The sequence below is a fragment of the Sorghum bicolor genome, chromosome 4 (genome assembly GCF_000003195.3).
Source record: "Sorghum bicolor cultivar BTx623 chromosome 4, Sorghum_bicolor_NCBIv3, whole genome shotgun sequence".
In the NCBI taxonomy this organism is placed as follows: Eukaryota; Viridiplantae; Streptophyta; class Magnoliopsida; order Poales; family Poaceae; genus Sorghum; species Sorghum bicolor.
In genome coordinates, this window is record NC_012873.2 from 51,518,148 (window position 1) to 51,568,974 (window position 50,827).

At 42.5% G+C, this 50,827-nt stretch overlaps 4 protein-coding genes, 1 non-coding gene and 1 pseudogene across 7 annotated transcripts; 4 read left to right on the forward strand and 2 right to left on the reverse strand.

The window, feature by feature from the left end:
* LOC8058643 (glucan endo-1,3-beta-glucosidase 14) lies at positions 13,578-17,086 on the forward strand. The gene is made up of 4 exons (XM_002452158.2): positions 13,578-14,099; positions 15,160-16,217; positions 16,519-16,673; positions 16,754-17,086. Exons 1-3 carry the CDS (start codon positions 13,985-13,987, stop codon positions 16,573-16,575), a joined length of 1,230 nt encoding a protein of 409 aa, XP_002452203.1. The 5' UTR covers positions 13,578-13,984; the 3' UTR covers positions 16,576-16,673; positions 16,754-17,086.
* Positions 17,075-23,491, reverse strand: LOC8058644 (uncharacterized protein At5g03900, chloroplastic). 3 transcript variants are annotated; one of them, XM_021459212.1, is made up of 13 exons: positions 22,921-23,491; positions 22,722-22,829; positions 22,534-22,634; positions 22,175-22,249; positions 21,444-21,513; positions 21,274-21,339; positions 21,080-21,172; positions 20,847-20,912; positions 20,044-20,186; positions 19,291-19,377; positions 19,149-19,212; positions 18,780-18,923; positions 17,075-17,727 (listed from the first exon to the last, which is right to left on the reverse strand). In XM_021459212.1, the coding sequence occupies exons 1-13, from the start codon at positions 23,332-23,334 to the stop codon at positions 17,587-17,589; spliced, it is 1,572 nt and encodes a 523-aa protein (XP_021314887.1). In that variant the 5' UTR covers positions 23,335-23,491; the 3' UTR covers positions 17,075-17,586. The 3 variants fall into 3 exon arrangements, with proteins under 3 accessions (XP_021314887.1, XP_021314886.1, XP_002453933.1); XM_021459211.1 differs by having other exon boundaries at positions 22,175-22,267; XM_002453888.2 differs by having other exon boundaries at positions 22,175-22,246; positions 22,921-23,490.
* On the forward strand, positions 34,366-35,476 carry LOC8059629 (annotated as a pseudogene).
* Positions 37,324-39,940, forward strand: LOC8058645 (heme-binding-like protein At3g10130, chloroplastic). Its single transcript, XM_021458573.1, has 7 exons — positions 37,324-37,779; positions 37,884-37,954; positions 38,148-38,249; positions 38,376-38,477; positions 38,601-38,736; positions 39,453-39,562; positions 39,668-39,940. Exons 1-7 carry the CDS (start codon positions 37,494-37,496, stop codon positions 39,746-39,748), a joined length of 888 nt encoding a protein of 295 aa, XP_021314248.1. The 5' UTR covers positions 37,324-37,493; the 3' UTR covers positions 39,749-39,940.
* On the forward strand, positions 41,830-45,003 carry LOC8058646 (alpha carbonic anhydrase 1, chloroplastic). The gene is made up of 6 exons (XM_021458214.1): positions 41,830-41,908; positions 42,527-42,735; positions 43,933-44,039; positions 44,115-44,217; positions 44,503-44,685; positions 44,757-45,003. Exons 1-6 carry the CDS (start codon positions 41,830-41,832, stop codon positions 44,901-44,903), a joined length of 828 nt encoding a protein of 275 aa, XP_021313889.1. The 3' UTR covers positions 44,904-45,003.
* On the reverse strand, positions 45,857-45,928 carry TRNAC-GCA. The gene has a single exon. It is a non-coding gene; the product is annotated as a tRNA-Cys (tRNA).

The following is a 50,827-nucleotide window of genomic DNA, read 5'->3' on the forward strand; positions in this document are numbered from 1 at the left end:
TGCTGCATGATGCTTTGTCATTCCTTTCATGACTCTCAGATGATGACGACCTTTCCTTTGCAATAAGAACTTCATCTAAAGGAATACCTTTCTATATATCTCTCACCCATGCCTTACCATTTGCATCTTCTCATGCACTCTGTTAAATTATAGACTCAGTCGCATGTTGCTCCTCTCTCTCTCTCTCATGTAATACAAATATATATAAGGACCACATTATTCAATCACTAGTTTGGAAAATATACATATATATAAACCCTTACTGCCCATGCACATCACACCTCTCTTTCTCATTGCACATATATTAGTAAATTTTTAATGATGCAGTATCGGTGTTAATGACATTGTTAATTAATTGCATGTTTTGCAGAGACTCTACAACATCATTCCATCACAACCAATGCACATGGCAAAGCAAATTCCTGCTAAGGTATACTAGCTAGTATGTCCTCCTTAATTAATGAATTGATGTGATGTTAAGAACACAAACAACTATCAGTAAACAGCTAAGTAGTCCATGCATGCAAACTATCTCCATGGTGCATATACTAAGGATTTAGTAAAACTGGACATCCATTATATATAGGTTCCATGCAAGTAAGATCACAGTTAGTTGTAGAATGTGAATGAAAAAATATGTCAAATCTGCAGTGACACTATCAAGTTCTTAGCAACATCTAACAACTAATGTCTCCTATGAGAAGGGGCAGACACAGGGGGGCTGGGGGGCTGGCCTCCCCCAACAGCCTTGTAATTCTCTATTATATACTTAAGTATATGGATATTATTAGCAAAGGCCTGCCCCCCTCTAAGCCCAAGTGGCCAGGTTCATTTGAAGCCCAAGTTCTAAGCCCAATTACGAGGCATACGAAGAGACGAGCAGCAGCCTAGCCTCCTTGATTTAGCTCCTCCCCTCCTCGTCTCGGCATCTCCCAGAGAGCCCGACTATTCGCGTCGTCGCCGATTAGTTCAAGTGCTAATTCTATTGAAAATGAAAATCCCAACATGGAAACTGATAATGTCCAAGTCCAAGTGGAAGTGCAAGCTCCCATTGATCATGTGGAAAATCTTAATAATCAAAATAGTGATGTTGCAGCTGCAACACCAGTAGAAGCGTGCAGAGGCAGCCGAGCAGGCCCCAATAGCCAAGCATCAAGTAGCTAGTGCATTTGAGAGAGAGCCAGGTAAAAGAGTTTAAATCTGGGAACTTCCACCTGATGAACACGATAAAGCTAGAAGATTTTAAATTTCAAAGGGCCCATATCAACCAATCTTAGCAGATTATCCACTCAGTGCATTATCTCATTGTCGCCAAATTTAAAGAAGTTGGTTCAAGCAATTTACTCCCTCCATACTCGAAATTCTTGACGTTTAGGACATGATTGCGGTAACCAAGGAGTGTTTAAACAGAGGTAGTTTTCCCTGGTTGCCCTTATTAAATAGGATTCGCATACCTGCTACACAACGAGGCATTAACAGTTGTGTTGGTTCGGTCGTTGGGTGCTAAGGCCAGCAAGCGCACTTCGAATCCTCACTTGTGCAAGTTTTTTTTTCTGACTCTAGTTTTGCACAAAAAAAGACTACTGAAAATATTTAATATACAACATGTGTTTTACAATTTCTACTGAGTAGTTATATTTGATTTAGTTCTAAGAAAAATTGTTTCATAATTTTTTTTGATTTTCTAGGATTTATTACGCAAATTTGAAGTCTCTGCAGTTTTGATGAGTTTTACACGAAGCAGAGAAGCTAACAAGCACTTTGCATCAGAAACCCTGAACTATTTCTTAATCAATCTAATTGTTTTTTATTTTTCTTTCTCTCTAGTACTTTTTCAATTGGAACCCTCTCTTTTTATCTATTGTTGCAAGCTGCTCCTGTCCTCAGTTCACGAATGGAGATAACCGTACCGAAGTTCAGCTCGAAGTGCGGCCTCTCGATTCTCGTCTTCAACTCCGGTAGCAAACAAGTGAGGGAGTCCAGCGGCATCTCGATAGATTTCAGTGTAATCTCTGACTACAACACCATGACCAAGTGCATCTCGACGGATTCCAGTGCGACCTCTGAGTCCAGCGCCTCGGCCATTCTGAGGGCGGCGAGGAACGGCGGCGCGACCTCAGAACGAACCAGCGGCGATGAAGGGCGGCGAGGAAGGCAGTGCGACGCGCTAATGCTGGACGAGTGAACGGGCCATGAAGGAAACGAAGCGGCGATGAAAGACCATTAATGCTGCGCGGCGTGCGCGATTAATGAAGGCAGCCGAACGGACTCAGGGGTAAAGACGTCCACAGACGGGGTTACACGGCCAGAACGTCAACATTTACGAAAACGTTCGAGACTCCTAAAACGACAACAATTTCGAGTATGGAGGGAGTACTTGGCTGGAATATTCACCTCACACAGATTGTGTTTATTGTCGATCATGTTTTTTATTTTCAAAGAAGCCAATTGGAAAATCTGGATCAGAATCATATATTGTCAAGGGGTTTCAGAATTGGAAGAAAGTTAATAATGGAAAGGAGTGTTCATTTCTAAAACACATGGGAGATGCTAGTTCAGCTCATAATTTTTCAGTTCGGTGTTTTAACAATCTTAAAAACACAATGGCTCAAATTGACACTGTAGTGATGGTTAAACAAAATGAGATACTTGTTGCAGCAGGAAGACTAAGGCTTGGGACTGAAAGGTCCTAATATGGCTAGAGGGGGGGTGAATAGCCTATTTAAAAATTCTACAAACTCACTAGAGCAAGAGATTAGTAAACAACAAAGCGAAGCTTTTTGCTCTAGCTCTAAAGGGGTGTTTGCAAGCCACCTACCCAACAATTCTAGTTGCTAAGATCACTAACCACACAAGAACTAAGCTACACAAAGCAAAGAAAGCAACTAAACTAATTACACTAGTTTGCAATAAGTAAGGATAGGATGAGATATTTATACCGCCGTGTAGGGGATGAACCAATCACCAATATAAACAATCAAGCACCGGGAGAATGCCAATCAAACACAATTGAGACACCAATTTTTCTCTCGAGATTCACGTGCTTGCCGGCACGCTACGTCCCCGTTGTGTCGACCAACACTTAGTGGATCGGTGGCTAAGAGGTGTTGCACGAACCTCGTCCTCACTAGGACAGCACAAGAACCTACCCACAAGTGAGGTAGCTCAATGACACGAGCAATCCACTAATGTTGCCTTTGGCTCTCCGCCGAGGTAGGCACAAACCTCTCACAATCACTGGGAGATGGCCACGAACAATCACCAACTCGTGACAAACCTCCTCCGCTGCTCCAAGCCGTCTAGGTGGCGGCAACCACCAAGAGTAACAAGAAACCCGCAGCTAGAACGATCCCCAAGTGCCACTAGATGCAATCACTCAAGCAAATGCACTTGGAATCACTCCCAATCTCACAAAGATATATAATCTATGAAGGAGATGAGTGGGAGGTGTTTGCTTAGGCTCACAAGGATGTCAAGTATGTTAGAATGCCAAGAGTGTGAGCCCCAAGCCGGCCAAACACGTATTTATAGCCCCTCAAGCAAATAGAGCCGTTGGCTCTTTCACTGGGCGAAATACGGGGTCACCGGACGCTCTTAAAGGGGCACCAGACGCTTAACACCAGCGTCCAGTGCTCCAACGTCAGCCGCGTGTCAGAGTCTAACGGTCACCTGCAGAGCACCGGACGCTGAGCAGTGCACACCGGACTCATGCGCAGAGAGCTCCGCAAACTCACAGGGTCACCGGACGCAAGCTACCGGACGCACCCTTAGTGTCCGGTGCTCACCGGACCCATGCGCAGAGAGGGTCGCAAAACGCCCGCACACCGGACGCACACCACCGGACGCTCAAGCCAGCGTCCGGTGCCTATCGTCCGATGCCTTACCCTAACTGGGCTAGGCACTGTCTGCACCGGACGCTCAGACTTAGCGTCCGGTGCCTCAGTGCCCAGCGTCCGGTGAGTGTTTTTTCAACGAGAAACACTCCCGCGACTACTCCAAATTTTCCACCGGCGCAATAGAAAATATGCACTTCATTTTCTCGAAAAGCGCCGAATCCCGCCGAGCTCTCTACCCTTCAAACTTCAACTCCTTCTCAAAGTGTGCCAACACCACAAAGTGTAAACCAACATGTGCACGTGTGTTAGCATTTTCACAATCATTTTCTTCGAAGGAGTTAAGTTAGCTCACTAGGTTCTAAATGCATGCACATGAACAATGACACCTAGTGGCACTTGATAACCGTTTAGCCAAAGAATTCCCCTCTTTATAGTACGGCTATCTATCCTAAATGTGATCACACCCTCTATGGTGTCTTGATCACCAAAACCAAAACCCTAAGCAATACCTTTGCCTTGATCTCCATAGGGTTTTGTTTTTCTCTTTCTTCTTTTCCAAGTTGAGCACTTGATCATCTTGTGGTCATCACCATCATCACCATGATCATCACTTGCTCCATCACTTGGCATGTACCAACCTCATTAAGTCTACACACACTTGGTATAGAGGTTAGTACTAGGGTTTCATCAATTATCCAAAACCAAACTAGGGCTTTCAGGGACTACAATTGATTGCATTAGGTAATTTCTTGCTTTCAATTTTGCAGTCGAACTGCGATATATATGTTCTCCTATCTAATTGAACTTCCTCCATTTTTGTATTCAGGTGGTTGGCACTCCAAGGATGCCCCTTTAGAGGCCATGATGAATCTCTAGATTCTTTAAACATGGGTAATTTTCTTGAAATGGTCAAGCTTTTGGCTTCTTATAACAAGGAGGTTAAAGATGTTGTGTTAGAACAGGCTCCTAGAAATGCGAAGTACACTTCACCAGATGTCCAAACGGAAATTCTAAGCATAATTGCTCGAAAATTGCAAAAATCAATTTGAGAGAAAATTGGCAATAACAAGTTTTGCATAATAGTTGATGAAGCTCTAGATGAATCCAAAAAAGAACAAATGACAATAGTTCTTCGGTTTGTCTGCAAGGAAGGTCTTATACGGGAGCGTGTCCTTGATCTGGTCCATGTTCGTGACACATCTGCTTTGACACTAAAAGAATCAATTTGTGTTGTCTCTACGGAGGCCAGGGGACACTAGATGGAGTTCCCACTATAGGGCAATTCAGAGCTTAAAGAAGATGTTTAGTGCCACAATTTTAGTCCTATGCAGCATTGCTAATGATTGTTCGGTTACAAAGTACTCTAGGGGTGATGGTAGTGGTGCCTTATGGATCATTATCACATTTGATTTTGTGTTCATCCTACCTATGATGCAAAAGATTATGAAGATCACTGATGGTAGTGCTGCCCCTGCTATCAGCTAAACTAGATACATTAGGCAGAAAAAGATTTTGGTCTTTATATTGGTTGCTTCACAATTTCTAAAGAGCCTGATGACTTTCATACTTGATATTGCAAAAAGTTTCCACCTTCTATAGCAAAATGAATTATTCACAAGTTCCAGCTACATAGTGTGACATTTTTTATCCTATCATCTAGATCCAACACAGGACCCAGCCACAAGACATGATGAACCTTGGGGTTTTCAGCATTGGAGAATATTGCATTCAACTGTGAACAACACCTAATAAGTAAATAGATCTGTCATACCTTAGAATTATCCAAATTGGCCTGTGCCATTGCACGCATCAAGTTGTGGGCCACAAAGAACCCACATGTGTTGTCCAAACCTTGTTGCAGGCACTGCGATCATATGATCGAACATGGTTAATAATTTAACTAAAACACTAATTCACAACTATAGAAGTGAAGCACTACTTACTGGAATTTTGGTCGCATGACTCAACTTGACTTTTGTCTGCCCTTTCTTCGCCTTGGGTTGGATATTGCCATAAGCCCTACACATACAAAGAGTTGTTACAACATTTGTTTGACCCAGTAACAGAATTAAGAATGGGTCAATAGCAGGTTAGAAAATGCTCACTCATCTATTACATATTTTAGCCCACACAAATCTGTCTTCATGCCTCTATTGGAGTCGAGGTACAACACCTTCTGCCAGTTAGGAACGATGATGACAACAATCCAGTGCCCACCACAGTTATGTGCAAACATCACATATTTTTTCTGGACATATTTCTTTAGGCACCTTTCCAGATATGCCACGCTGTAACTTCTCTTACTATTCAGGGTTATTATTGATAATGCATCTGGATCAAGAAGGGCAACTGGCACAGAATTGTCTCTAGCTTCTACAATGAGGCATCTACGAATAAAGAAGCATACAAAAGTAATTTAGAAAGCAATGCAAATATATGAAGAGCATACCTAGCTAAAAATGAAAGTCTAAAAGAGAAGAAATTGTACGTACAGTGTCATCACGCGAAGAAGTGCTACATCCAATGTATTGTTACTTATCTCATGGGTGGATTATATAAGAGCACATTGCTTCTAGGGCAATAATAAACCCTCGCATAGTGATAAGGCAATATATTTGGGATTACACAATCCTAGTCTACCATATATAGATATATCCTAATATACTCTAACATCCCCTCGCAATTATAGTGCGGGAGCGGTGTAGACCGTGAGACTAGAGAAGAAGTTAAAGCTTGTAAACTAATGAGTTAACATCTCCCGACAATCATAACAATCAATGCCTCACAAATGTTGTGGTTGGAATGGAAGTCGAGACGAGGTTGCTCGAGCAAGGCAATAGCCCTTTTGTGCCGATGTCAACATAGCAAAGAGCGAGGGCAACATGCATGGCTGAGAGTATTGTGCTAAATATAGTCATGGTTGGGTTTCTAAGGTTGACGCGGTCGTACATGAAGTCACAAGCGTAAAAGAGGCATCATGATGGCAGAGACACATAGAGACAATCATCTTAGAAAAGAGCAATGTCGAGGTCAACGTGGCTAGGGCCATTGTGAACATAGATGGAAATGAAAAATGTAACGGAGGCAAGAACATGAATGCAGACGATGAAGTCAATGTAGTCAAGCCGTAAGACGAAGGCATGCACCAATATTGCAACGATTGGATGTACCAGATGTGTAAGGGGACCAGTGCAGAGAGGGCCTCGATGATGCCTAAGGCATTGCATAGAACAGTGGGGCTAGAAAAGTAACAATGCATATCCCTCTATCGTAGGAGTAGACAGAGTAGGTGGGGAAGAGATGGTGATGCTGGTGAGAGATTGTGCTAGACAAAGTAGAAGCAGTGTGGGTGTGGACGCTCCTACCCAAAGGTGAGCAATTTGGGCACATGCTCCAGCCCAAAGGCAAGTGGTCTAGATACAAGGTACATCAATGGTGATAGTGCTTGACGTTGACAACAAAGAACTCAAATAATTTAATGTAGACTGAGTGCAAATATATAGAGCATAAGATATTAAGCAGCATGGTTGTTAATGCACGGGGGATAGTGGTGAAGATGCAACGGTGAGGAGACATATGAGTGGCGGTGCAGCGGGCCAAGAAGATGTGTCATAGCACCAACCCTATTATTGCTTCGAGATGATGTGTGTAGTATTCAATGACAACCTTCATGAGATCCATTAAAGATGCACACAGATGGTTGATCAAACCGTTCACATGGCAAGGCAAAGTAGGCTACACACTTTTCAGTTGATGTGAGGTTGCACATGTACAAACGATATAGCTTCATGGAGAGGGAGAAGGGTATATCTTCATAGAGATATAGCTCAGTATTGATATCCTAGATGTCGAGATTAGAAAACCTTGTACAAGCTTTATTAGATACATTATCATAAATACAACATATGCAATGAACTAACTTGTCATTCATAGGAAAATAATGTTAAAATACAAATATATTGTGTAAGTCATGCCATACTTATATTTATACAACATTAGTGCTTTAGAGAAAGTGATATGATAGAGTTCATGGGGAGTACTAGATAAAGTCTATAAGGGTGTAATTGGTTGCTTGTTGCATTATACAACATAAACCAACAATGTGTGTTTGTTATGTTGTCCTATACACATGCAAGTAGTGTTTAGTAAGATAGTGTTTGATTACTTAATTGTATTGCATGTGTTTATCTCGATGTTCTAATATTATAGCCTTATAAGTTGGGGTGAAAGTGGTATGGGAAAATCTCATACTTACTGATATCATTTTTTGTATTGTGATACAATTTTTGCTTTTATCAAAACATGAAAGTTGCTATTTTATTACTTTAGAAAAAACCATTTTTCCCTTTTCCACTAGTTATTTTTATAAAAGGGGAACATCACATACTAACTATTTTTGGATTCTGTGTTAGTGTTTCCAAGTGCATTCATCCCTAATAAGCCGACTTCGTTTGCTTATCTTATCAGCCGTATTTTTTCTGCCAGCCAATAATATTTTTCTCTCATAATAAATCAGTGAACATTATTTTTAGCCATGCCTTTTTAGATCAGTGAATAGGCTAATTCAACTTTTGAGTTGTTTGAACATAGTGGAAGCTAGATACAAAGTAATGCACTGCACAAACTAGATACAGACTAATACATGCAATTAAATGCAACCTGGATGAACTTTATGCAATCTTGATTTGCAAATGGAGTCAACAACTTGTGGTTAATTAAGTAGGTGCAAATACACATGTCATGAGTGGTAAGCAAGAGAGAATCTAACCAACGTAAAATTGTAACCAAATTGTGAACATGTGAAGTCAACCAGAAAAGTTCATCATAATTATACTAAATGGAGAGGCATTGTAAACTGAGTTTAGCTCAGCTGATTAGCTGATTAGGTTTAATGTGGTGGTATGTCCGTATTGAAGTTCTTGACTTGGTATGAGTGTTGGATATTTTTCAAGAATTATTTTGATTAGAGGCAAAATAACGTTATCAGCCTCGAGATCTGTGAGCGTCTGTCCATCAACTCATTGATCGTTTATGGGCCATATTGATCCACGTGCGTACATTTTGCTCCACTGAAAAACTGCTGATCGGTCGGTGGATGCTGGCCCAGTACTGTCTGGTGACGGCTCTGTCCACCGGTCCAACAGAGCCCACTCATTTTGTTTATAAATTACATAAAGACAACAATTTACATGCTTCATTCACTCTAGTTGTAAAAATAGTACTTTCTTTTGTGCGGCCTTGAGATGCATATCTTTGCCTCTAATAACTTTTTCTACAATATTACCTCCGGTCATAAAATACTTGAAAACTATAAATGTCAACAACTTCTAAATTATTTAGTTTGAAAAAGTATAAACATGCAGGATGAAAAGATGGGCGACGCTTGTCAATTGTCATCCCTACCAATTTGTTCCCTTTTTATCGTACGTATATATCATCTTCTCGTCCCATCATCCAAAACCTTTGGCCTCTGGCTCCTAATCTCTGTTCCATGTCGTATTAGGTTTTGTTCATGTCAACTTTAGCAATATTTTTATCTTCTAATAAGTTTATTATATATATATATAACAGTTATCTAATGATATTTATTATACACCATAATTATTAATATTTTTTATACATATTTGGTCAAAGTTAAAAAGATTTGACTTTTTGAGAAATGATACTGAGACTTAATTTAGGACGAAGTGAGTACGTTGTGCTTGCTCTAGATTGTGGATTGTAGGATTTCACTTTATACATTAAATAGAAAGGCCCATCCTCAGCCTTCGCCTCACTTTACTCTATTGGTTTGGGGTCGCAACTAGGAGCTAAAAGCATCTTAAAGAGACTCTTTATATCCTTATGTATGTATCGGAAAAAAGTCATCTAACAACTTTTTCAATATTAGAATTCTAAATATTATGATTCTCTATAATTTTTATTTATATGATTTTTCAAATGATGATTGAGAGAATGAGTTTAAAAGGACTGTTAGAGATGTTTGAAGGGATTGTTCGGTTCAGAGCTAAAAAAAAAACGTCTGCTCAGGTGACATTTTGAGGCGTTGCATTTTGATGGCCTATGACTAAGTTGGCTTAGCACCTGAGCTCGAAATCATCCCCATGGTTTTTTTGTTTGGCTTGCACGAGAGAAGCATGGTGGAGAAGTATATTTTTTGACTTCCAAGTTTGCATGTTAATATGATTTGAAACGTGAATTGCGTAATCAGATAATGGACATCCTCCAACTATCAAAAATAGAATAAATTTGGTCTTTTGATTTATTTCATAGGTGGGTTTCTATTTTGTAAAAATATTAAAAATAAGCTTTGATCTCTACAAATTGATTTTTTTTTGTTAATAAAAATGACATTGGTACCATTTTTTAAAAATGTTATCTTTATATGTTATGATCTATATATAGTTGTTTGAAAATATTACTTTATTATGCTTGTCGTTGTGCTCATTATCTATTTAAAACACAGATAGATAACATTTTTTTTAAGAAAATAGAGAGACTAGCTAGTTTCGTATTTTTCTGATTCAAAAAATTAATTATGAATTTTAGAGGCCAAACTAATTTTGTATTAGAAAATAGAAAACCACCTTTTAAACCTGTTAGAGGATTAAATTTGACCGGTTTAGCAATTAGGACGACGTTTATTATCCATTCTGTAATTTAGGATTCAGAATCGGACTAAAGTGCAACTTTGGAGTTAAAGAATACACTTTACTTTTTGGTTATTCTAAATAAGTTGGTAAAGATTATCTCTGCTATACAGGCCCTTGTTTTGTTTATGTAAGTACAAACGCAAACGCTCAAGCGCATATACGTACGCACAGACTTATTCCAATATGAACGTATACATGTTACATGCATTTACCTCTATGAACCCCTTAATTAGAATACATACTGAGGTAGCTAGAGTGACAGATCTTCAGTGCTAATCTGCTATGATTGCAGTTAAATCCTGTTTAACCATTATATATTTGCATAGTAGTATGCTCTAAACAACGGGAAAAACATCGCCGCCCATGGTCGAGGGTTTCCCCGTTTCCCGGTTAGTGCCTCTGCCAGATTGCGGCGCGCCCAAGCCCAACCGCCGACGAGCGGGCCATGGCTGTTGCCACACCCACACCACACAGCAGCTTCGGACCAGACGCGGCGAGGAAAACGCGATCCGCCGCCGCCCCCGTGCCGTACGTAGCGGGGACACGGATCCGATCCACGCATTCACGCGGCGGGATGCGTGCCTGCATCTGCATCCGGCGCGAGCCTCACCTCACCTCACCTAATCGGCGCACCGCGCACGTGCCGAGCCGACGAGCATGACTCGGATCCTCGTCACGCGCTCCTCTCTGGTCGTCCGGCGCCCATCAGACGCAGAACGCACCGAACGCGGGCGGCGAGCGCGACTAGTGCTGTGGGTTGACTCCTCCAACTCACTGCACTGACCTCACCTCACGTCACGGACGAGACGAGAGAGAACCCAGCAGGCTGCCGCGGCACGCACCAACCACAAGGGAAGCCCACCCCGGCCGGTGCATCGGATTTGGAAAAGTAATTACACTATATCCAAGCAGCTGGAAAGCGTTTTACGACGAGTGATTTGCCCGTCTCCGGTCATCATTTCGGTCGAGGGGAGAATGCATTGCAGCCTTTTTCTCGCCTCTCTTTCTTTGCAGGGAAGGCAGGTCAAAACCCCAATTCTAGTTTTCAAAAACTTTTAAGATTTTCCGTCACATCGAATTTTTTTAGAAGCATGCATGAAACATTAAATATATATAAAATAAATAACTAATTACATAGTTTGTCTGTAAATTACGAGACGAATCTTTTAAACCTAGTTAGTCCATGATTGGACAATAGTTATCAAATACAAACGAAAATGTTACAGAATCTAAAACTAAAAAATTTGTGTAACTAAACAAGGCCTAAAACCTTTTGCCTCAGAATCCGGCAGAGTGGATCGGAGGCACCTGTGTCTGTGTGGCAGGGTTTAGCTAGCTGTGCTTTTTTGTTATAGGGTCTGTGAAATACAATACCCCTTCGTCTCGCTGTTAGATGCATGCAGTAGAAATTTTCTTTTGATTATCTTTATAGAAAAATACTCTCTCCGTATAGGATTTAGAAGTCGTTTTGATAAGATTTGGGTCAAATATTGAGAACATAAATTATCAATAACTTTTAAATTGTTGAGTTTGCAAATGTGAAAATCATATGAATAGGTGTCTTGAAAAATACTTTCTACATATATTATTTTTTTTAATTTTTTATAAAAATAAGAGGTCAAAAGTTGTGTTTTACAAACCGTGTAGCTGTCATAAACAACTTTTAAATTCTACATGGAGAAAATATGTTTTATGACTTGTCTCATGATACTGATTATGTATTATAATTGTTAATATTCTTCTATGTATAATTAGTTAAAGTTAGAAATATTTAACTTCTTAAAAAGTGAGAACGATATTATTTATAGGACAGAGTAGATCAGGTAGTGGAGACCCATAGTTCATCATCTTTTCACAAAGTTGGCTTTGTGAAACAGAAGAGACTGATCTATTGATATCTTGCTGTTTATAAGCTACTCTCTTCGTCTATGAAAGAATCAATTTCTAGAATCTGTGTCAGTCAAATTTTTTAAGTCTGACTAACTTTATAGAAAAGAGTAACAACATCTATAACATAAAATGCACATCATATGAAAATATATTCTATGATGAATCTAATGATACTAATTTGATACCATAAATCTTAGCATTTTTTTTCTAAAAATTTGGTCAAAGTTTAAAAAGCTTGACGGAGGGAGTAATAATTAGTAGATGCATGGGGAATAAATCATTTCACCAATGTTTGATGAGATGAGAAAATTCGTGATGCACCACCACATTTAATTGTGGCAATTTGTTGCACGACACTCTTTAATGTTGGTATTTGCTGATGGACACTACTCCATATTGTTTTTGCTAGAAGATATCCTTTAATTGTGGCAAATAGCTCCTAGACACTTTGGCTGTTAAAATAATACTTTTTTCTAGGCATAGATTGAAGAGAAGTTAAAAGCGACCTTTACGCCCCTAATTATTGTACTACAATCCTTAGTATTTATCTAAAAAAAATTCATAACTTGCATATAAAGTTGGATAAAGCCGAACCTTATATCAAAATCGTGGTGCTCAGTAAGATCTACAACATTATAGTTAACATAATATTTATTTAAAATTATTAGAGTGTCAAACCTTTTTAAAATTTTTGGGATGTAGTGGTTCATCGAACTAAACACCCCACAAGAGAGGAAATCATCACTGATGCTTTTAGCTTGATTTTAAAAAGAAAGGTCGCGTGTGAGCCATTTGATGGATGTTTGTGGCATGCATGAGGGATTGCAGGCATCCTATTTTTGTCCTTCTGTTCACCTAAACGGCCATATTTAAATGGTAAAAGGAAGCCAACAAATGTGTCATTTATACGAATAATCCATTAAATGGATTGACCAGGTCCAAACCGCCTAATAAATGGAACAAAGGTCAACGTTCAGTCCGTAGTAGGATCAAAGTTCATTGACCACTTTACCACCCAACTGATTGGCATGTCTATATGAAAACGTTTTAACTCTGTTTAAATACAGTCTAATCTAAACCTAAAAACATAGAAAATGGAGTATACGGGCCTGCAGTGGAGCGTTCGTAGAGAGGCAGCCGTAAGGAAGGTGGCAGGTGCCATTCTGCTGGAGTGTGGTGGACTGGTGGTACATGAGCTAAGGACGCCCGACCCGACCCGGGCCCCTCCTCATCCGATTAATTGGTTCGTCTCCTTCCTCGCGTTCTCGCCACTGCCGCCGGTTGCCACGGATCAGGCCAGACAGAGGCGAGACCTCCCCTATTTATACAAACACACACATACTCTCTCTGCCATTGCAGGCTTGCAGCATCCACCGGCACCGCGTATATAGCCCAGAACAGCCTCCAAAGCCATTCTCCATTTCGCCTGCGGTGCGCCTTCCCACGCGAGCGCACACAGCCTTGGCTCTGTGCGTCTGATAGGAGTTGCTTGCTCCCTCCTCCGATCCTCTATCTGCGGTCGGCCCTGCGCGTACCTGTGTTCTCTGCCGTCCCCCGCCGTTCCTCTGTCCGGGGAGCGCGGCGGTATCCGGTGGTGGTGCGTGGATGGCAACAGCTGGGAGGCCGTCAAGAACTGCGCTGTCGCCGCCGCCAGCTCCGTCCTGCAACCTCGCCGCCGCCTGCTGCTTCGTCCTGCTCGTCGTCCCCATCCTCCTCGCGGGTGAGTTTACTATTACCATCAGATAATCAATCTCCATGTCCACCCAACCTAGCTATACTAGCTCTGTCCCCAAATACTACCAGTTGTGGTAATGTTCCTGAATCCTGTGACTAGCCTGCAGGTACTGTACAGTAATGTTCCTGCCAATTGCCCAAAGCTTTAGCTTACCTACGTTTTTGTGCTGCCTTGCCAGTCTTGGAGCTCGCATATGGTTACAAGGACCCTTTGCTAAGATTCTACTGTAGTTAGAGTAGAAGGCACGTTTGTTAAGATCATGTAGTACATTACCATGTGCTCTTTCCAAAAACCAATTGTGCTTATCACTTCGATCACCATTTAATTCAGAAGCGAAATGGAGTCACAATGGAAAATGTGATGGAATGTTCGCTATAGCCCAGCTTGCCAGGTGCGCCGTGGCGTAAGGCGCGCGCCGCCCACTATGGCGGCATATCTCAGCTCCGAATCGCCATATCACCTTTTCACGGAGCCTTTTCCGAAGCGCAAAATGCCCACTGCCACTGGCCAGCTTAATTTCCTGAATTATCTGTCCCTGATGAGCATGAGCTGTTGGCTGGTTGCTGCTTTCTCCACACCATAAAAGTTGCAGTCGCCAGCTACCAATCTGGTGTGCCCGGAGATATGTGCAACTTGAGATTTGGCATTCCACGTGGTTTTCTAATGAATAAGCCACCAGGGGGGATTAATAGCTGTTTTTTTAGGTTATTGGTACTCCCTCCGTCCCCGAAAAAATCAATTCCTAAGATCCGTGCCAGACTAACTTTATAGAAAAGAGTAACAACATTTGAAATTGACTCTTTCGTGGACGGAGGGAGTAGCTCTCAGTCTCAGTGGCAGTGGCAGTGGTGGCAGAGCCACCCCATGCCCATGTGGTCCACTGAGATCTTGCTTCCATTGGATCACGTGCTCCGTAGCGTTATGGAGAGTACTAGCTACTTGTATATTTGCATTATACTCCCATATTCCATACTCGTACGTGGTCCACTGAGATCGATGCTGATGTATAACAAAAAAGAAATTAAGACAATCAATACAATTGCAGACCAGCAAGTGGCCGTCGTGGCCGAGTCGCTGTCGATCGGCGTCAACTACGGGCAGATCGCAAACAACCTCCCCTCGCCGGCGCGGGTGTCGTGGCTGCTCCGGTCGATGCGGATCAGCAAGGTGAAGCTGTACGACGCCGACCCCAACGTGCTGCGCGCGTTCCTGGGCACGGGCGTCGAGTTCGTGGTGGGCATCGGCAACGAGTACGTCCCGGCCATGGTGAGCCCCGCGGCGGCGCAGGCGTGGCTGCAGCAGCACGTGGTGCCGCACCTCCGCGCCGGGGCGCGCATCACCTGCGTCACCGTCGGCAACGAGGTGTTCAAGGGCAACGACACCGCGCTCCAGTCCGCGGTCCTCCCCGCCATGCAGTCCGTGCACAGGGCGCTGGGCGCGCTGGGGCTCCAGGGCCGCGTCAACGTCACCACGGCGCACTCGCTGGACATCATGGGCGTCTCCTTCCCGCCGTCCGCCGGCGCGTTCCACCCGGCGGCGATGGCGCACCTGCAGCCGTTCCTCAGCTTCCTGTCCGCGACGAGGGCGCCGTTCCTCATCAACTGCTACCCCTACTTCGCGTACAAGGACGACCCGGCGAGGGTGCCGCTGGACTACGTGCTGTTCCGCCCCAACGCCGCCGGCGTCGTCGATGAGCGCACGGGGCTCCGCTACGACAACATGCTGTACGCGCAGGTGGACGCCGTGTACGCGGCGATCCAGGGGCTCGGGCACACGGACGTCGAGGTCAAGGTGTCGGAGACCGGGTGGCCGTCGCGGGGCGACGCCGACGAGCCAGGCGCCACGCCCGAGTACGCGGGGACATACATCCGGAACCTGCTGCAGCGGATCGAGATGAAGCAGGGCACGCCGCTGCGCCCGGCCACGCCCGTCGACGTCTACGTCTTCGCGCTCTTCAACGAGAACCTCAAGCCCGGACCGGCGTCGGAGAGGAACTACGGACTCTTCTACCCCGACGGCACGCCGGTGTACAACGTCGGCCTGAACGGCTACCTCCCGCCGACGATGCTGGTGTCGTCGTCGTCGACTGCAGCAGCACGACAGGTACGTACGGTATTTTCTTGATTGATGTTCCAGTCTTGTCACGTTTGAGTGGAGCACTGGAGGCTGGGAGAGAGTGATGAGTGAGACTGAGATGCCGTGCAGAGTGGCATGCATGGCCAGGTTAGGCATGCATGGTCGCAAGGAATAGGTTCTCCACCACGGGAAAGGGAGGATGCTGTAACCAGTAGTTGCATTAGCACAAATTCACACACTGACCAATCCCATCTGCTGTCGTCTGAAATGTGTCTGTAGATATTAAATTAAAACTGAAATACCTCCTTGTGCATCTTGTGTTTGGCAGGTGATTCGTTTGTTTGCACTAGTCGCCATCGCGTCCGTCGCATTCGTCTTATCCTGACAGCCTAAGCTACCGACGGAGCAGGAGCACTAACAACTGCAGCCAGGAAATGGTAGCTAAGCATCTCATGCTGACAGGGTTTCCTGTCGCAACTCAAGGTCAATCAGTTTGGCATTACCACTGTACATCAATTTTTTTTCTGTACGTCAGATAAATAACAAACTGGTATATTCTGCAGGAACTTCCGAGTAATTTGGCCATCTCAACTTGGGATTTCTGATAGCGATCAGAAGCTCTTACTGTACTCATACTGACAATATACTAGGTTAGAACTAACTGAAGCATATGCATCGTCGATTCATCAGAGCCTTTACTGAAAGGTACAAACAGTAGGAATATATAGCTGCATTGACTGCAACTATTTATTGGTGGGATAATTGATATCAATACTATGTAACTCTGTTCTTTTGACCTTGGTAGATTTCCCTTGTTTCATTCTCTGTGTATGGAGTATAGAAACTGGACATGTTGATACACATTTTCTGTTTAATGCAAGAAATTGTTATGTTCCCATCATGAATTGATTCAACAGGCTGAAAGTTATAACAGTATGTCTATTCCTAGACAGGACAGAGTTCTGCTACGAATGCCAAAGTCTGAGTCCCCTGTTTACAGACTGATCTTTTTACATGTTCTGAACTTCTGATGGGACTCCATTCAAACCGAGTATCCCTGTTTTTCGTGTCGAATTCTGAATTTGATCTCCAGTCCTGTGAATGGAACTATGCAAATATGCAGATCAATGCCACAGATATGTACATCAGCTTGCAAACAATGGTCGATTTCAATTAAACCAACAGCTTCCACAAAACTTTCATAGCGAAGTAGTCAGTGGTGGGCTGGTAGTGATATGACTGTTAGTAAGGTCCAGTACCATCCAATTTCACTTGGTTGAGTGGTTCAGTCAGATATATCTTCCACTCCATTGGATGCAGATAAAAAATTACCACCAAGTCTGATGTGAGGACCATGTAGAGCTACTACGAACGTCAAGTATATTGGTCATGTCCATCACTCTGATTCAAGCTCCTTAAATCTCCTCTCCCACTCCTTGACTTCATAATCCTGCTCCAATAGATCCTTTTCAGTAGTATAGACGATCTCCTCTGGCGTAATTACTTTCCGTTCAGCCATATCGCGTGCACTGAGCAACTGAAAATATAGAAAAACACAAGCCAAATTTATGCTACTTCAAAAGTTCAAAAAAGACAGTGAAGGACATGAAGCCAAGTATCAATTACTTCCTCTAATTGGAAATACAAGCCCATTTGGACATCGACAACTAGTAATATTAATAAAAATACATTATCTGAAGTGGAAAGAATTATATATTAGGAAAATATTTTTCACAATGAATCTAGGAATCCCAATCTTTCGTTGTCAATCTATATAAAATTTTGGATATCGCTAATCAAAGGTGAAAAGATCTTTACAACAAACCTAGATAGACTTATATTTGTGAACTGTGATTGGATGTAGTATCTAAAGTGTGGCATGAAGTTGATGAGAAGGCACCAAAATAAATTGAGTAATATTAAAGAATGAAATAAAGACGTGCACACCACACAATCTAAAAATGTCATGATAAGCATATATTTTCATTCAAATAGCCAGTTTATTGTAGCTGTTGAGAACGGAAGGTCCAAGCTGGATAATAGATTATTGACACACACTTTGATCTTATGCTTTAAGCCCCTTTTATAGTGGCTTCACTATGGATCTGAGTTATTAGGCAGGGAGGAGGTGGTGGTCATGGAGATGGGGCCGCAGGGAGAGAAGAGGCATGGCAGAGAGTGGCGGCAGCTAGGGGAAGGAGAAAAGGATTGAAGCTGTTTAAGAGAGTTAGCACAAAGGCTAACAGCAGTTTAAGAGACTCAGCAAAAGGCAGAGAGATGACCCTAAACTGCGCTTAATCCAGTGGGACTGTTCACAGGTGACCGTACCACAGGGTGAGTAGGTGACAGGGAGCCCTCATCAGCCACTGTTAGACCTGCTGGTCCAGTCATGGACATTAAGCCCATAACAGGTTTCTTTTTAGAAGTTTCTAATGTCAGGAATAAATAAGTTGCTACCGATCACTATAAGTCTAGTCTATAAGGTTCTGTGAATGCTCCAAACCCATCCTGATTTTACCAAAACAGATCCACACATGGGTAACAGGAAAATAATTACATAGAGTTGTGTGGAACTTCAATTGTTATTACCTTTCTTCTTAGAGAAGAATCTGGAGACACGAGTTCTTGAGCTCGCTGTTCTCTGGCCTTATTCCTCTTTCTAATGTCATTGTTGGTCTTGCGTAGCAGAAACCATCTAAATAAAGGTATTGCAAAAAAGGAGCCAGCGTATATCTAGAAATAATCACAATGTATCAGACTATCAGTACATATCATTGATAATATTATTAATTCATATGTAATTCAACAACCATCAATTTTGCAACATTCACAACATCTGGAAACTCCCTTAAAAAAGAGAAAGACTAGTGATTTCTGTCAGGCCAAATATGCATAAATGGAATGACAAGAGTAAAGACCACGATACGTACTAAACAGACATATCAAGCCCAGCCATACCTGAAGCAAAGGATATAACTGTGCTGCAAATGAGATCAGTCCACCAGGTGTCACAGTCATTTGCCTTCATGATAAATTTTAATACATATTGTTAGCATTACATATCAATGATACGTGGGGCCAGAATTATTATAATTCTTACTTCAACAAGTTTCCAAGAATGATGACACCAAAGAGATTGAGTCCTCCCAAACCAGCAACCAATGCCTTCTCTGATGCATTCGCTTTACTGCAAAAGCAACCGGTAGGTTTATGAAAAGGCATAGAATAGATTAAAATAGCAAATTTAGAGCTGATGAAAAAAATTCCACTTAATGAATCAACCTATATAACATAATGCCCAATCTCTAGACCCTCATACATTGCGCTCCTAATGTAATGTATTCATATATAATATTTAAAAGGGAAATTATTTCCTACTCCTAAGGAGTAGTTACTCCCATGTGTATATCTCTGGATTTAGGGCGTATGTGGCCCAACGAAGTGTATGTAGACGGAGTATATCATCATACTACTATGTATGTCAAGTATGAAAGTATACTTAAGAGTATATGGTTATACTTATTTTATATACTGCTGTCTTAGTATTAAATAATATAGTAGAAATATGGGCTCTTTTGAAAATCTTTCACATAGTAAAGATCTGGAGTATCTTAATATGAGCATATCAACATACTCAAAATGATAAATGAGTATGTACACACACGCAACATGATTTATTGATCATGGGAGTAACTACTCCCGGGAGTATAAAAAATGCACCTATATAATCCACATGCACTAATTGTATTAGAAATCTAAAAAAATAGCACGGGAGTTCCACACTTTTTTATTTGATAAAATTGCATCCTGGGTTAGTTCAACTTCACTAAGGATCACAATGATATATACTGACCTGAATTTCCATGGTTTCTCCTCTAAGTACTTTTCAATTCCGCTAAACATTGCAGACCATTTGGTACCCACATATTCCCTGCTCCTACCACTTTTTGATGAAGCAGTACGTTGCAGCGATGGAAATCGATACAGGATATTGCCCTATAAGAAAAACAAAACCATTGAGTTACTCAGAAGAATGCCATCTTTAGTATGTAGCTGGCACAGGCAGAGCTATCTGTCGCCAATGTCGACAACATTTAACTAGCGTACTACTGATGTGTGATGGTTGCACCCTGTATGCCTGTATTCCCCTTCTTCCTCCTCAACCTCAAGTGAAAGAACTAGTGCATGTAATGTAAGGCTGTTTTTGCTTTGGCTGACGCCTCCATGGCATCTGAAACCACCCGCTGCACCCTACATCATCCAGGACATGAAATTTCCCAGCACCTTTTTTCTTACATCTACTCACACATTGCATGTTCCTTTATCGTTTTTCTTTGTACAAAAATTGCAATAAATGAAGAATTAGATACTTAGGCACCAATCTAATGACATAGCATGTGAGTCAATTGAGATCTTCTACTATTTTTTATAGAGAATACATGATTGGGGTTGTTTGTTTATTCCATTTTTTGGGTGATACCAATAATTGAGAAAAAAACAGTAATCAACCCCCCCCCCCCACCCCACCCCCAACACACACACACACACATACACCAGTGTTAGCTGGGTGGGTTGAAAGTGCAGGCCATATTTGACAATGGTAGTTCTCAGGTACAAGTCTGAACTGCTAGAGAGAAGAAGGTAAGAAGGTTGCACCTGCTCATCAATTTCTGGATGTCCCTGGAAGCGTAAAAGAACTGGAAGAACAAATGATTCATCGTCCTGCAGTTCAAGAAATGATATGAAAATATGAATACGATAAGCCTCCCCTCAGTTTATTATTCAAAGGAAGAGTAAATAGCTTTCACAGGTGCACGGAGTAGAGAACTTAATCTCTTAACAAAATAAGCAATATACTTAGGGCAAAAAATGGGCAAGAGTTCCCATGCCTTGGACTCTTCTGATGGAGGTGGCACATCAAGAAACGGTGCCAGTTCTTCAGCTGTAACAACTCCACCATTTGATGAAATGTACTGCCCAATCTGTGAATTCAAATAGGAATTAGAAATCTGTAATAGAAAAAATGAATATACAATAAATGGTCATGAAGAAGCTAAATTTTCTCAAAAGAAAAAGAAAATACCATCTTCCACCGCTTCTCTTCAAGCCCATCATTTGGATCACCATCCCCAAACACAAATGAAAATACCTGTGACATTTATTTAATAAACATTACATACAGTTTCAAACTACCTACACATTCCATCAAAACAGTGTGAGAATGAACAAACAAGTCAAACCCTTTTAGATTACAGATTCAATAAAGTTCATCCCATTTTCGTTTTCTACTCGACGCCTTCTGTAATAATCTGCGTCCAAGTACCTGCAGGCACATGAACAGTGTGAATAATAAGAACGTACATGATACTTTCTGTGCATAACTTCGGATACAACGTTGCAATTTCAAAATGATGTGTATGTCCCATTTCGTTATAGTCATCTTAACATGAAGTGGTGAGAACAATATCGCTGAAACTTTCCAGCAACACAATACAGAATCTTCTCACAATTGAATAGTCGGATGGCTTAGAATCATTGTTCCTGTAGTTAAATTTCATGAACATCTCATCAGGAATATTATCATGTCCAAATCAGGAATATTATCATGCCCAAATCATTAGATGATTTGCATCACAAGTGTAATGGATGCATTCCTGGAAAAAACATGTATACCTTCAACCCATGTACTTTCTTCTATCAAGCAACATTTCAAATTGAACTTTGTTTTGGGTTCTTTTCCCTTTTCCCCTAGGATGGTTTATTTGAACACGAATTTCCAAAACCCTACGCATGCAAAGTACAGGCAACATCCAACTTGAAATGTACAGTAAGTCAAATGATGTGGACATGTGGTTGGCAGATTGAGTAGCTCCACGAGTCCAAGAGCAAGGGGAATTGCCTTTTTGTTCTTTTATTAAGTCCAATAACATAATAGCATGATCCAGCACTTTCGGAACACCTCACAAAAGGTATATGGAACTTACCAAAACATATCTGTCGGAATGATGACAGTAGAACCATAAGATCTCCGCCGCCTACCACGACTATCTTCATCACTGCTAGTAGAAGAGGAAGTGCTACCAATCAAAGGGGTGTTGAGTTAAATGACAAAACCTACAACTAAAGTTCAAAAAAAAATCATGAAATCTAAGTGTGTTTCATTTTTATAACACTTCATGAACCAAATTATAGAGAGAGCACCTCTAAGATAAAATTCACAGAATGCCTGTTTCAGGGAACTGAAACATATGACAAAGACGAAGATATTGTTCCAGAACAGGCCTTTAGGCAGTGAACATACAATAATTATCACACAAACTCTTTCCTGCTATACTAAACATACCTTGAGCTTGAGAGAATGGCAATGATTGTAGTGTACACCAGCACAATTGAGGCAATGAGTGCAGTGCCAAATGAAACACGTACCAGATAAGCACCCACTTGCTACAAAAAGAGCAGCAGCACAAACCAATATCAGAAGAGCTCATAGTAACCAAGCGCATTATTACACCTTCCTTGCTGGAAATATACCTTGGCTTTGTCAACCAGAGGCTCGACCCGCATCCTAAACGACTTGCCAGCCAGCTTTGCCCTATAGTCCTTTGGGAAGACGTATAGCACCTCCCCGTCCTCCGATACCTACACAATCAGCGACGATTATCAGAGAAGGCCGGAAGGTTTACCAACGGAGGAGGAAAGCAGGGAGTAGCTGGCATATACAGCGGCGCACCTCCAGGAAGCCTTCAGTGTCGGCGGCGAGTGCTTGGAGCGCGCGCTCTGCCTGCGCGAGCTGCAGCCCAGCGCGAGAGGCGACGTCGCCTATGGTGACGCGACCGCCGAAGTGGTCGACCGCCTCCATGGCGCGGTCCCGCACGTCGGAGGGGAGGCGGTCCGTCTCCACGGCGCCGCCCGGGCGCGCAAGCGCAGGCGGCGCCCCGATGGTGCTTCCAGCGCGCGCCCGCACGTCGGGGCGCCACGGGGACGGCGAGGGGCGGCCGGGAGCGACGCGGAGGCGGCAGGGGGCGGGAAGGGAAGGGGAGAGCAGGGAGAAGGGGGCGTGGCGCGGGGGGTTGCGTGGAGGAGGGAGGGGCGGGCGGAAACGAAGGTGGAGGGATAGAGAGATGGAGGCGGCGGTGGCGGCCATGGGGGAGGGACGGGTCGACGGCGGTGGCTCGGGGGTGGGTTCAGGCGGTGGCACTGGGCATTCTGTGAGAAGCGGCTGAGGAAGGGGAGGAAGAGGTGGACGTCAGTCGTGAGGAGGTGTGTGCTGGCCGTGGCCACGAGATCGGATTTGATCCAAAGCAGCCACCGGGGTCCGACGCGATGAGATTGAGCGACTTCCCCTTTCCTCTCTCAAGTGATCGTATCATCACAGGCAACTGCTCCGGCCACCGATTTTTTCTACTCCTTCCATTCCAAATTAACCGGTCAAAAAATCAACAAACCGTACTTTTAGCTTGGTTTAGTTCACCCTAAAATTCAAAAACTTTTTAAGATTCCCCGTCACATCAAATCTTGTGGCACATGCTGAAACACTAAATATAGACGAAAACAAAAAAATAATTGTACAATTTATCTGTAATTTACGAGACGAATCTTTTGATCCTAATTAGTCTATAGTTAGACAATAATTGTCAAATACAAACGAAAGTACTACAGTGTCAAAATCTAAAATCTTTTCTCAACTAAACAAGGCCTAAGAATCTTGGAGAGTCAAATCACCTCAAATTTGACTAAATTTATATCATAAAATAACAACATTTATGATAATAACTAAATATCATTAGGTTTTTCATTAATTATATTTTCATATTATATCTATTTAATGTCCTAAATTTTTATAACTCTTTCTATAATTTTGGTCAAATTTAAAATGCTTAGACTTTTTTAAGATTCTTGAATGACTTTATACTTTGGGATGGAGTACCAAACAAAATATATGATTAAAAATCAAGAGATTAAACAAATTTGCAAGAAGAAAAATATTAGTCTCAAAAGACACGAGTTATAAAATGGGTTCTCCTTAATATGTGTATCAAGTACTCAAACTACTTATGAAAATACACTTATCCAATTAAGAGTTTATATAAAGGAGTTATATATCTTGGTAAGTCACAACAGCGATTGGAATTATGCCGAAGAATACATACCACCACTAAGAGATGATATATTACGACACAAAATTTCATTGACTTAGACAATCACAAGTGAAATTTTATTGATTCGAATGGCTATAGTTCTCACTTGACGAAATATGGTGCATTAGGACTCTTGTGCTCATCCAAGATCCATATCATGCCTCTAGTCATTTCTTTACCTAAAGCAACTCACGAAGAGACCAAGAGATAAAATTCACAAAATTTCTGAATTGCAAACTAGGAGTTATCACTCTTTGTTAAAAAGATATTAGATGATCAATGGGTTGAATTCATGTACATTTGATGAGCTCTTGAGTAAAAAAATAATAATGGATGTCAATTCTTCAAATCATTTCTCCATCACATTAAGTTCAAGTCCACTCAAGGGTTGGAACATCCAACATTAAACCATAGTAGTCAGTTTTATAACAACTTAGACTTCCTAGAGTAGATTGGTCTTCAACTCATTTTTCTATGATGCCTCATGGTGACTAACGTATATTTTGCAAGAAATTTAAGTTATGTCACAATGATGGTTGATGATTAGGCAATCAATGTTTTTCATGCCTCTATTGATGGAATTTGTTTCAGCTTATGTGGAGTTGAGATACACTTAGAGTAGTTTAGGACTTTGTTTTTTCTTTGGTCATACTATAAAGGGGGTATGAACTAGTAACTTGATCTAGGTGAATCTAGTGAGTTAGTGTGGTGCACACTTGTGAAACTTAGCACTAGATAGCTCGGAGGAAACCCAAGAATTAGTTGGAAGCAAGTCATTCATAGGTGTTTGAATTGGAAGTGAATGGAGATGTTTTTATACCACCTGATTAACTTGATGCTATGGCCTTGAGAGCACCAGATTATGTGTTACAACACCATGCTAGAGTTTGTTGTACAAAGAGAAGCAACGGACACTTGATTGATTTGGTGCTTAGGCAACACATTATCTGATGCTAGCCAGAGAGCTGCCAGAGAGGAATAGTAGCCACCAGATTAGTGCGGTGGTAGGCATAGGACTATGCATTATTAGGTCACTTCACCGTACACAATAACAAATATTCAGATACTAGCTACTAGATAGGCACTGAATTAGTCCAAAGTGCTCAGGGTCACTAAATCATCCCGTGTTTGTTGAATTTTATGTACTAGAGTTGTAACGGCTAGTTGCTTGTGTTAGGGCTATTTGTACCCCTCCATCTCGACCATGAAAGCTCCCTTGCCACTCTAAATTATTGGTTACACTTGTTGGAAAGCAAGAGGGAGTTCAAGCTTAATGGAGTAATTGGTAAATGCCGATTGCAAGGTGGTCTCCATTAGTGTTTAGGTAGTAGCAAGTGTGCATCTACTTGTCTCAGTAGTGTAAGTGCAATTAAGCCACTTTTGTGGGTTTTGGTGTTAATGACCACCGAATTAGGGAACTAATAAGATTTACCAAGATGACAAGCAGGAAATCGAAAAGGATGATGATGAACAGGTGAAAGCCCTAGTTTGGTTTTGGATAATTGATGAAACCCTAGTACTAACCTCTATGCTAAGTGTGTAGACTTAATGAGGTTGGTACATGCCAAGTGATGGAGCAAGTGATGATCATGGTGATGATGGTGATGGCCACAAGATGATCAAGTGCTCAACTTGGAAAAGAAGAAAAAGAGAAAAACAAAACCCTATGGAGATCAAGGCAAAGGTATTGCTTAGGGTTTTGGTTTTGGTGATCAAGACACCATAGAGGGTGTGATCACATTTAGGATAGATAGCCGTACTATAAAGAGGGGAATTCTTTGGCTAAGCGGTTATCAAGTGCCACTAGGTGTCATTGTTCATGTGTATGCATTTAGAACCTAGTGAGCTAACTTAACTGATGTGAACCCACTAGGGTTTTCGCCTGATCTTTCGATGAGAGGCGCTGGATAACTCGATTAGTGAATGGAGATGACATTCACGGCCCGACTACAGCCCTCAAGACTGCGCCTTAGCAACCGATACACCGCCTCCAATGGCTGTCACGATCTTGTGGAGCGCAACACCCGGCCACTAGGGCACTCGTCCTGCAAGCAATCGAAGAACCAGCAAGAACAAGTAGAACAAGTACTAAATTATTAGATGTAAATGAAGGTTTCAAACTCAATCTCTAATGAAGTGGGGTTTCGAAAACAAGAAGACGGGCGGCTGGATCAGCACGCGCGCTTACAAGCAAGTAGCGAAGGCTAAACTTTATCTAATCAAAACCCAGTTGTTCATGGCGGCTCTAGATGTAAATAAATAGAGGGGAGGACGACCAAAGGGGTGCTAGAGTCGTCCTCCAACCCTAGGACGCGTCCCTAATGGACTCAACTTGATACATGGGCCATTGGTCCAAAATAGGGTGACGCAGCATCAAAACAGAAAAAGGTGTCGGCACGAAAACAAGGACTGCGCCCGACTCATAAGCCGCATAGATATGTGGTTGGACCCATTGGAAAGTAGACTTTATGAGCTTTCCAACAAGTATAGGAACGTCCCAGTTGGAGTCCATATGACGCCGTGGTGATCCATACAAGTTAGAGTTATTTTCCAGTCCGAATCCAACTCCCAAAACGTGTTGGGTTTGGACTCTTTGTTTCCTTGCTTTAGAAGCGACGTGGTAACTTGATAGAGGATGTTGTGGAGGCTTGGACCTGATCTCCAATCACCTTTGTTAAGTTATCACTCTTCCCATATGCAATCAGCCCTTGAAGTTGGTGTTGCCTCAAATTCTGAATGCAGTTGAACCTTCCCTTGCTGATCTTGTCCATTATTCCTGAGCAACACGAAAGTGCACGTGTCTCCATTGTCTAAATATGATTGACAAGAGTTTAAAACTGAACTTACTTGAAGGTTGAGTTGACGGGCACGAGCACGAGTAAGAGGACCAGCTATAGGTTGTGTCGGAGAGGATGTAGGACCAGCTATAGGTTGTGCCGGAGAGGATGTAGGATATGTATCGCTGGTGGATGTAGGATAGGATGTAGGACCAGCTATAGGTTGTGCCGGAGAGGATGTAGGATATGTATCGCTGGTGGATGTAGGATATGTATCGCTGGCGTTGATGTCCTCATCATCCTCCCTTTCTTGCATTTGAGTCGTCCTCGACTCAAGCTCATCTTCCTCACCCAAATAAGGCTTCAAATCTTTGTCTAGTAGTTCTTGCACTTGTCGCTGAATTTCCTTTGTTTCCTCCGGGTTTGTCCTGTATGGTGCACGATTTGGCAAAACTGCTCCAGGAATAAGATCAATTTGGTGCTCAATCCCGCGTAGGGGAGGCAGCCCCGCTGGTACCTCACTTGGAAACACATCAGAATACTCCTGCAAAACGTTAGCAACAGCAGGGGGCAAAGAACATTGCATATCCTCAATTGAAATCAAAGCATCCTTGCATATCAAAGCATAAGCAACAGAAGTGGATGCATTGAACTCATTAATATCTGATTTGGTAGCTATCATACAACGTCCTTTCAGTTTTATCTCATCTTTGTTACCAATTACAGATTTATCATTTTTATTGCTCTCACTCTTTGCTTTAGTAGCCCTAGCAACATCAGTTTGCATAATAGTTTCAGGGGACATAGGATGCAACACAATTTTGCGATCATGGTATAGAAAAGAATACTGATTTGATCTACCATGATGCATAGAATCTATATCAAATTGCCAAGGTCTACCTAGCAGAATGTTACAAGCTTGCATAGGCACAACATCGCATTCAACAATATCTTTGTAGGATCCGATGGAAAAATTAATTCTCACAAGTCTAGTTACCTTTGCCTTACCACTGTTGTTCAGCCATTGGATGTAGTAGGGATGCGGGTGTGGTTTGGTGTTGAGGGCAAGCTTCTGCACCATATCGCTGCTTGCTAAGTTGTTGCAGCTACCTCCATCAATGATCATGCGACAAGAACGCTCTTTGATGACACACTTTGTTTGGAATAAAATGTGTCGCTGATTTTGCTCTACCTTCTCCGCTTGAGCACTAAGCACACGCTGCACAATAAGACTCTCATAATGCTCTATATTCTCTGCACCTATCTGCTCTTCTATTGCTTCATCCCTACCTGTATCATCAGCAGCAAGCAAAGCACGTGTATCGTCATCAAAATCACTAGCAGAGGAATACCCACCATCAGCGTTAACCACCAAAACACGCTTGTTTGGACAATCTCGCTGTACGTGCCCATAACCCTTGCATCGATGACACTGAACATCTCTTGTTCTTCCCGTGGAATTAACCGAGGTGGCACTAGCGATTGGTCTCTGGGCTGATTTAGTTGTTGTATTTGTAGAAGAATCATGTGGTTTGTCGCTGTAGGAAGGTGGTGGAGCTATTGATCGGCTTGATGGAAGAGGTACACCACCCGACAATGTAGCAGATGTGCGTTGTTGCCAGGATTTCCCTGCAGAATTGTTAGATTTGGCACTAGAACGTCGTCCCTGCACTTCCCTTTCAGCTTTACAAGCAAGATGAAACAAACGGGTTACGTTAGTATAATCTTTATAAGCAAGAATGTCCTGGATTTCACGATTTAACCCGCCCAAAAATCTAGCCATAGCAGGTTCTTCTTCCTCCTCTAAATTACATCGCAGCATACCCATTTGTAATTCCTGATAATATTCTTCTACACTTTTAGCACCTTGTCTCAATTGCTGCAACTTATTAATCATGTCACGTGCATAGTAAGAAGGAACAAATCTAGCCCTCATGACTTGTTTCAACGCATTCCAAGTTCTAGGTATGTTATTAGGATTTTTCTTGCCATGTTCTATCCACCAAACGGAAGCAAAATCGGTGAACTCACTAGTAGCAGCCCTAACACGTGTATCCTCAGGGAATTCATGACATGTAAACTTTTGGTCAACAACAATCTCCCAAGTAATGTATGCATCAGGGTCATATTTACCATCAAAAGGAGGTATCTTAAATTTAATCTTACTGAAAGCATCATCATTATTGTGTACCTCGCGTCGGCGGTTGCCACCCATACCTCTACGGTTGTGACGAAGGCGACGTCGATCACGAGTGTCTTGATCATCATGTTCAGTATCACCAGTGTAGTCATCTTCATGACTACCGTGCTCTCGATCTCCCTCCTTTTCTTCTTTATGCTTCTCTTTATCTTCGGTGTGGAAAGCATCAAATCGCCTTAGGAGAGCAGCAAGGCTTTTGTCCACACTAGCAACGGATTCCTCCAAACTTGTGAGCTTGTTGTTTGTGGCAATCTGTGTAGCCTCCAACTGCCCCAGCTTTTCATTTGTCACCTGCAAGTCGTTATCAAGTCTCTCTGTGTGCAGCTTCACTTTCCTTTCAAAATGTTGTATGATGCCCTTAGTGCGAGGTGTAAGTGGTGTTTCGTTACCATCATCTGCCCCTGGCATGGTTCAAAGACAAAGACAACAAAAAGGCAAGTGAAGAAATAAAAGCCCTACAACTACTAGGATGTAGCTACAGCAAGTCGCTCACACTCAACCTGTAACACAAGTTCTTACCAATTCTTACCTTGCTTGACAGGAGGGGTCGTCTGCCAACAAGTGTACAGCAATGGACGAAGTGTATCGGTGCTGCAGCACAAGACCTGTCAAGCTGTAGAGTATGTGGAGCTATAGGTGGGCTGAAACAAGGAACGAACTAGCACCACGTTAGTTATAAAAGCGAGCTGAATAAACGCTCAACGGTGGTACTGTGCTGGTCCTAGCCTAGACCGTGCTAGAGACGCGAGCCTGGACACAAAGGGAAAACACAGCACACCACTAGAAACAAAATGAGCAGCCCTACTGGAAACAAAAAGAACAACAATCCCCTTCTTTTGATTTTTCTTTCTTTCTTTCTTTTCTTTATTTTTTTTCTTTCTCTTTTCTTTTTTTTTGGAACCTCAAAACCTGATTATATAAACGAAATAGTACAAAATATCACTTCACCACTCTCACCCTCTCACTAGAGTAAGGCTGAACCTCAAAATTCAATATATCTAGCACAAGTATGAAGTGCTATCTTTCCTTTTGGATCACGTTGATGGAAACGCAGAATAGACCAACAAGTAGCTGCACCTATTATCAAGATCTACTCAAATTCCAGCCCACAATAGATTGGACGCAGTTGTGACTAGATGGTGACAAGAACTCAAAACTCTAAAGGACTAAACTAAAACCAGCACTGGACACGACCAAAGCAAACACTCATTCAACCAGCCCTAACTAAGTAGTACTAGCCACGGCACAAAGGATTTATAGGATTATGGAAAACAAATATGCTATATTTTTTGTCTTTTTTTGGACTATAGAAAAAACAAACACGAAGAATTGGAAATCTCTCACCGATAAACCTTGCTCTGATACCAACTGATGTGAACCCACTAGGGTTTTCGCCTGATCTTTCGATGAGAGGCGCTGGATAACTCGATTAGTGAATGGAGATGACGTTCACGGCCCGACTACAGCCCTCAAGACTGCGCCTTAGCAACCGATACACCGCCTCCAATGGCTGTCACGATCTTGTGGAGCGCAACACCCGGCCACTAGGGCACTCGTCCTGCAAGCAATCGAAGAACCAGCAAGAACAAGTAGAACAAGTACTAAATTACTAGATGTAAATGAAGGTTTCAAACTCAATCTCTAATGAAGTGGGGTTTCGAAAACAAGAAGACGGGCGGCTGGATCAGCACGCGCGCTTACAAGCAAGTAGCGAAGGCTAAACTTTATCTAATCAAAACCCAGTTGTTCATGGCGGCTCTAGATGTAAATAAATAGAGGGGAGGACGACCAAAGGGGTGCTAGAGTCGTCCTCCAACCCTAGGACGCGTCCCTAATGGACTCAACTTGATACATGGGCCATTGGTCCAAAATAGGGTGACGCAGCATCAAAACAGAAAAAGGTGTCGGCACGAAAACAAGGACTGCGCCCGACTCATAAGCCGCATAGATATGTGGTTGGACCCATTGGAAAGTAGACTTCATGAGCTTTCCAACAAGTATAGGAACGTCCCAGTTGGAGTCCATGTGACGCCGTGGTGATCCATACAAGTTAGAGTTATTTTCCAGTCCGAATCCAACTCCCAAAACGTGTTGGGTTTGGACTCTTTGTTTCCTTGCTTTAGAAGCGACGTGGTAACTTGATAGAGGATGTTGTGGAGGCTTGGACCTGATCTCCAATCACCTTTGTTAAGTTATCACTCTTCCCATATGCAATCAGCCCTTGAAGTTGGTGTTTTCTCAAATTCTGAATGCAGTTGAACCTTCCCTTGCTGATCTTGTCCATTATTCCTGAGCAACACGAAAGTGCACGTGTCTCCATTGTCTAAATATGATTGACAAGAGTTTAAAACTGAACTTACTTGAAGGTTGAGTTGACGGGCACGAGCACGAGTAAGAGGACCAGCTATAGGTTGTGTCGGAGAGGATGTAGGACCAGCTATAGGTTGTGCCGGAGAGGATGTAGGATATGTATCGCTGGTGGATGTAGGATAGGATGTAGGACCAGCTATAGGTTGTGCCGGAGAGGATGTAGGATATGTATCGCTGGTGGATGTAGGATATGTATCGCTGGCGTTGATGTCCTCATCATTAACTCCGTCAAAGAAAATGATTGTGAAAATGCTAACACGCGTGCACTTGTTGGTACACACTTGATGGTGTTGGCACACTTTGAGAAGGAGGTGGAGTTTGAAGGGTAGAGAGGATTTGGGTTCCTCTCTCCCTCCCGCCTCGCAAGCTCGGTGGGACTCGGCGCTTTTTGAGAAAATCAAATGCATATTTTCTTTTGCGCCGGTGGTAAATTTGGAGAAGTCGCGGGAGTGTTTTTCACTGAGAAACACTCACCGGACGCTAGCCGCGGAGGCACCGGACGTTGTGTCTGTGCGTCCAGTGTGCAGGTAGTGCCTGGCTCAGTTAGGGTTAGGCACCGGACGCGGGCTTGATTCTGTTTGTGCGTCCGGTGTGGCCTGACCTGGGCTTCTCTGACTGAGAGCACCGGACGCTCAGGGTGCGTCTGGTGGTGCGAGTCCGGTGCCTGCGCGTTTTGCGAACCTCCCTGCGTATAAGACCGGTGTGCACCGGACGCGCCTGGTGCCAACTTGACCGCGTCCGGTGCTTTGCAGGTGACCGTTAGAGTTCGACATGTGAGATTCAAAGAGCTGACACGTGGCTGCTTTTGGAGCACCGGACGCTCTGTTCCAGCGTCCGGTGCCTCACCTGCAACGAGTCCGGTGACCCCGTGTTTTGCCCAGTGAAAAGAGCCAACGGCTCTATTTGTTTGAGGGGCTTATAAATACGTATTGGCCGACTTGGGGCTCACTCTCTTGGCATTCTTGCATACTTGACATCCTTGTGAGCCTAAGCAAACACCTCCCACTCATCTCCTTCATAGATTACTCATCTTTGTGAGATTGGGAGTGATTCCAAGTGCATTTGCTTTTGCATCTAATGGCACTTGGGGATCGATTTGGCTACAGTTTTCTTGTTACTCTTGGTGGTTGCTGCCACCTAGACGGCTTGGAGCAGCGGAGGAGCTTTGGCACGAGTTGGTGATTGTTCGTGGCTATCCTCCGGTGATTGTGAGGGATCTTGTACCTTCCCCGACGGAGAGCCGAAAGGTAACTCTAGTGGATTGCTCGTGTCTTTGAGTTACCTCACTTGTGGGTCGGTTCTTGCGGTGTTCTAGTGAGGACGAGATTCGTGCTACACCTCTTAGCCGCCGAACCACCAAGTCTTGGTCAACACAACGGGGAGTAGCGTGCCGGCAAGCACGTGAACCTCGGGAGAAAAATCGGTGTCTCAATTGTATTTGATTGACATTCTCCCGGTGCTTGATTGTCTATATTGGTGATTGGTTCATCCTCTACATGGCGGTATAAATATCTCATCATATCCTTTATTTACCGCAAAGTAGTGTAATTAGTTTAGTTGCTCACTTTGCCTTATGTAGTACAGCTCACTAGTGTAGCTTGTAGTGACATAGCTCTTGTGTGCCTAGTGATCATATCAACTAGAATTGTTGAATAGGTGGCTTGCAAACACCCCATTAGAGCTAGAGCAAAAAAACTTCGCTTTGTTATTTACTAACCTCTTGCTCTAGTGAGTTTGTAGATTTTTTAAATAGGCTATTCACCACCCTCTAGTCACCTTTCAACAGGTTGCAGGTACCCCTCAATTGATAAAGGATAGCTTACTGGACTTAGGAGTTTAAAATTTATTTTTACTTTTGAACATTGAGTTTAGGAAAAGCCGTACTATAAAGAAAGATTCTAGAACAACTTGTCAAGTATACAACCATATGCTCAAATCTACTCAAATACATCCTTTCAACCAACCAAAGCAGCGAACCCAAAAGCAGTGCCGCCTGAGGATGACCGTTGGGGGACTAACAGTATTTATACTATCAGCTCCACCTCACAACAGTTATCTTCTTCCTCAGTACTTCACTTCAAAATCTGAACAGACCAAAGAGTGATTTATTTCATTCTAATTTAAAGTACGTCTTACCAAGAGTCTAATAAAAATTAGATATAGTTTTTGAACAATTCTATAAATATATATATCTCCTACAGCTAAAAAGAACAAAAGTAAGACCACCACATGGTGCGACTTTTTTTGGGGTCGCTCCCCGTCCCGTACCTACCATACCTCTAAGAGGTGGAAGAGTGAAAATTGAAATAAAAAACAGGAAAGGATTCCTGTTGCAAATTTACGATAGACAATAATATATAATGAGGGATGTGGAAGGGTGTGAAATAAAATAAAAAAAATAAAGGATTCCTGATATAAAATTTTCAATCCTATGTACCTGCCATACCTCTAAGAAGTGGAAGGGTGAAAATTGAAATAAAAAACAGAAAATGATTCCTGTTGCAAATTTACGAAAGAGAATAATATATAATCAGGGATGTGGAAGGGTGCGAAATGAAATAAGAAAAAATAAAGGATTCCTGATATAAAATTTTCATCAATGTAACAACAAAAATTTCGGGCACTTTCCAATCCTACGTTGGCAGATCCTTGTAAGTAGCAAAAATTTTAGTCACAGGTAAGGAAACAAAATGCAATCTCGATCCGTCCTCGCCGACCGGAACCTCAGCTCCGGCCGCGTCGTTGGCGTCATGCTCATGTCCGACGGGCAGCAGAACCATGGCGGGAACGCCGCCGACGTCAAGATCGGCAACGCGCCGGTGTACACCTTCGGGTTCGGCGCCGACTACGACCCCACGGTGCTCAACGCCGTCGCCAGGAACAGCATGGGAGGGACTTTCTCCGTCGTCAACGACGTCGACAAGCTGACCATGGCCTTCTCCCAGTGCCTCGCCGGCCTTCTCACCGTGTTGGTGCAGGACCTCACCGTCACGGTGACACCCGTCGAGGACGAGTCCACGGTGGCCGCCGGAAACTACCCGCAGACGCAGGACGCCGGGTCGGTCACCGTCGCCTTCGGTGACCTCTACAGCAAGGAGGTGCGGAAGCTGATCGTGGACCTCCTCCTCCTGGCCATCGACACCGAGCGCGGCGCCGACATCCTGGAGGTGACCTACGTGTACAAGACGGCGGGGAAGCTATTCGACGGTCACCGTGCGGCGGAGCGGCAGTGCGTTCCCAGCGGATGACCCGCCGATGGACGTGGTGAAGGAGGAGGCCTGGCTGCAGACGACGACGATGATCATGATCAAGCAGGCGAGGACGATGGTGGACGGCAAGAAGCTTGACGACGCGCTGGACAAGCTGGTGGAGGCGCAGAACGCGCTGGGGGACGTGCCGGTCGCGGATCCGTACGACGACCCGCTGCTGGACGCGCTGAGGAAGGAGTTGCAGGAGGTGCAGAAGCTGATGAAGTCACCGGCGGTGTACGAGCAGCAGGGCCGGCCGTACGCCATGTCCTCGGAGACGTCCCACAACCGGCAGCGGTTCGCGGCGAGGGGCGACATGGAGAAGAACAGGCTGTTTGCGACGCCGCGCATGGACAAGTACCTGGAGCAGGCCAAGAAGTTCGACGAGGACCCAACGGCGCCGATGCCGTCGGCTGATGCGGACGAGAAAGAGGAGGTCACCGCCAACCCGCTCGCGCCGTTGGCCGGGCCCATCACCTTCTACATCCAGGCCGCCGTCCAGGCGCTGCAGGCCATCGAGAAGCTCATCAACAATGGAGCCAAGGCAGTATAGCCGTGTCGTCTTTACAATTCTACAGACATCCATCATCATCTCTTCTCTGCGTGTATTGTGCTTTTTTGTCTTCAACGTCATCTTGCTGCGATGTATGCAGTCGATTAATAATTTACTCTTCCTGAAAATTTCTGGACCTAGAATTAAAAGTTCTTGTTCAACTTGACTTTCTATGGCATTACATATATAAGTTGTCATATAGATATTTTATGGTATAATAGTATATTTAAGAAGAGATAAGAAATAATTTTCATTTAAATAAAACTCTCTTGATACGATTTCAACTCTTTATGGGTCATCAAATTAAATGGCTACGAAACTATAAAGGATGAAATTTTGCATTGGGAGTGAGTGTTTCATTCAAGATTTATTTCATTCTATATGATATGACAGTCTTAAAAATAACATAATAAAATTATCTACTGGTATATGTGAGGATATGGAGTACAACTTAGCACAATACATATACGTAAGTCTTTTGCTTAGCATTTTATTAATTGTTTCCTATAGACTATTCTAATCGTTACTGTGTTTGCAGTTTCTTTTGCCATGGCTATCCTTTCGAAAATATATGCTTTATGTTTTCGATCAGCGATAAAAAAATGCTTATCATGATTGACCCTAGATATGTTGAAGAGTGGTGTAAAGATACACCAGCGCTTATGTATGTCAAATACACTCTTGGATTTAGCTACAACTACAAGGCCGTAATAAATAAACATATTCCTGGATAGGACGAGGATGTTTTCAAATAGAAATTTAAACGAGTAGAAAACATTGCAGAGGACAGAGATGGGTAAATAACTCAAAATCATCGTCGCTTACAATAACAAATACCTATGATTTAATTATTTCTATATATTGCTGATCGTGAATCTTGATACATGTACTTAAGTGGATTTCTCATCCTACAGTATATGTCTACATGGAATAGACCACAAGCCACACACATTTATACCGTGAGTATAACACTTTGTCTCAGTTTTTATAAAAGTTTTTTTTCATAAAAACGTAGTATTATCCATGCGACACACACTAATATATATATATAACAGGATGGTATAGAGATGCGGCGGAACTTATTTGTGGATTTACTAGCGCACGAAAGAAATGGATATCGAAGATTTCTTCCTGCCGATATTAAATATTATCTTGGTCGTATCACGGAAAGGTCTATAAAGTAGAAATTGTGAGGCTATAACGCCGTGCTGTACGTGACTATGTTTGATATCAGAAACTTTGTTTCTTTAAGTTAAATGTAACTTTATAGCTGATATTTAAATTTTATTATAATATTATTATCTTATTGTGCGATACATGTATTTTTAATAAAAATGTTAGTTATTCCGTAGCAACGTACGGGCACGCTACCTAATTAAAATTGTAAGTTTACAACATTTAGAAACCGAGATGACACAACTAAAAAAGTTTGACAACAAACGAGTGATCTAAAAAAGTTTGACAACAAACGTAGGCGAACAAGTTTAAGCTTCTAATCATGCAATTTACGAGTTTAGGTATGGAGATGACATAGATGAACAAGTATGAACATAATCGAACAAGTTGAAGCCCGTTAATGAAGTTTACTTGTTATTGTTATCCAATGTTAGTTTAATACTCTCTCCGTTCAAGAAAAAAATCAATTTTTAGAGTTGTCTTAAGTTTTTGTAAAGTTAGTTAAACTTAAAAAAATTAGACTGATACAAATTCTATGAATTGATTCTTTCGGAACGAAGTAACAGGAGGATAATTGGATTTTACTCAAAGCTAGCAAAACCACACAAACCGCCTCCTCCCGCTCCAGATTCAGAACACCAGAGTCCAGAAGTCGCAACTCGCAACATAAAAATCTGCCGCAATAGAACAAACACCAGAACGCAACCGCCTTCTCCCAGGGACGAGGACGAGCGCCACGGGGCGGCCAGTCACCACGGCACCACAACCACTGCGAGGCAATCGCCAATCCGCACCGCGCATCGCTCGCGCTTCGCGGTCACCGCTCCGAACTGGAAATCAAATGGCGCCGCCGCCGCCGCCGCTGTGCTCCGCTTCCCCGCGGCCGCTTCGAGCCCCAGGCCAGCCTCCCCGAGACGACGTCCGCCCGCCGCCGCGGACGGTCGTCGTGGCCGCGGGCACCCGTGTGAGCGGAGCGGAGGCCCGCGCGTCGCTGGTCCTGGCCCTGGCCTCGCAGGCGCTCTCCGCCTCGCAGCGCCGCTTTGCCGACCTCGCCGTTGAGTCCGCCAAGTACGCCTTCCCGTCCCGCCGCTTCGAGCCCCGCACCCTCGAGGAGGCCCTCATGTCCGGTCGGAAATAAATACTAAATAGCAACAGCTTGTGCTCCCAAAATCGTAAAATCATCAGGATTTGAGGCCTCGGTTTCTGAGTTAGATTCATGTACTTTTTGCAGTGCCTGATCTCGAGACAGTTCCTTTCCGCGTCCTGAAGCGCGAAGCAGAGTACGAGATCAGAGAAGTGGAGGTAATTGTGCTAATATGTTTTCGCTTTTCAACCAATTGGGTCTTTTGAGTTTATCTGCCAATTCTACCGGCTATTAAGCAGTGTTTTTCTGTTATAACAAATCAATAAACACATCCATGGCTTTTCAAAGAAGCTAATAGGCTACTACGAGGTTCATTGAATGATAGTGTCTTTTGTTGTGAACTCTGATCAGTCATACTTCGTTGCTGAAACAACGATGCCCGGAAGATCTGGGTTTGATTTCAACGGATCATCTCAGTCATTCAACGTGCTGGCATCTTATTTATTCGGTAAGGTATTTGCCACATTTCTACCATGGGTCAGAAGTCCCTTCCCTTGTTTCATTGGATAGTCATAGTTTGAATTAAAGTGAAAATTACACAATGTTAATTCACTTTATCGTTGGCATACATGCTTGCAGAACACAGCCTCCGAGCAAATGGAAATGACAACACCTGTTTTTACTCGGAAGGGTGAGTCAAACGGTGAAACGATGGACATGACGACCCCAGTGATAACAAAGGTGGATTTTGGCTTTCACCTGTGCCATTGTTTTGATCTGTCTTTGTTTGGTGATTCAGGTTACTTCATTATCTAGAGAGTGATGAAGTTTTACCTTTCCTTTTTTGTGCATTCTCACCTGCAGTCAGCTGGTAAAAATAAATGGAAAATGTCATTTGTGATGCCAGCGAAGTATGGTTCCAACTTGCCTCGCCCAAAAGATCCTTCCGTGACTATCAAGGAGGTGCCCAGCAAAATAGTTGCTGTTGCAGCCTTTTCAGGTCCATAATCTCTTGTGCTTCTGTCATACCCATTTCATAACTGTATGTGACTTCTACCCTTGTTCTTAAGAAGCTATCTTGTTAAATTTAGAATCAAGTACGTAATCTATAGGTACCAATTTTGAAATCTTATTTTCAGTATTTGTAATGAAAAGGCGAAATATCCTGTATCAGTTTTCTGTGCCTTTCCTAAAGTTGATTACTCAAGATACCAACCGAAACATGTGTGTGGAGCCTGCTGTTATTATCACTAACCACATATTGTTTTCAGTCAGGAAATAGTTTAGAATGATAGGAGTATCATGTTCCTTCCCAATCCAAACATGATCTTTAATATGGAGTTACTTAGATGATGACCAAATGGAACAATATTTTCTTAAGTTGTTATTTTGTAATGAGCTCTACCTATTTACCATTTGTCTTACAGAGTTTACATTTTTTTTGTTCAAAATATAATAAAATCACAAAAAGCTCTTTTAACCTCAAATTTTATTGGCTACAGAAAGTTTTCACAGCAGTAAGCATCTCCATTTGTTTTTAAAACTCTGAAGCTAAAATAGTGAGATGGTTAGCTCTCTGATAAATGAATCATTTCCCTTCATTCCTTGTTGATATCTTGGATATGGTCAGTTATGAAGTCATATTGATACTGCAGTGCAATCTTTGTCGACCATGCTACCATTGTCATAGTTCATACTCCTTTTGTGTTCGTACAGGTTTGGTTACTGATGATGATATAAACATGAGGGAATCTAAATTGCGTGAATCTCTCCATAAAGATACCGAGTTTAGAGTGAAAGATGATTCAGTGGTGGAAGTTGCACAGGTAAAGCTTCTGAAATGGTTACAGTTTATGAGCTGTAGTTTTATTTACCTGATTTTGTTAGAGGAATGTTATCAGTGCCTGATTCTAGATTTTCTCAATCTGCAGTACAATCCACCTTTCACACTTCCATTCACAAGGCGAAATGAAATAGCACTGGAGGTTGAGAGGAATGATATAGCCTTATGATGTACTAGATTAACAAATAAATTGTTAGCATTTGAGAGTGTATGCAAATGTTTGTTGTCCCTAATAATGTATATATGTACAACTCCTTTCTGGCCTGTTCTGTATATATGTAGACATGTTAATTACCACATGCATATATTACTGAATTGTAAATTAAATATTAAGATTTAAGTTTGTTTTATTTTTTATTTATTTGCAATATGATAGTACTGGTGCACAAGGTTGGCCTGTCATAAGATCTATGTCATAAGGTTCTGAATCTATAGCGAGGAGCCTTTTTGTGGACATCCCTCTAGTAATAGTTTGAGCCTGCACTTTTCTTCGTCCATGTATTTTATGCTTTTGACATTGATGTGGGATTCACCCAAAGAATAGCTGTTGATGAGGATTCTCATGAAGTAGGGCTTACTAGTATCCAGCTCTTCAATATGTCTGCTGCTGCTTTGATTCAAATTCTCGGTCTTGTATAGTTGTGATCCTTGTGCGGTACCAGGGGCAAAGAGGATATATTCTAGCAGTTTCATGATTTAGTTTGCCACAGATATTGGTATTATATACTCCCTCCATCCCAAATTGTAAGTCGTTTGACTTTTTTTACCTCAAGTTTGACCACTCGTCTTATTTAAAAAAATTATGCAAATATAGTCAAATTTAAGTCATTCTTGAAGATTTTTTATTAATAAACCAATACACAACAAAAATAAAGTGATATTTTGTACAAAACTTTGAATAAAACGAGTGGTCAAACTTAATATTAAAAAAGTCAAACGACTTACAATTTGGAATGGATTGAGTACATCTTAATGGTGTTAAAGATAGTGGAGCAGTCATTTGCTTAATAAATCAGTTTCAAATAATAAGGAAAATATGTTGTTCTTTTAGTGGGGAAAAGATAGCACTCTTCTCTTACCAATTCATGGTTGTAGAATCCATTAATTCATTGTTTCTACACATGATTCTATAGTTCTACACTAGGACCATGTGGTTTATGTAATTGCTCTGTGGTTGAGGAGACTAACAATTGCTTTGAAGTTAAACCTTGCTATTTTTACCCTCAACTTCTACGTTTCTGTCAGTGGGAAAGAACTCTGCTTTCGAGTTTTGTCACAAGGACCTATTTTGTGCCTCCTCTGACTGGGATTTGTGAAGTTCGTTGCCTTTTCTTTTTTGGGGAGATATTGCAGCTGTGCAAGCATCCATTGCTTGCCTAGCCTTGTACAGGACTCCCTTGCAAATATCTTGGATTGCCATTATCAATTAAGGAACTCTCCAAGGCTGATTTCTGTGCTATAATTCATAAAATTCCTGATAGATTGCCTGGGTGGAAAGCAGTCATGATGCACGCAGCTAGGAGAGCAACACTTGTACGAGCAGTGCTCGGACTTGGTCGCTGGTCATTTTTAGTGTGGTTCATTGGCGAGCCTAGTTGTAATTAGCCCTGCCCCACTAGGGGTTGTATCAGTCTTCTTAGACTCTCCTATTCTTCTTAACATAATGTAAAGCACAACTCTCCAGCACTTTCAAGAAAAAAAATGTTATATGTTAATCTCATATGATCCCAGATCCCACAAACCATCCTTCCATAATGGTATATTCCAATTCAACATCTTTATGGTGCCATACACTAGGAAGCTTTTTCTTGGAAAATACCAATCATGGGTATAAATAAGAGGAGCAAAATGTACCTACATTGTTTCCATCACTGTGTAGTGATACATCTAAGAATGATTTGTCTTATTTATGTGTCATGGAGAAGTTACCTTATGATTGAGCTGACATTGGACATTTGGACTAGACTGAGAAATCTATGTCATCATCCATGATGCTACAAGAGTAACTATCCCAATTAAATAAAAGGTGGCACTTTGCTGGAGCCAAAACATCAAGGCCTTGAATCGGTCTACATATTATATCAACAGGTATAAGGAAGCTGGCTTATACAGCACTTTTATTCTGTTTGGCTTCCTATATATTTGTACGTTCTGCTTGTGGCTTGAGGGCTTGTAGTTGTATGGTTCTCTACTACTCTGCATCTATTAGAAGGATACCAGAAGTTTATTTCTGAGCAGGGGAAGGGATAGATGGCAACTACCAAGAAAAGTGCGTTGTGTGTTGCACTGATGTATTCTTGCTTCCTCGTGCACCATGCATGTGACCATGGTACACGTTTTTTCCCTGCATTCTCGCAAGCATCATCATAACCAAAAAGTTTCATTTGCAGCAAGTTCGTTGCTGCTCTGTTGTATGGTACTTGATATCACGTGGCAGTGGCATGAGTCTTATACTTCATTGTTTTTTAAGCTAGCTAGTTATTCTAGTGTTTAGCTGCCTTTACGGTAATTTTTCAACGTCGTTGATAGATCATCTCCCAGTGTTCAATGTTATCAATTGCAACTGTCCTTACCACTGTCTATAGTTTTCTCCTGAATGTTCCCAGAGATCATTCTTTTGCCATTTCTGAATTTAGAATAGAATGAAAAGATAGATGCTTGGTCTCTCTATTTTTGGAAGATACACAATAGTTTCATGATATGTTCAGAGGAAGAAGAGGGAAAAAGGAAAATAAAATCTGAAAAAATAAATGCTTTAATTATAAAGTCCTCATGAGGTGATGAAAGCCAATAGTAAATTCAAACAAATCAGAAAATTGATGAAAACAGTGAATTAAGAAGAGCTTGCTTTTCATTTTTGCTCATAATAAGATTTGTCTGAAAAGCCTAAAAACCTAAAGGTATTATGGTTGATGTCAGACGAGAACCTCTTTTTGATTTGATGCAGGTGGTGTGACCTTTGGTTACAGTGGAAGTACTGGCCCAAAATATTGGGGAAGCTTAAGCCCTAATTTCACACTTTGCTCAAAAGGAATACAACAATCTCCGATCGAGATCGTGAAGGATGAAGCAGTCTATGTTCCACAGTTGGAGCCTCTTGAAAGGGATTATACAGCTACAAATGCAACCATTGTTGATAATGTCTTCAACATCGCGGTTTGTTCTGAACCAAATAGTTACTCCCTTCGTTTCAAATTGTAAAACGTTTTGACTTTTTAGATTCATAGTTTTTGCTATGCACCTAGATATATATTATGTCTAGATATAATAAAAGCTATGAATCTAGAAATGTCAAAACGTCTTATAATTTGGGATTGAGGAAGTATTTTTAATTGTATTACAAAGTATATGTATACTTTAAAACCTTTGGCTTAATACTTTACTCCCCCATCTCAAAAATAATGGGGTGTTTGGTCTGGGGTGTTAAAGTTTAACATGTACTGTAGCAGTTTCGTTTTATTTGACAATTAGTATCTAATCATAGACTAATTAGGCTTAAAAGATTCGTCTCTCAAATTACTCACTAGGTGTGTTTTTAGTTTTGTAAATAGTCCATATTTAGTACTTCATGCATATGTCCAAACATTCGATATGACGCACGGTTAACTTTAATAGGGCAAACCAAATGGGACCTTAGTACACTTCTGCTGTTCAAAATTTGTCCCATAGTAAACGCACATCTATATTATGGACCACACCTAGCATCTAGGCTTGGTTGCTTCCAAAGTGCAATTATTGCATGCAAGGACAACTTTTGATAGAGGTATCTTTGTCATCACCTAAGGCCTTGTTTAGTTCCCCCTAAAATCTAAAAACTTTTTAAGATTCTCCGTCACATCGAATCTTGTAGCACATATATGGAGCGTTAAATATAGATAAAAAAGCATAGTTTCCCTATAATTTGCTAGACGTATCTTTTAGGTCTAGTTAGTCCATAGTTGGACAATAATTGCCAAATACAAACGAAAGTGCTAGTGTCAAAATCCAAAAACTTTTTAGATCTAAACCAGACCTAACCACGCTAATCTCCCAAAGAATCCTAGAAGTGCACTTTATGGGATGGAAGGAGTACCGTGGTAACATTTCATATATCTATTTTGTGGTTGATGAAAGTATCCATTTGTGCTATTACATATACTTTTGCATGTTATAGTGTTTTTTGTTCAAGTAGTTCACATGGATTTGATATCCGCTATGTGATTGTGATGTTTTCATACATTAGAAATAACTTTAACTTCAGATGCAAACATGTAAGAAACTGATTCATTCACAGTTGTGCATGTTACCTCCAAATTCTGAGTTGTGGATTTTTCAATATGGATCATCATCAACTGGTGTCATTGAATGATGCAGGTGCGCTACAATGACACCGCTGAGACTGTGAAGGTGGGTGGGATAAAGTATAAGCTAAAGCAATTGCATTGGCATTCCCCATCGGAGCACACCATCAACGGCGAAAGGTTTGCATGTACACTCTGATGAATTGTACAGCATGGATTATCTGTTGTACTAGCCTTATTTTGAGTCCCTGATAGGTTTGCGATGGAGCTTCACATGGTTCACGTAACTGAAGACGGAAATGTTACTGTTGTGGCCATCCTTTATCGATATGGCAAACCAGACCCTTTCCTTTTCCAGGTGAATAGACTCACCTTTTACTTTGACTATGCAATTTTTGCACGTTGATCATAATAAGAAACGAAAAGGACCCAGACTGTTATGAATGTACAAACTCTATATATGTTTTTAGGTAACTACTATTATGACTCGACAGTAGTAATTGAATATATCAATGCTGGTGCAGTTGCATGTTTACCTTACCTTCTAACTAACTAACTAACTAACTAACTAACTAACTAACTAACTAACCCTTGCAGTAGCCAAAATGTATCTCACCATTTCTGTTTTGTGCACGACTTTCAGATAAAGGAACAGTTGGCTGAGTTGTATGCAGAGGGCTGCAAGGCGGAGAAAGGCGATCCTCTCCCTATTGGAGTGGTGGACATGACAGAACTGAGACAGGGCGCGGATATATATTACAGATACGTTGGATCCCTCACTGCACCTCCATGCACTGAGAATGTGATCTGGAACATTCTTGGCGAGGTAGTCACTGTGCCCTGTGCCTGTCGAAAACATTGTGAACAACAGTCTTGTTTACTCCATTTAATCTGCAGGTAAGAGAAATGACTAAGGAACAGGCTGCTGATCTGATGGCTCCTTTGGAAGGGAGTTACAGGCACAACTCCAGACCACTGCAGCAATTGAATGGTCGCATGGTTCAGCTCTATGACAAGTCACTGAAAATCCGAAAAATGATGTAGCCCATGTTAATTCGATCTGTTCGTGTACTAGTTTGTTTCAAACTCCGACTACCAAATAATAGTATAAATCGGCATGGATGATTGTAATCGTTTTTTAAAGACAATATAATAATACCCAGCTTCTGCATCGACTAATGCATGTAGTTGTTCTTTATTATAAACACCAACACTGTGGTCCAAGCAAGCTCTTTCACAAAGTTTTGATCAAAAAACAAGGTGGAAAAGTTTCCAAACTCAACATCTGTAAATCAATTCTATTACTAAATCTTCAACCATGTCTTGCAAAGATCTCAATCACAGTTGTCTCAATAAATCTGACGATGCTCCTCCTTCTGAAGTAGGGATCATAATCGGGTCCAGTAAGTCCCCCGTGAAAATAACCTACAAGTAAAATGGTGCTATGGCCTTGTTAAAAATTATATCATTTCGAGTTAACCAAATTGTCCAGTAAATTGCATTTGCACCCACAAGAATATTAAGTTTCAGTTTTCTATTTATCCTCTTTAACCAACCTGTAAAGAACGCTAGTTGGAGGTGATAAATTAAAGGAAACGTGATGGTTTGAGCTAAGAAACTGCATTCATGTTGCAATCAGTTATTATATTTCAGCAAGATACAAAACTACAAAAGTGAGTTGTCACGTGAAACCAAATTATTTGTCTATCTGTTTTTTAGTACGTGCATTAGGGCGGTGAGTGGAAAAAGGTGTGATTAAACCTACAGCGTTATAGAAAATAGAGAAAAAAGAGGCAGTGAGTGGAAAAGATGTGATTAAACCACAGCGATTAAAAAATAGAGAAAAGAAGGGTGAGTGGAAAAGATGTGATTAAACCACAGAGATGAAAAAATAGAGAAAAAAGGCAGACCAAAAATATAGAGAAAAAAAAGGTTAGTGCAAAAGATGTGATTAAAACCACAGCGATGAAAAAAGTAGAGAACAAAAAGCAAAGCAAAGGGCCCATCCGGGTTCGAACCGGAGACCTATCGATCTGCAGTCGATTGCTCTACCACTGAGCTATGGACCCCTTTGGTTCAATTTCTCTTGTTTACAATTTTTGTCGTTACTACACTTTACATCCAGAGATTCAGATAGCTGGGATTTCTTGAGTGAATCAATTCTGTTTACTCTGGGTGGAGAACACCATTTGTCCAAAAAGGACTAATGAAGGACGTACTCCTATGCTACTATCGTTACCAAAACACACGGGCACGAGGCACTGAGCCGATTGAAAACAAAACAAATCACTCCAATCCATTGGCGGACGCACGAGGGGGGCTGGGGTGGCTGCAGCCCCCGCTCAATTTTTTTAACACGTTTTTTTTTAGCAAAAGACTCTATATATTTGGTACTTTTTTATGCTTATTTTATGAATCTTTGCTTTTGAACACTTTAAATCAATATTGAATTATCAATCTTAGCTATATCTATTAGGCCTTGTTTAGTTTCTAAAATATTTTACAAAATTTCTCAGAGTCCCCATCACATCTAATCTTGTGACACATGCATGAAACACTAAATATAGATAAAAGAAATAACTAATTACACAGTCTACCTGTAATTTGTGAGACGAATCTTTTGAGCCTAGTTAGTCTATGATCGGACAATATTTGTCAAATACAAACGAAAATGCTACTATTCCTATTTTACAAAAAAATTAGAACTAAACAAGACCTTAGTGTACTGGATTGAGCGAGAAAAAAAATTAGCACATATTATTTAGCCCCTCTTTTGGCCTATTTCTAGATCCGCCACTGCTCCAATCGAGCACTGGGTGGTGGAGATCTGCTGGACATGCAGGTGAGTGTCTTATGTAATAAAGAGATAAAAGCCGCATGGTTTGGATCCAGCCGAGGGATGTTCGGTTAGCCCGGAATCCACCCATGAATCGTTGTAGTTGATCAATGGTTATATAAATTAGCCAAGAATTTCTAGTAGGAATCGTTCCATGTAATCTCTTAATATGATTTACGCACCAAAAGCGAGCCAATGAGCCTGGCCACGTCGCTCGCTGTTCCTGACCGTCGGATCGGGTGTGTTTATGGCCCAGATCGAGCCCTGATAACACGGGCGTGTGGCCAACGGCCTCAACGCGAGTGGGGTGCGAGCGCCGCTGCCACGGCGTTCCCGGCCATCCCCGGTGGCCGTGCCAGGTTGCGCCTGAGAATCGCCACTACAAACAGGCCTGTGCGTGTGACCAGCAGGGCACGGCCCGCCTCCTGCCAAGCCGCGGCTGGCTCCGGGTCTGCGAGGGCCCAGCACAACTCGTCGGCAGAGAATTTTTTTTTATTTTTAGCCCAAAAATGAAACAATTTTCAATTTTGACACGGTTTCGAAAAAATTTTCAAAACTAGGCCGTTTGGCCCCGCCACCATGCATGGCGGGGCAAAATCACTGCACCCCGCCATGCATGGTGGCGGGGTTGCCCCTGCCACGTGGCCACTGCATGGTCCTGTGTGCCGACGTGGAACCCGCCACGGATCATGGCGGGGTAGGGAACCCCGCCACGGATCATGGCGGGGTGCGACCTGACAAAACGCCCCCCCCTCTCGGATTTCAATTGAGTCTCCCGCAGCCCCTCCCCACGCCCGGCCGCCGCGACCCGCGCCCGCACCGCCGCCGCACCTCGCCCCGCGACCCGCCGCGCCCCGCGCCCCGCGCCTCGCCGTGCCCCGCACCCCGCCCCGCGCCCCGCCCCTGCGGCCCGCCACGCCCCGCGCCCGCCCGCCGCACGCCACGGCGCGCGCCGCCGGTGGTTGGGGCGCCGCCCGCGGCCTTGGAGGCGCTGCCCCCTCCCTCGCCGGCTCGGAGACCTCCTTCCTCGGGCGTTTGAAGGTATTTTTTTAATTTTGTTTAGTTAAATTGCTAGTTATTTATTTAACGATTATTATTAGTTATTTAGTTAGTTAGTTTAATTTTAGTTAAATTGCTAGTTATTTAAATTTTAGTTAAAATGCTACTTAGTTAAATTTTTTTAGTTAAATTATCCAAATTACACTATTTTGAATTAGTTTATATAAGTAGAGGTGATAAATTAGTTAGTAAGTTAGTTAGTTATGTTAGTAATTAGTTAGTTAGTTAGTTAATATTAGTAGAGTTAATAATTTAGTTAGTAAGTTAGTTACTTAGTTACGTAGTACTTAGTTAGTAAGTTAGTTGGTTATGTCAGAATTAGTTAAGAATTTAGTTAATTATTTAGTATTTCGTACTACCATATTGGTTAGTTGATGATCAGATGTCAAATCGTTTTGTAGATGGATTACGGTGTAAGAGTTTTTTACGGAGGAAGTGTTAGGAGAGAGGATTGCCAGTTTGAGGATATGTGTGAGGATTTGGAATGGTTTGATGGTCCCCCTAGTTTTAGTGATCTATGTGAGCGTTTGAGTTTGAAGTTTGGCGATGCTTTCACACTAAAGGGTAGGTTTGATGTTGGAAAGAATAGGGCACACTATGTGATGATGGAGTTGTGCAACCAAGCTGAGTGGTCCCGATACAATAGGGTCATCCAAGGTTCGAATGTAGGCATGGCTGAGTTGGTGTTGGAGACTGTTGAGAATGAGGAGCCGTCCTTCGACGACGGTGGTGATTGTGGTGTGCAGGTCCAACAAACTATGGAGAGTATGGACTTGGATGGTAATTGGACGCAGGAGCGGGTTCAATCTCCTCCAGTTGGTCAAATAAGAAATGATTTTGATGTAGACGAGTTTGAACAAGAGGAGAATGAGGCGGCAGAGGATGAAATGATTGGTGATGATGTTTGCTCTAATTCTGAGGAATCAGAAAATGAGGAAGTAGGTTCACCTGGCATGTGTGCACCGGTTCGTGGCATGCCCTCAGGAGTTCCGCTTGAGGTACTTCATGCAACGCAAACTCAGGGCAATTTAGCCACAGGGTATCCAGTTGATGGAGAGGAATACGAAGGATGGGGTCGGGTTCGAGTGGCGGAACCTTACGTTGCACCACCCTCTTATACATCGGCAGAGCTTAGACAGCTGAGGGAGGCTGGCTTGCCCTTTACCGGTGTTCCAAATTATATGGATGTCAGCATGTCGCATATGGCGGTTTGTGACACGGGTTTGCAGATTTGTAAGGAATCATTGTACAACCATGAAAATTTAATACTCAGGAAGGGAATGCTTTTCAATACGATGTCTGAGATGAAGTTGTTCGTTCAGGACTATGCTGTGTATCATCATAGGCCGTACACAGTTCGGCATTCCGACAAGGAGGTAAAATTTTAAATAGTATGCAAGGCAGGGTTCCCGTGCACGTGGAAGTTGAATGCACGGAAACGGTCGAGTGATGGGAAGTGGAAGGTAACTTCAGTGGAGCAGCCGCACAGATGCCAGACTAACAAGGGCAAACGGTACCATCCCCAGTTGACGGCTCGGTATCTTGCTCGCCGTATATTGGGTCTTGTAGATGCGGACAACGACGTATCGATGTCTTTCTTGCAGGAGACCATAGCCACTTTTGTTGGGTATGAGGTAACATATGGAAAGGCATGGCGGGCAAAGCAAATTGCCCTGGCAATTAGGTGGGGTAGTTGGGAGGAAGCCTATAACAGGGTTCCACGCATTTTGTGTGCAATGCAACACTTCAACCCTGGCATGAGATTTTTCGTATACACAGGGGGGTTTTATCTTCAGAACCCGTTGAGGCATATTCTGTACCGTGTGTTCTGGTATTTTGATCAGTGTAAGCATGCATTTCAGTATTGCCGGCCAGTTGTTCTAGTTGATGGCACATTTCTCACTGGCAAATACAGAGGTACATTGATGATGGCTGCTGCTGTAGACCCTGAGAATCAAATTGTGCCACTGGCTTTTGCTTTGGTAGAGGGGGAGAACAATGATTCGTGGTCATGGTTCATGCGTCTGCTCCGTCTTCACGTCCTTGGTCCTTCTCGCACCATTTGTTTGATATCGGACCGTCACATTGGAATTCTTAATGCTGCTGGTGAACACATTGATGGGCACCCACCCCTAGTGCACCGTTGGTGCATGAGGCATTTTGCCGCTAATTTCTGGCGCCGTCAACGGAAGAAGGAGGTGGCAGACAAGTTAAAGGAACTTTGTAATAAACGTACGGAACACGAGTTTAAGGAAACAATGGCGGAACTACAGAAGATGATGAACCGAGCGGGCAAGGCATGGTTAGATCAGCAGATGGAAAATAAAGCGAAGTGGGCATTAGCATATGATGAGGGTGGGTTTCGGTATGGCATAATGACAACAAACTCCTCTGAGTCTTTCAATCGTGTGTTCAAAGGCGTTCGATCTCTACCAGTGTCCGGTATTGTTGAGTTCTCTTTTAAGAAGTGCAATGAATATTTTGTTACGCGGTATGGCCTAGCCCTGAGGAATGAAGAGGAGCTTGGAAGATGGGGGAAGGCTGCACACGAATATTTGCAGGAGGCTGAGGAGTTGTCGAAGCAACAGGTTGGCGAGGCCTATGGACGAGATAGACTTGTTTTTAGCGTACGAGCTAGAGGGGGCACAAACCTTGGCGGCGAACGATTTGGTGGCCGAACGTACCGTGTGGATCTTGAAAAAGTAGAATGCAGTTGCAACGTACCTCAGATCATGCATGCCCCTTGCTCACACATGATTACGTCTTGTCGGCTTAGAGGTTTTGACTATACAGTTGAACCATACATGTCACCCTTGTATCTCCGTGCCAACACCCAAAATGTTTGGGAGAAGAGCTTCGAGCCGTACCTTGACGAGTCGCAGTGGCCTCCATATTATGGTGAGGACTACGTGCCTTATCCGGACCTAAGAAAGGTAGGGAAGGGAAGGAGGAAGAAGAAGCGACTGAAAGGCGATATGGACAATATGAAAGGTTATGTCGATGACATGTATGGTGGCGGTGACTTCAATGAAGAACGTGCGCAGAACCTATGCAGCATTTGCAAGAAACCTGG

Coding starts and splice junctions, on each gene's coding strand:
- LOC8058643 (XM_002452158.2), top strand. CDS start 13,985: ATGGCAACAGCTGGGAGGCCGTCAAGAACTGCGCTGTCGCCGCCGCCA. Junction 14,100..15,159: donor CGTCCCCATCCTCCTCGCGG/GTGAGTTTACTA, acceptor ATACAATTGCAG/ACCAGCAAGTGGCCGTCGTG. Junction 16,218..16,518: donor CGACTGCAGCAGCACGACAG/GTACGTACGGTA, acceptor TGTGTTTGGCAG/GTGATTCGTTTGTTTGCACT.
- LOC8058644 (XM_021459211.1), bottom strand. CDS start 23,334: ATGGCCGCCACCGCCGCCTCCATCTCTCTATCCCTCCACCTTCGTTTC. Junction 22,268..22,533: donor GCCATTCTCTCAAGCTCAAG/GTATGTTTAGTA, acceptor TTTGATTGGTAG/CACTTCCTCTTCTACTAGCA. Junction 21,173..21,273: donor AAGAGAAGCGGTGGAAGATG/GTATTTTCTTTT, acceptor TTGAATTCACAG/ATTGGGCAGTACATTTCATC.
- LOC8058645 (XM_021458573.1), top strand. CDS start 37,494: ATGGCGCCGCCGCCGCCGCCGCTGTGCTCCGCTTCCCCGCGGCCGCTT. Junction 37,955..38,147: donor ACGAGATCAGAGAAGTGGAG/GTAATTGTGCTA, acceptor AACTCTGATCAG/TCATACTTCGTTGCTGAAAC. Junction 38,737..39,452: donor TGCTGTTGCAGCCTTTTCAG/GTCCATAATCTC, acceptor GTGTTCGTACAG/GTTTGGTTACTGATGATGAT.
- LOC8058646 (XM_021458214.1), top strand. CDS start 41,830: ATGGCAACTACCAAGAAAAGTGCGTTGTGTGTTGCACTGATGTATTCT. Junction 41,909..42,526: donor GCACCATGCATGTGACCATG/GTACACGTTTTT, acceptor GATTTGATGCAG/GTGGTGTGACCTTTGGTTAC. Junction 44,040..44,114: donor CACACCATCAACGGCGAAAG/GTTTGCATGTAC, acceptor AGTCCCTGATAG/GTTTGCGATGGAGCTTCACA.